At 47.4% G+C, this 62,198-nt stretch overlaps 2 protein-coding genes across 2 annotated transcripts; one reads left to right on the plus strand and one right to left on the minus strand.

Annotated features, from left to right (window-relative positions):
• Positions 1-20,065: 20,065 nt before the first annotated feature.
• On the plus strand, positions 20,066-20,585 carry Gtsf1l (gametocyte specific factor 1 like). Its single transcript, XM_057781087.1, is given in 3 exon segments — positions 20,066-20,341; positions 20,414-20,460; positions 20,462-20,585. Coding segments are annotated over 3 exon segments (447 nt in total).
• Positions 20,586-24,143: 3,558 nt separating this feature from the next.
• On the minus strand, positions 24,144-60,631 carry Mybl2 (MYB proto-oncogene like 2). The gene is made up of 14 exons (XM_057781178.1): positions 60,611-60,631; positions 55,768-55,861; positions 53,716-53,787; positions 52,149-52,241; positions 50,163-50,383; positions 45,686-45,845; positions 36,037-36,330; positions 34,129-34,545; positions 33,195-33,334; positions 30,374-30,473; positions 28,581-28,694; positions 27,744-27,845; positions 25,954-26,103; positions 24,144-25,450 (listed from the first exon to the last, which is right to left on the minus strand). The coding sequence occupies exons 1-14, from the start codon at positions 60,628-60,630 to the stop codon at positions 25,322-25,324; spliced, it is 2,106 nt and encodes a 701-aa protein (XP_057637161.1). The 5' UTR covers position 60,631; the 3' UTR covers positions 24,144-25,321.
• Positions 60,632-62,198: the final 1,567 nt, after the last annotated feature.

The following is a 62,198-nucleotide window of genomic DNA, read 5'->3' on the forward strand; positions in this document are numbered from 1 at the left end:
CTTTAATTTTCATTCCCCCTTACACAGAAAACGAGAGAAGACGGCTACACGTGAGGGGTAGTCGGCTTGTGTGCTTCAAAACAACGTCACCTCTGTGGCTTGCTTGCTGAGCCCAGGTTAAGCGGCCTCCAGGTAGGTGTCTTGCGAATAGAGTTCCTCTGATCTGACTGCCAGGCTGTGGGCCTGAGAATTCCTGTTTGGAGGACTTTTCTAACCCGTGTTGAGTCTGAGCCTGGCGAGCGAGCTGGGGTCTGACCAGTCCTGTGAGCCCAGCAGACAAAGCAGCCAAGGCAACACAAAAGGCCTTTGCAGCTTATCCTTCAGCAGAAAGGGCCGCCGAAGTGTCTCATAAGGGGCCGGACTCTCGGCCCACAGCAGAGCTGGTGGCCTGTAGTTCGGCTTTGGTATCGGTCTCTGCCCTCCTGGGAAATCCCCCTTCACTTCCCAAGCCCCACAGTTCGTGATGTGCTGATCACACCCTGGGCCTTTTGCAGGTCCCGAAGACACTAGACAAGAGTGAGACAGACTCCATAGACTGAACCCCCATGCCCAGTCCCCCAAGAGGCCCAGGTCTGGTGGCCCAGTCTCATGGAGTCCTCGGTTGACAGTCACCTCCGTCAGAACACCCACTGAGTGGACTAGACAGTCCTTGCTCGTCACATTCTTGCTTCGTTTTTTAACGAAAGACAAAAACCTTGGGCACGGGTTACAGCTCAGAGGTAAAATTCCTATCCGTCAAGTGCAAAGTCCTGAGTTCAATCTCTAATACTAAAGAAATCAAAACCAAAGGCTAAATCTTGTCGACTCTCCTGAGTTTTCAATCTATTAACCAACTTGTGTATTTTTAAGGGCTTTTTCCTGTAGGTTGGGATAGCCTGGAACTGACATATAACCAAGACTGGCGCTGAACATTTGACCATCTCCAGGGTTCTGTGATTATAGGGGTGTACCACTGTGCCCTGTTTTCCTCACTCTCAGATGTTTACACTCAAGGTCTGTGGTCCGGCTTTTCTCCAGAACCAGTTTTTAACACCTTCCTGGCTCCTTCACTAAAAATATATTTGGTATCTGTCCAGAAAATAACGAATGACTCTTTCCCACTGAAGTTCCTATCATGGGGGTGGGGTGAGTACCCCATCTTCCCAGGTTTCACACCCCTGACAGCCATCCTTCTGCTGTCTTCCAGTACCTTCCAAAGCAGCTCAATGCCTGTGCTGTAAAAGGCCACTTCATCCTGGGCCCATTGCTTACATTTGGTGACTATGTCCCTCTAATGGACGCACGCGTGTCTATTGTGAGCACTGACATAAAAGTCACCATGGAGACATAGCCACAATGGCTAATTAGACAAAGAGTGCATCTCTCAAGCCTTGACAGGCAGCATGGATGCAATAAATGTGCATATGAGTCAATCATATGCCTTCCCATCCCTCGCTCTCTCTCTCGAAACATCCAGAGATGGTCCCACGCAACATGACCTTTTAATGGAAGCAGACTTTTAACCCACTGGCCAGACCCTTCCTGATCCTCAACCACAGGCTTTGTTTGGATACTGGCACATGTCCACAAGGCAGCTGGGGGTGCGAGGGCCCTCTTGATGTAGTTCAGTCGGTAGAGTGCTTGCTAGCATGCACTAGACTCTGGGCTGGACCTCCAGAGCCAGTACGTAATAAACAGAGCCATGGCACGTGCCTGTGGCCCCAGCATGGAGGCGCGTGCAGGGGCATCAAGGAGCTCAAGGTCATCCTCAGCTACACACAGATTTTGAAGCCACCCTGATGGAGGTTGGGGGTAACCAGTCCCTGAGGTACTTGTCCACCACCACATTCCCATCTGCATGCTAGGCTGCCTACTCTGGCCCCTCCTGCTTCCTCTCATCCAATGCTAAGGACCCAGGCAAGCTCCAGGCTATGTGGTCCTTGTCCTGTTCCTTCCATCACCCAGCCTGGCTCAGCCATCAGTCATCCCATGGGTGACAGACACCCAGTACCTATACTGATTGCTTTGGGGATGTAAAGCAGGGCTTTTCTTCTTGGGCACATGCCTGAGAAGGCTGGGGCAAGGGGTCCTGACTACCCACATTCTAGAGAGAAGCTTTCCTTCAATCAGGGAAACAGAACCCCAATGTAACACATTCACCAGATCCCGGAGGTGAGAAGGAGCTGCCATCCCTCTGAAGACTGTGAAGGGTCTGTGGTGATCAGTGTGGCTATCAATGCCAGGGAAGCTGCAATCACTTAGACAGCAAGCTTCCAGGCACCGCTGTGAGGAATTGCCTTGATTAGGTTAACTGAGGCAGGAAGAAGGTGTGTGTCATCCCTGGGCTCGAAGAGAAAGCTAGCTAAGCACAAACATGCGTGCTGGCCGCTCCCCAAACGGGAATACTTCAAGCTCCTCGACTTTCCACCAAGAGGGACTATACCCTTGAACTGTGATCTCAGATTACCAGAATATTCTATCACAGCAATGGGAGACAGCAGCAGATGAGACCCAGAAGTTTCTCCACCTTCTGGTCTTTCTCCCACCATGACCCTGAGCTGAAGAGAAAACATTCAGAACACAGGTCAAAAGCCTTAAACCACTATCCTCACACCTGTCTCAGACACTAAAAGTTCAAAAGACACACATGGGTGAGGGTCGAGGCTGGACAGATGGCATAGCCAGAAAAGGCTGCTGAGACCCAGACAATGTTACACACTGAGGACAAATGATTGCCAGCAATGTCGTCACTCGGTTCCCAAACAAAACTAGGCACAGTGGTAAATGTCTATAATCCCAACACTCGGGGGTGTAAGCAGCAAGATCAGAAGTTCTAGATTATTCTCAGTTTCATGGTAAGCATGAGCCCAGCCTCAACAAAAGAAAACAGGCAGACAAGAACATGACCTACAAATGTAGGAGTGGAATGGGCCCTACCGGAAATGAATCATGTTTACAGAAATCACAGCTGTTGACACACAAAGGCACGTCAACAATGGAGGAAGCACAGGCATGGATGAGAGCGGAAGATGCTACTGTAGCAGAAACTCGGTGCACCACTGTAATGGCTGCTGTTAGCGCCAGCTTGACAAGAACCACCTAGGAGAAGGCCTAGCGTGCGACCTCTGCAGTGTCATTTTGACTGTGCTCATTTGGGAGGGAAGACCGGCCCACTGTGGGCAGCACCTTTCCCTGGCTCAGACCCTGGGCTATGGAAATGGGGGTAGGGAGCTGAGTGACCTGCATGCTTCCAGGTGTGGGCATGATGGTCATGACGAACTTGAACTGTAGCCTTGAAATGTGAACCAGGGTTAATTGTCCCTTAATTGTGTTTTTATCACAGCAACAAGGAAGGAAGGAAGCTGAGGCAGGGAACTTGTGAGGCAAGCCTGGGCTACATAAGCAAACCTATCTCAAACATGCGAAATTAAAATGTGTTCTCTGGGCTGTTAAGATTGCTCAGCAGAAGCCGGGCGGTGGTGGCGCACGCCTTTAATCCCAGCACTCGGGAGGCAGAGGCAGGCGGATCTCTATGAGTTCGAGACCAGCCTGGTCTACAGAGCTAGTTCCAGGACAGGCTCCAAAGCCACAGAGAAACCCTGTCTCAAAAAACCAAAAAAAAAAAAAAAAAAAAAAAAAAGATTGCTCAGCAGAGGTTGCAGAGACGGTCAGCGGTTAAGAGCACTGGCTGCTCTTCCAAAGGACCTGAGTTCAGTTCCCAGTGCCCACATGGCAGCTCACAACTGTCTGTAACTCCAGTTTCAGAGAATCTGGCACCCTCACATAGACATAAATGCAGGCAATACACAAATGTACGTAAAATAGAAATAAACAAATCTTTAAAAATAGAATAGCTGATCAGCAGATAAAGGTACTTACTGCCAAGCCTAATGCCTTAGTTTGATCCCTGGAACCCACATGATGGAAGGAGAAAACTGAATCTCAAAAGTTGTCTTCTAACCTCTACACAAATACCACGACATGTGTCCACACACATCCACACAAAATGAAATTAATGTTTACAAAAAATATGATTCTCAAGGAAACTCAAATAAAAGCCATGTTGGATACTCACATACCTACTAGAATGGTTTTCCAAGACAAAACCTTGCTGTAGAGGCCAAGCTGCCCTTGGTGTGCACGGTAGAATTCACCCTGCCTCAGCCTCTTGAGCAGCTGAGATCCCAGTTCATGCTGTACCATGCTCCCATACAGGAGTTAGCAAGGGCACAGAGCTGCTGGAGCGCTCACCTGTGCACTGCTGGGGGTGCAGGCTGTTCCGGCTGCTAGGAAAGTGGCGTGGCGGTTTCTTATAAACTTTGACCATCTACCCCACCAGCTTGCAACCCCTACCGTGGATACCCACGCAGGAGGAAATAAAACTCATGCCCATACGAAACCTTGCATGCAAATGTTATAACAGCTTAATTCACACCTCAGACTGGGCAATAACCTTTACCTGGGGACTGTATAAGCTAAACACAGCGCATCTACACTGTGGGCCCTGCCACCAACAGGCATGAAACCAGGGTAGGCCATGCGAATGCATCTCAAATGCAAAAGTTAAACTTGCAAGGCCAAATCTTATCTATGAAAGACATGGTTTTCCAAGAAAAAGCAAAACTCTGGGTACTAAATACAGATGAGTGGCAGTCAAAATCCAGATATGGAAGGAGGGGCCTAAAGGACTCAGCCCAAAGTCTGGAAGAAAGTACACAGAGCATGAGGGCTGGAGGAGAGAGCCTTTCTGAGTCCTTTTTTTTTTTTTTTTTTTTTTTGGTTTTTCGAGACAGGGTTTCTCTGTGGTTTTGGAGCCTGTCCTGGAACTAGCTCTTGTAGACCAGGCTGGTCTCGAACTCACAGAGATCCGCCTGCCTCTGCCTCCCGAGTGCTGGGATTAAAGGCGTGCGCCACCACCGCCCGGCCTCTGAGTTCTAAAAGTAGAAAATGATCGCCTACACTCACGTGCAAAGCTGGATACAGGGCTGAGAGATGCCTCAGCACACTGACTACTCTTCCAGAAGACCTAGGTTCAAGTCCCATGACCCATGTCAGGTGGCTCACCATTATCCAGTTCCAAGAGATGTGACGCCCTCTTCTGGCCTCTGCAGGCACTGCACACACAGTGTGTACAGCCATGCATGCAGACAAAAAACCAATACACATTTTAAGAAAGCGGGGGTGGGGGGAGGAAGAAGGGAGGGAGGGAAGGAAAAACTGGACACAGTTGCATGTGACTGTGACCCTGCACTGGGAATTAGAGATCGGACTATACTTAGTGCTCACTGGCCAGCAAGGCTAGCCAAATCGGAAAGCTCCAGGTTCATCAAGAGACCCTGTCTTAAAGAATAAGGTGAAGTGGATGGAGAGATGGCTCATGGGTAAAAGTGAATCATTTGCAGAGAACCTGAGTTCAGTTCCTAGTGCCCAGGCCTAGCAGTTCACAACCACCAGTAACCTCAGCTGCAGGAGGCTCCAACATCTTCAGCCTCCCTGGCCCCTGCATGTAATCATACACACATACACACACAATTAGAAATAAATTTTTAAGTAAATCTTCTTTAATTAGGTTTAAATAACAATTAAGGAAGAATCCCACATACCCATGCACCCATGGACACACACACACATCCATGAACATTCACACCCATGCACTCATGGACACACACATGCACCCATGAACACACACACATGCACCCTTGAGCACACACACACAAACACATGCCCATAAACACATACACACACACATACACATGAGTTAAAGCCCCTTGGGGGCCTCCATCCTGAGCTGAGCTGAGACTATACTCTCCTGTGGTGAGAAGGTGGTGGAAAATGGTCAGGTTTGGAAAATAATCTGCAGATTTGAATTTGCACGTCTAGGGATCTTCACACTCCTACTTGGGAGCAAGAATCTTGTACTTACATTGATCCTCTCATGCTCAACGAAATGATGCAGGAATGGTCCTAAGCGCATCACCAATGGTGATGAACCGTGGATCATGTTCAGTTTCAGCCTGTTCTCATCTCAGGGCTAAGCAGCAGCTGGGAAATGTAACCTCTGATGTGGTAACTGACCCTCCTGCCATTTGGAGGAAAGGGTTCCATCCAAATGCTACTACCTAGCACCACAGACTCAGATGGCGGACAGGCAGCATCCTCTGGCAGCTCAGAATAGGCACCAGTGTGGGGTCCTCCTTCCTCTGACCAACCAGCAATGTTTTCCAACACATCAGTACCCCTGGCTCTAGCCTGGCTCTAGCCTGGCTCAGGTCTAAGGCCAGCGCTCTAGCAATTAGGTGCTTCCAAGATTACCACAGCGACTCGCTGCATGTGGCCAGAGCCCTGCATCGGGGGTTTGCCACTCCCTGTGAAGACAGGAAGTAGCCCACCATGGAGACCTGCTGCAGGAGGAGGCGCACTGAAAGTTAAAGCAGCCAGGTGGGCAGTGAGACCTCCTGCCTTCCAGACAAGGCCGAGGGGCCAGGGGAGGGTGCCAGTCTCCCTTCTGCTGTGTGAAGAAGCCTCCGACAGGCCAGCAAAATGACTCAGCAAGTAAAGGCAACTGCTGCCCAGCCTAACAACCTAAGTCCAATCTCTGAGATCTGCATGGTAGAGGGAGTGGACAGACTCTCAAAAACTGTCCTCTGGCCTCCCAGCATGTGCCATAACATACATGTGTTCACGGGTACGTGCACATAAATAACTATAATTTTCCAGCAAGCGGTCCCTACCACTTGGTGCTTGTTTCTGCCTTGCTACTGTTGTGAACACTAAATGAGGAGGTGGAGTCTGTCTGCAAGGCTGGGGAAGGGGCAGGCATAGCCAGGCTTGAGCAGCGGGGCCATCTCCACCCTGCTTACTGTGTGGCCTTGGAAAACTGTCTGAGCCTCTCTGTTCCTCAGGCGGGAATGACTGTCAACTTCACACCGTCAAGGGAGGAAGAAATGTGGCCATGGCTGGCTAAGTGTCTGACATCTTGGGCCCTGACACTAACATCATGAAGCAAAGCTGAGGGGGTCAGGAGCCTCCAGGATACCTTGTGCCTATAGGGAATCAGACCAGCTGCGTCCCCCAGTTAGATCTAATGTGCTTGTACATTCCTATATGGAACCCCTGGGGGCTTGCATCCCCACACTGGACCACAATGGCTTCACACATAACCAGAGCAGACCACTGTCCCACCCCTCTAGGGAAGGAAGCAGGTTTGTCTCAGTGGGGTGGTCCGGACTACAGGAATTAAAGTCACTAGATTTCAAAGAAAGGGATGGCATATAGCCTGAGGCGGTCCCTGAGAGAACGCTAATGGGACCAAAAGAAAACAACAGTCCAGAAAGCTGAAGGTGCCATCCAGATGTCCCACGAATGTCATGAATGTCACTGAGCAAAAAACCTGAGAGGCCTTTGAAGGTTAGATGACCTGGGCCAGAGGGATGTGGTTGCTATGGGACAAAGCCACACCTAGCAACAGCTCCCCGGCTCCAGGTCTGGTACCCCACCTTCCCGGCGCTGGCTCCCAGTCACACCCCTGTCCAGCCGGGCAGAGATCTCGCAGCTCTGCCATGTGCTGCCCCAGATGCTCCAGGGAGCTGATGCAGAGCTCTGTTTTTGTGTCACGCCTGTGGCCACAGCTGAGTTAAAGAGAACGTTCACAGTCATTACGCTCAGAAACCACACACGAGTTCTCTCTACCGGGGTTTCGGAATGAATTGGGGTTCCAACTCTCCTCCCCCCCAATCGCATGCCTGTGCAAAGTAACCTTTTGAAGTGAGTCTAATAATTAGTCATCGTGGCCTAGTTAAAGAAAACAATATGTTCTCCAGTTGCACTGTGTTTCCAGCGAGAGACGGACACTAAACCGTAGCTTTCGCCCTGCCTAGAGAATGCTGCCAGCTGGTCCTGCACCTGCCTTCTGCCTTCCCTGGTTTGGTCTTTAGCTACGCTGCCTCCTAGATGCACCCCCAGCTCTGCCACATCCCATTCCCGTTTCCAGTCTGTGGGCTGAGCACCACGATGCTTCAAGTCCACATGGCTCCAAATCCTCTTTACAAGACAGGCATTTTGCTTCCGTTTGATATTCTGAAGGATCCCAGCCCCCAGCTGCTACTCAGCTCCAGCGGCTGCCCGCTTTCTCCTGCCTCAGCCATGCTGCCTGTTTGCACTTTCCTGTATAGAACAAGCTCACTCCTACCTCAGGGCCTTTGCACGTGAGATGTTCATTTCTAAAATGCTCTGAGTGCCTAGCGAATCTCAGTCCGACCATAACTCTCGGTCACATAGTTCCCTGTAGCAAGCAGCATCTTCAAGGCAGTTGCTGCAGATTCCAATTTCACATTAAATGCATCTTTGCTATTTTATGGTTCTAGACACACAGAAAAATGGGCTTGAGATGGGCAGAAAGGTTGCATCTTGCCCACCACAGCAGAGAGGATGTGAAGGGTTTGATGGGGCTGGGGAGATGGCACAGTCAATGAAGTGCTCATCAGGCAAACACGATCACCCAGGGGTATAAGAAGACCACCGACCTCAGCCTCTGGCCTCCTCACTCACAGGTCCACACCCACACAAACGTATATATACACACCCATACAACCTTACTCATCTGCCCCCAAACACACACACACACACACACACACACACACACACACACACACACAAGTTCTACTGACCTGGGCCCTGAGGATTCAGCTCACCTCTCCTGGCCCCTGAAGTACTGTTTTCCAAACTGTCAAGACTTTGCTATCCAAACCCCCAAGCTGCCCACTCTGCCCACTTGCAGCTTCCAAGATACTGATTGAATGAATTTAGCCCCTGCCCTCTTACACACACACACACACACACACTACCACTGTCCGATGTCCAAGGAATTTTGAAGGGAGATGTGTCCCAGATGCCAGTCAGAAGATCCTTAAGCATCTGTCCCACTGAACGAACCCCTCCCTATTGGGCTGATCTCCCGCCCACAACAGAGGCCACCTGGCAACAGAGGCCAGGGAGGTGCTGCCCTCTCATGGTACTCCGCTGTGTAACAGCAGCAGGCTTCCCAGATTGACGCCAGCCACGTGCGCCGCCTACCGGCTAGTGACACCCTCATCGCCATGTCCGCGCGCACGGGGGTGGGTTGGGGTGGGGGGTGTCCCTCAGACCTCCTTGTTTCAGTCTCTAATGCTGCAATGACCTTTCCTTCACGAACAGAGCATAATCAGTGTTTTCTAAACTTCAGATCTTTTAGTACCACCATCTTTTCGCCCCTCCTATTTTGTGCCACCTTGATTAAATGTATTTATGAAAATAATGGACTAAAAGAGAACCTCGAGGGGCTGGGTATGCAGTTAAGCTGGACGGTAGCTCTTGCCCAGCGATCGATGTCCTCAGTTTGAAACCAAGCACCACAGAAACAACAGCAAAAAATAGCAACTTGAGTTCCCACAGTACATGGAAAAAAAAAAAAAAAAAACAATTTCATTTGCCATAATGGAAGAGAGACAAGCAGAGAAGGGGGGAGGGGTAACTGAAAACAAAATGAGGACTATGAACGTTTAAAAACAAGCCCAGCAAGATGGTTCATGGTTCCTGGCACAACGCCTAACAGCCTGACTTCAATCTCTAGGACCCACACGGTGGAAAGAGAGAGCAAAGGCTTCATGTGTGCCCACACATTAAATAAATAATTTAAGACCACTCTAAAAATTAAAACATAGACATCCCCATGTTGCAAACAAAAATAAGCACTGGCTTCCTGGGTTCAAAGTGACCAACACTGCTAAGGTTCTGGGAGTCGGAGAAGCCCTTGTTTGCCAGGCTGCATTATCTGCAACGCAATAAAGGCAGAAATGTCAAACAAAAAGGAAAACAGAAAAACAATCACTTGGAAACTTGTTTCCTAATCACTCAAATCAAAAGGAAGAAAACGGCAATTATAGGCTATTCAGAACATAATGGGGGCTGAAACTCAGGTAGAGAAACTTGGGGGGTGTAACCAAACCATTTGTTCCCATCGCTCTGTGAGGTTTTGTCATTAAACAAGGAAGAAAGTAATGAAGCCTCTAACCCAAGAGAGGAAACAAGCAGCGAGGTAAACCTGGGGAGGAGAGCAAAACAAAGCTTAAATCCACGAGGCAGAACACGTAAGAATCGGGGTGGACCGGTCTCACATGTAGCTTCTTGTAAAGAGTTGGGAGGGCTCCAGGTTGTAAAGAGCAGTTCAGAGAGCAGAGAGAGAGAGGGAGGAGTGAAGGGGAGTTAGAGAGAGAATGCAGCACAGAGACAGCATGAGAAAAGTGAAAGTGGTTTAGTGCCCGGAACAGGGTACGGTTTTGAGAATAGTGGGGGTGGAGAGGTGGCTCAGCAGTCAAGAGCACACGCTGGTCCCGTGTCCAGAGGCTCACAACTCTGGTGGCTCAACAACAAAGGACCCCAAGCTCTCTTCTGCACCTCCAGGGGCATCCGTACTCACACATGCACAGAGACTGCTCAGACACATAATCAAAAATAAAACAGCTGTTAGTGCGGGAAATAAATCATTGTGGTTCACTGTGAGTGTGAGGTGCACTTAGCATTCATCAGAGGTTCAGGTGAGTGGGAGGCACTTGGCTCCTCCCTCCCCTGGCTGATAGCTGCTGCCTGCTTGTCTCAGAACTGTGAGGGTTGGAGTTATAGCATGTCTGCTATGTGACTGAGCTGGTGATTAGGAAAAAAAAGTACAGAATTTCACCCCGGTTGGGGCTAGGCAACATTCACCCAGTTCCTCCTAAGATTGCAATGACAAACCAAAGTTCAGTTCCCCAGATGAGTTTACTAATGTTACTTGCAGAGCCGGGTGGGGTGGGGTGGGGGTGGTCGGGTGTCATGGGTGGGAACATGGGCAACCTTTAAGCAGTCACACAGGACGACTTCATGGCTGTGTAAATGGTGCTCCCTCCCCTCCTCCTTCCTGATGCACAGGTTTCCATTTCTGGAAAGCTGTTTCTGCACAGGCTATACGTAGCCTTCCCCTCTCTGTGCCTATGTTAATCAACTGTCTGTGGCGTCCCTTGGGAAGAGATGCAGGGCAGATGGACGCTCACTTGCATCATGGATCCTAGCTATGTGGACAGGCCTGAGAAGCACCATCCAAACAGGTGTACATACATCCTTCTCTCTGCTCAGGTTACCATGGTGAGCGACCTCTCAGGTCCCAGGCTCAGAGAAGATGCTGTGAGCAGGTTGCAGGCTGGAGGACCACTCAAGACATCTTTCAGAAGCACCAGCACTCTGATCTCCTTTTGTCACTAATGGACTTAACATCTGCCTGCTGTGCTAATGTGTGTTTGGCCATTAAACTCCCTAAGAGCCTACATCCTGTGATGTGGTTTCCAGGGTGAATGAAGTGCTGCCGCTGCTGTCTCCACATGTGGCCTTTCAGGGGTCCGAGAACTGCACCCTGGGTCCCCTATCATGAAAAGGCACCTTCTGGGTTGTGTGGCGCAAGATCCAAAGCAGTTGTTGATGCCCTGCAGTGCCGTGGCTCCTCTTGAACTGGGCTGCAGGCTTCACGAAAAGGGCATCTGTCACAAGTGATAGGATGTAACAGTTTACCAAGACCCATTCTAAGCAGAACAAACCAGAACTTTCTGTGGGTGTTTCCTCACTCCCTGCACACAGGGAACACTAGAACTCCACCTGAAGCATGATCCTGCCCATGCAAGAAGCCCACACTCTGAGACAGGACCTGGGTTTCTCCCTGGCAGAGGTGGGAGTATGCTCCATGTTGGGAGAAAAGGAAATGCAGACTGAAGCAGGGAGACGAGGTGCATGAAGTTCTGTTCTCCTTCCAGGCTTGGCACCTGCAAGTGTGGGATCTCCTAGACCCCTGGAGCTACCATACTTTGAACATGAAAGGTCACTAAGAGTGGAATTTATCATTTCCTGGTGGCAGCTTTAAAAGCCAGGCCAAGGGGCTAGGGAGATGGCTCAGTGGGCAAGAATACTTGTTGCTCAAGCATGAGGTCCTGGGTTTGAATCTCCAACACTCATGTAGAAAGTCAAGTGTGGGGCTGGAGAGATGGCTCAGAGGTTAAGAGCATTGCCTGCTCTTCCAAAGGTCCTGAGTTCAATTCCCACCAACCACATGGTGGCTCACAACCATCTGTAAAGAGGTCTGGCGCCCTCTTCTGGCCTTCAGGCATACACACAGACAGAATATTGTATACATAATAAATAAATAAAAATATATATAAAAAAAAAGAAAGTCAAGTGTGACCATACACAAACCTATAGCTCCAGCACTGTGGGGGACAGAGATGAGAGGGTCTCTGGGGCAAGCTGGGTACCAGCCTAGCTCTGAATTCAGTGGAAGATGTGTCTTGAAGGAATACGGCAGAGGATTATAGGGCAAACCCCTAATGCCTCCTTGAGCCGCTACACCTGCTCACACAGTGCATACATCACACACATATAAAATACACATACATACATACATACACACACACACACACAGCTAGTGCATTGTTCACCACGTGCTCCTTCACTTTTTAGATGGAAGCATGACCTGCTCCAGAGGGCTCCATCAGCCTAAGGCCCTCTGGCGAGCAACAAGCAGATCCCCTTGAAGCCCTCTCCCAGGCACCTGCCTCAACACGGCATGGTGCTTTACCACTACACAGCATCGTGCTTTACAGACTACTTTTCACCGCTGACCTTACTACAGCCTGGCCCTGCCCATCCTGGTGGTGTCCACAAGGATAATGACGGATGTGGCACAGCTGCGAAAGCTACCTTCTCTGGATTCCTGTGTCTCAGCCTGGGTTTCCACTCCCACGTCTTTGTACGAGGCCAGTAGAAGTTATGTTGCTGTACCCTCCACCCATAAGAGTTAAAGACAGGCCACCATGCTCAACGGCATGTCAGCTCTAACAATGGAGCCACAGCCAGTGATGTCAAGACCCTGTAGGAGCTGAACTCCAGGGCCAAGGTTAGGAAAGATATGGGTAAATGTCATTTAAAATGGCCTCTAAAGAAGGATACTACATTTAAATGTATCAGTTAGTTACTTTATGCTGTAACAAAGGTTCCTGGTAAAGCAACTTAAGGAAAGAAGTTCATTTTGGCTCACAGTTTACGGGGATACAGTCTATCAGGGTGAAGGACGTGGCTGGTCACATTACATCTGCAGTCAGGAAGCAGGGAGAGATGAGCACTACTGCACAGATTGAGTCTCCTTTGTATCTACTCTGTGACGCTAGCCTGTGGGATAGTATAGCCCATACTCAGATAGGCTCTTAGATGATTCTAGATCCTGTCAAGTTGACAATATTAATAATCATCACAAAGTCCAACACAAAGAAAACTACTAAATTTACTGAAAAAAATACTGACAAAGGTTAAAAAATTCAAAGTACCATGAATACATCATATACACACAAGCATACTTGCCTCTTACCCAAGTCACAAAAGTTAGCAGTCAGGAGGATTTAAACCTGAGCAATTAGTCTGATTTCTAGTCCATTACTGATAAGGAAAGTGAGTTCTTTCCCAACCAGCAAGAACTGGGGTGGCAAGCTCTAGAATGGGTCAGCTGGCAAACGCCTGGACTCTTAAAACTACTCAAATAAAGTCACAGCGACCAGTAGACAATATATAAACAAGTAGGAATGGTAAGGTTTCAAGGTTTCATACTTTATTTACAAGAGCAGATCTGGACTCAGGCCACAGGTCAGTTTGTTGAGGCCTGACCTGAAAATACAGATCCTAGAAGATAGCCATGTCCCACCCCCTTCTGTGGAAAAAGTAAAAGCAGAGATTTGATCTAAAATAAGATCAAGCCCATAAAGTGAAGCTCCTGTCATTATTTAGAATTGTGATATATGAACACATTAATATAGAGTAATTGCAATTTACTTCTCTACTTATCTATGATTTGGAATATGACCCCTCAAGAATATGGTCTTTCTACCGACACTCGGATCCTGTAAGAAGTTCAAGGCTTATGTGAAGGCATCAGATCTCCTGAAACTGGAATTACAGGCCGTTGTGAACTGCCTGATATGAGTGCTGGGAACCAAACTTGCATTCTCTGCAAGACTACTAAGTGCCCTTAGTCACTGGGTCATGTCTCCAGTCTCAAGGCTCCTTTTTAGGTACAAACCTAAAATCAGAGAGGTGAGCAGAATGTCAGAGGATCCAAACCCCTTACAGAGACTGGGAAGTAGCTTAGTGGTAGAGCACCTGCCTAGCATGCATGAGACCGTGGGCTCCAACCCAGCACTGCATAAGTTGGGCATGGTCTCTCTCTCTCTCTCTCTCTCTCTCTCTCTCTCTCTCTCTCTCTCTCTCTCTCTCACCTCTCTCTCACCTCTCTCTCCCTCACACACACACACACACACTAACAACAACCATATTATCATCATCCTGGAACCTGGGAACAGAAGGCAGGAGAGCTAAAACTTAAAGACCATTCTTAATTACACTGTGAGTTTGAGGCTATCCTGAGATACATGAGGCACCGACGCAAAAAAAAAAAAACCTACTTATAAGTATGTGCATTGTGCATTTAGAGTTTGGTTCAGTCCTGTGTGAGGCAAGAGAAACAGTAGTAGGGACCCCCAGCATGGGGAATGTTTCCCACGTTGAGCCAGGGTAACAAGAGCTCCAGCTCCATGTACATAGAGATGCATCTGAACCCTTCTATTCCACCCAAGGAGACTTTGAAAGGTTTCCCAGGGTAACAGCAGAGCTGCAGGATAAAGGAAGGCAAGACCAAGAGCCATGTTTGCAGGCCAACCCTTAGGCCCTTATCTACGAGGTACAGAGGCATGCTCAGCTAAGGAGGCTATGACTTGGGTGGAGGTGGTCCATGGCTCTGGATCTCTATGTGGCAAGTTTCTTCAAAGGAAGACACATCTATCTTTAGAGTGACAGAATCCTCCCTACAAAGAATTTTCCAAAGACCATGAATGCTAAGCTACTAAATAACTAGTTAGCTGCAAATGGTGCCACACATCTATACTCCCAATGCTCAGGAGGATGAGGCAGAATTGCCAGTTCAAGGTTAGCTTGAGCTACATAATAGGATGCTCCCTCCCTCGAACCAAAATGAACCTGTATAAACAAGTCCACATGGGCTTCAAACGTGGCTTTTAATCAACTCAGATTTACAAGCTTTAAAAAAATGAAATGACAAACCTCAACATATCTGTCTGCATAGAGCAAGGCAGTGTTGCAGACTGAAAAACAGCCAGAACCTTAGTCGCACAAACTCTAAATACCTGAATTATGAACCAGTGGGGAGGGGCTAGGGAGATGGCTCAATGGGTAAAGTGCTTGCTGCACAAGCGTGAGTTGTGAGTTTGGGTCCCAGCACCCAGAGAAAAAGTTGGGGGTTGGCTCCTTTAATACCAGTGCTGGGGTGGAGGGGACAACTGTATATTAACTACTTTGGTGTTGTAGTGATAGAACACCATGACCAAGGCTGGAGAGATGGCTCAGCAGTGAAGAGCACTAGCTGCTCTTCCAGAGGCCCTGAGTTCAATTCCCAGCAACTAACCACATGGTGGCTGACAATCATCTATAACAGGATCTGATGCCCTCTTCTGGAATACAGGCATATGTGCAGATGGAGCACTTATACACATAAAAAATACATAAATAAATTTAAAAAAAACACCATGACCAGAAGCAAAGCCACCCCTTCTAAACCTACCCAAACAGTGCCACCAACTGGGAACTAAGTATTCAAACATCTGATCTTATAGGGGAACGTTCTCATTTAAGTAACCACATACCCTGTCTCAGTTAGGATTTCTATTACTGCAGTGAAGCACCTTGACCAAAAAGCAAGTTGGGGAGGAAAGGGTTTATTCACCTTACACTTCCATGGCACTGTTCATCACTGAAGGAAGTCAGGGCAGGAACTTAGAGGAGGATCTTGGAGGCAGGAGCTGATGCAGAAGCCACAGAGGGGTGCTCCTTACTGGCTTGCTTCCCATGACTTGCTCAATCTGCTTTCTTATAGAACCAAGGATCATCAGCCCAGGGATGACACTACCCATAAGGAGCCGGGCCCTCCCACATTGATCACTAAATGAGAAAATGCCTTCCAGCTGGATCTCATGGAGGCATTCCCTCGGCTGAGGCTCCTTCCTCTCTGATGACTCTAGCTTGTGACAAGTTGACATGACACCAGCCAGCACACACCCCACTGTCACCAATGGGAACCAATTGTTTAGATATCTGAGCCTATGATAGAGTGAGAGGCATTCTCGGTGGTTAAGAACACTGATTGCTCTTCCAGGGGACCCTGGTTCAATTCCTAGCACCAACATGATGGCTCATAACCATCTGTAACTCCAATCCTAGGTATCCAAAGCTCTTGTCTAGCCTCTATGAACATTGTACATGCAGGCAGTACACCCATATATATTAATTTTTTAAAAGGTTAAAAAAAAACTTTTTTAAAAAAACCTTTTTAAAAAAACCCAAAGAGTACCAGACTCAGTGAGAGACCCTGTCTCACTTAAAAAACATGGTGGTGAGTGACTGAAGAAGACACCCAATGTCATCCGGTAGCCTCTGCTCACACATGCACACACACAAACTTGTACATTTGTGTTCAGCACAGTCTCATAAAAGATACCCAATGTCAGCCAGGCGATTTTGGCGCACACCTTTAATCCCGCACTCAGGAGGCAGAGATGGGTGGATCTCTGTGAGTTTGAGGCCAGCCTGGTCTACAAGAGCTAGTTCCAGGACAGGCCCCACAGCTACCTTGTCTCAAAAAAACAAAAAGAAAGAAAGAAAAAAAGAAAGAAAGAAAGAAAAAAGAAAAGAAAAGAAAAAAGAAAAGAAAAGAAATATAAAGGGAAAGGGAAAGGAAGGGAAGGGAAGGGAAGAGAAGAGTAAGAAAGAATAAGAAAAAAGAAAAGATACCCAGTGTCATTTGGTAGCCTCTGATCACACATGCACACACACAAACATGTACACGCATGTACAGCACACGTCCATAAAAGAAACAGCAGGGGTTTGTCACTACAGGGCTCTGTCACTACAGAAGAAACAATGGGCTAAAGCATAGACCTAAAGAAGTTATGGTTTATCACACAGGAAACATGTGGAAGAAGGTATGAGATGCTGTGCATTCCCGTGAGTATAGCACCAGGGTCCTCAGGGAGGAGGAAAGAAAGTGAGGCAGAGGCAGCGCAAGAGAGGAGGGATGGTCCCCAAACCATCACAAGCTAGTCACACACAGTTCAAGGCGCCGGATAAATACAGAGTGCTAGCACTCTAGTTGATGGGGTGAACCTGGGGGAGCACGAGGAGCCTAGTTCAGGCCCCAGAACCCAGGGGGAAATGCTGCTGGACATAGTGGCACCTGTGTACAATCCAGAGCTAGGAGGTGGAGACTAGCTGACCAGCCAATCGAGTCTAACTGGTGAGATCCAGTCCAGCAAAGGATCCTTTCTCAAAGGAGATAGGCAACGTTTCTGTAGATAATCTCTAAGATAGTTATCTGGCCTCCACATTCATGCACACACATGCATGAGTATACACACACACACACCACACACACACACACACACAGGCATGAGTCTGGGCTCTCAACTCCATGAGTAGAATGATAAAAACAACTGGTCTCAGCTCAAGTGAAAAGAGGGGGGAACAAACTATAGTCAGTGAAAACACTATTCAAGAATAAGGGGAGGAGGTCGCTGGAAAGTTGGCTCAGTGGTTAAGAGCATTTGTTGCTCTTATGAGAAGACCCAGGTTCGATTCCCAGAACCCACATGGAGGATCATGACTGTCTGTTACTCCAAAGATCTAGGACCCTCTCTGACCTCTGAGAGCACCAAGTACACACTTGGTGCACTTACATAATGCAAGCAAAGCAAAACACTTATACACATAATCAAATAAATCTTTTTTAAAAAAAAATAAAGGTGGGACTAGAGAATTGGTTTAGCAACTAAGAGCACCCGCAGCTCATTCAAAGAACCTGAATTCATTTCTAGCACCCACATCAGGGGCTCACAACCTCCTGTAACACCTTCTTCCCACACACATGCGGCATATGCTCACATAGACACATAAACAAAACACATCCCTTTTTTTAAAGATTTGTTTATTAAGCATACAATGTACTGCTGGCAAGGAAGGCACCAGGTCTCATTACAGATGGTTGTGAGCCACCATGTAGTTGCTGGGAATTGAACTCGGGACCTCTAGAAGAGCAGCCAGTGCTCTTACCCTCTGAGCCATCTCTCCAGACCCCCAAATAAATCCTTAAGGGAAGAAAAGGTGAAACAAGGGTGTTGTCGAGCCAACAGAGACAAAACAGTATGTTAACAGAAGTCAGGAAGTTGAACTTGAATCAGAAGGACAGTTCCCCAAGCGGTGTAAGATGCAAGGGGAGCCAGAATAGCAAAAAAGGCACAGATTTGAGAAGGAGAGGCACGGGGGGGAGGGGGGGGGACGGGATGGGACCCTCACAGATACCAAATGACAAAAGCAGCAAAGGCCAAGGAGGCGGTTAAATCAGGATTACCCCTTCAGGAGTGCCTTCCCTTCTTTGGGTATGTCTTTGCTTCTGTGGCTCCTTTGAGAAGCACACAAGCATGCAGGAATCCACGGGGGGCCAAAAGAGAGCATCAGATCCCTTAGAACTGGAGTTAGAGGTGATTGTGAGCTATCAAGGGCACCAGGCACACATGCAGTGCACTTACACACATGCAGGGAAAACACACACAAAATAAAAATCTATTGCCGGGTGGTGGTGGTGCACGCCTTTAATCCCAGCACTTGGGAGGCAGAGGCAGGCGGATCTCTGTGAGTTCGAGACCAGCCTGGTCTACAAGAGCTAGTTCCAGGACAGGCTCCAAAACCACAGAGAAACCCTGTCTCAAAAAACAAACAAAAAAAAAAATCTATTTAAAAAAAAATTGGACATTTCAATTTGTAATTATTAAACAATTAGAAAGTGTACAAAGTGAGGAAGGGTGGAACAATTTCTTCAACACTCTGTACTTAAAATAAGAGCTGGTGTCAGGTGTGTTGCACACCCCGGAGATTGTAGCACTTGGGAGGCTGAGGCAAGAGGATTTAAAATTAGAGACTACCTACACGAAGAAATGACCTAGTAGAGATAGATTGTAGGTACATAGATTGTGGGGTGGGAGGAGAAGAAAAAAATGAACCAAAGACAGCAGAAAATGTAGGTACAGTAGTCTGCTTGCCACAAACACATGAGGCCCCGGGTTTGGTCCCCAGCACCATGTAAACTGGCTACAGCAGCACACGTCTATAATCCCAAGGTAGAGGTCATCCTCATCTACAATCAAGATCCAGGTCAGCCTGAGCTACATGAAACCTGGTCTCAAAAGAGGGGAGGAAGAGAGCTGGGTGGGAGGAGACAAGGAAGGAAAGGAGGTAGGCAGGAGGACTGGCAAGAAGGCTCATTAGGTAAAAGTGCTTGTTGCTAAGCCTGATAACCTGAGTTCGAGCCCAGAACTCACGTGGAGGAAGAAAACCAAGTCCTTTCTGAAAGTAGTTCTCCCACCTCCACAATTATGTCACTACGTGCCACTGCATACAATCAATACATGTAAAAAATATTTTTTTGAAAGATAACACAAAGTTAGTTGATGTAAACTAACATGTATACTGGATTTAATTATACTAATGAAGTCAGAAGATGCAATTGTTCCTGCCATAAACAAATTTAAATAGCAACTTTCCTCGAGGCCATTCCCCCAAGCGATGGACAGTCTTTTCCTGATGTCATAAGCTACCTATTGTGACCACCCATTCTGTCCCTTGACAACACAGGGTAACAGCCCTTCGAGTTAAAGGGTTGTATAGCCTCTAACTTCACCTCCTTGGAAGCTACTGTTTTGGGCTCTTGTATCTGCTTGAGTTACCTTCTCTTACAGCCGTTTGCTGGCTTTCTCTGCATAGCTGTTGCTGACAGAACTTGAAGAGTAAGAATTTCACTCGAGAGTCCCAAGAGCCAAAGCTTGGCGGAAGACGGTACAATCTTTCTTACAAAAAGGCCTTTCCTTGAGAGGTGTGCCACTTATACTTTGGACAGCAAGACAACCTGGCTTCAAATCAAGTCCCCATGGAGCCAGAATCCATAGAAATCTGTCCTTATAACCCTCACCACCGAATCCCACTCAGCAGACTCCAGTACCACCTGGCATCATGCAGGAAGAAGAACCCCAAGAAAGCCAAAAAGATGGCCAGCTGTAAATACAATGCTTGCCACGTGGTCCCCATCAGAAAGTTGGCTGAACATGAAGCTACTTGTGTCAACCGAAGCTCCCTGGAGGAAGAGGACACACTGAGCCCTCTTCACATTAGTCTCCCAGAGCCGCAGACTGAGGACACACTACCGGTCCGTTGGCTTTCTAACCCTGATATATGGAATGTTGACGGTGCCAACTCTCACCCAATGTTCGTGCTTAAGAGTTTTGTTCCCCAAAAACTTGTTTGTGAAAGTGACACACAAGAGTCACAGAGAGACCAAACCCCAGAAGATCCTGGAGCCAGGACCAGGAGGGCAAACCTCTAGCAGGAAGAAGAGGGCTCTCAAATGCGTGGATAGACACGAATCTCAAAATAAAAAACCTGCAAAGTAACTGGCCCTGCTGCTGATTGTTCCAAAAGGGCTTAGGAAGTCTGCGGTAGAGGTGGGGCTTATAACAAAGGTGAGATGGATGTAAGTTGACCCAACTTCCATGGGGAACACTTTGACAGGAACTATGAAAATGATCATCACACACAGGCTTTGATCAAGTAATTGCACATCTAAGAGTTCACCCTGCACAGCCAGCCACATGTAGAAAGTGAGGTTGAGTACAGTTACTTAGTAACGTATTATTTATAGTAGCACTGACTTGCCCATAAAGAGGGCCTACCTGAGGGAATTAGGTTGTAGTTTTACTATCAAGAGAAGGGACCGTGATGAGTCATTTGTAGAAACTGTACAGATGTTGGAAATTGGACATTGCTTGTTCAGAAAGGTGTATAGTTAGGCTTGCTTCACCTTGTAGACTCTCTGGCAGCTACTTGTGTCTATAGGATGAAAAGAGCCAGAGATAACAGCTAAGTCCAATAAAACTGTCTACACAAACAAGAGGCAGCCTGGATTTGGCCGGTGGGATGTAGATTGCCAACCACTGAGTTTAACTGATAGAAAACAAGTCTAGAAAAATCTACATTATAATATGCCATTTGTACAGGGCCAGAGAGGAAGCATGATATATGTGCTTGTATGGCATACACAGGATAAAATAGCAGCATGTCCAGAGGTTTAAGTGCTCAGCACCTGATAAGAGCTTCTTCCTAGACTCTAAACACTGGCTGCTTGGAGGGAGGACAACCAAGGAGTAAGGAAGGCATCTCCCCGTTTTTCGTCTCCGCACACCTGTGCATGTGTTACCTGGCTTACATACATATTTAAAAAAAAAAAAACCCAGCAGCCAGAAGCCATAATTAGGTTTTTGTAAGTTCTTCAGAAATCTTTATGTTTTTAAGACATAGTCTTATGTGTAGCTAGCCTAGAACTAACCATATAGTCTAGTTGACCTTGAACTATGAAATGAGCTGAGGCTTGAGTACACAGGTGATCCACCACATCTAGTTTAGGAGGAAATCTTTTTTTTTTTTTAAGCATAATTTGGGCACACGCCACACCACCCTTACCTCAACTGTTTCCATAATGTTGTGTGCCCCTGGCCCCGGAGACAGCTTTTCTCGGTGTGTTGGATGAGATTACTCAAAGGGTGCAGACAATTTGCTGCACATTTAACCTGACCTGAGTTCAATCTCCAGAACCCACATAAAGGCAAAGAGAATCAACTCCACATGAACTCTGTCCATATGCATACTGTGAATAACACCCCCCCCCCAAAAAAAAACCATACCCAATAACAATTTTAGATTTTTCTTGTGTGTATGTGAATGTTTGCCAGGTCTCAGCAGGCACCCCTGGAGCTGGAGTTACAGGGGCATATAAACTATCTGACAGGGATACTGGGACCTGAACTTAGGTCCTCTGGAACAAGTGTTCACCAGCCCCAAATAATAAATAAAATTTAACAAGAATTTAAGTGTACTAAGTAGAGAACAGCCAATGGGAAGTCAGGGAAAGCCTTGGAGGGATAGATGTATAAGGCCAGGAAAAACATCTGGTGTGTGTTAAGAGCAAATTAGTCATAAAAGACCTTACTATCATAAGGTGATTCTAGTGTCTTAATCTTTTGTGTATGTTTGTTACTAGGGACCCAGGGCTTTGTGCCTACTAAGCACACACACTACCACTTGCTACACCTTTAGCCTACTTTTATATAAACTTGAAGCCATCCATAAGGAAGTTTAAATGAATATGCCAAATGCAACGTGACACCCTGGGTTGAATAGAGAGACAGGTGAAATCCTAGGAAGCCTGGTGTTTGCGGATGGTTTTACACCAGCCATTCTTTGGGTTTTGTGAAATGCACCACTATCTGGCCAGATGTGAAATGTTGGCTGGAACTCATCACATGATCTCGGTAGGTCTTCTGTGCACTTAAAATGTCAAAGTAAAAACTTCAAAATGCAGAGTGAACCCAGAAGGGTGTGAGAAAGGCCTCCGTTGGGTCCAGTTTGGGCTGAATCCGTCCTGTCACCAGATGGGAAGTTCCCGTCAGCTGCTGTCAGCAGGGCAGCAGAGGATCTACAGTCCTGACTATAAAGGACTGAGTGGCTCAGCAAACTGAGATCAGGGAAGCTCTGCATCAATGCTAGCCGTCACGGCATTGTTCAGCCATCCATGCCAGTCTTCCAAGTCTCACCGACACTCTCCCTCATTGCAGGCTGGCCCAAATCCAGATTCCAGCCATCTGCTGTTGCCTAGGCCTACTTCAGTCCTCGCCCTATCTCCAAAGAACTGGGAGACTACACCTGCTACATGACAAACTACCTCCAATTAGCATATGAATTGCTTGCTTCCTCAAAGTCTATAACCAGCTGGTTTGGGTAGTTTAGCACACTCCCTTGAGTCTCAGTGATAGCAGGAATCTTGTCTCCCTTAGATTTTCCCAGAGTCCCAAGTGACCCTGGCATCCCAGGATGCCTCAGTCATCTTTACCTTGGGGCCATGTTATATACAGGCCACCGTTTGGATCTTGTTGGCTGACCCCTGCCCAACTTTGAGACTGTTCCTACTTAATGTTCACATTTTGCTCCCAGCACTGAGCTCATCACATTAGGAAACACCAACCGGGGGTGGACCCAACTGATGAAGGCCGAAAGGCCTCACCTCCAGCTGGCTCCCTGCAACAATCAGAACTAGGTACTCCCATCCCCTGTGGGTTCTCCCTTTGTATAATTCCTGAGAATAAGACCAGAGGTAGGATTTGCATGTGTGTGAGAGTTGTGTAGCTTGGTCTGTTTGTGGGGCTCCTAACAGTGGGATCAGGACCTGTCCTTGGTGCTTATTTTTGAGACCCTTCTCCCCATGCTGGGTTGCCTCACCCAACCTTGATGCATGGGGAAGAGCTTGGTTGGTCCTGCCTGAACTTGATGTGCTATGCTTTGTTGACTCCTATGGGAGGTCTGCCCCTTTCTGAATGGAGACAAGAGTGGATGGGGCAGGGGGAGAAAGGAAAGGGGGAGTCAAAGGAAGGAGGGAGGGGGAAAACTGGTTGGAACACAAAATAAAAATAATTTAATTTTTCCTCATTTAATAAATTTTTTTTCTCATTACATTTTAGTCAAAAAAAAAAAAAAGCCAGAGGTAGGAAAGGGCATTGGGTGGGGGCTCTTAGACCAGCTCAACAGCATAACCAAGGACTTCCAGGGGCCTGGGCTCCTTATTAAGGTCTCTGGACCCAAGAACCTGCATCTCCAGCCAGCAGCAGACAGCCACAATACTCTTGATCTTGGTGGGAACCTCTGGAAACAAGGCAGTGCAGGCCTCTTCCCCAAGGAAGCTGACAGCCTTTTATGGCAGAGGAAAAGAGAGAAAAACAAGAAACACTCTGGTGGCTACTCTTCATTGTTGGCTTGGGTGTGTTTGAGGAAATTCCAGGGATTTATTAAAGGGAAAGACCCACCCTACATGCAGGTGGCAGCACCCACTGGAGAGCCCAGACTGACTGAGAAGCCTGGTAAGCACTAGCAGTCTTCATCCTCCGCTTCACGGTAGCCACCACACCTTCGCTAGCACTGACCAGGAGCCAACATAGCTCCCCTCAGCCCCCATAAGTCCCTTCTTGGTCCTGGTAGTGAGAAAAGCACGAACAACCACAGGGGTGAAGCAGGTGCGGCTCAGACACATAGCACAGGGGTGAGGCAGAGATAACCTACCTGAGCATGGGGCTCAGGCACAGGCTGTAGGAGGCAGTATGGGAAGAGCAGAGTCTGTCCCCATCATCCCTTGCCTAAGAGCAGGGAAGTGTCTGAACTCTGGAGCACTGGCTCAGGTGTGTCTTGAGATGGTATCTCTTGCCCTATCAGAAAGGATCTGTCTCTAGTCTTCCCTGCAACCTGGACTCGGTATAGGTCTCCCAGAAGTACACCCAATCTCCAATCCAAAGACACTCATGCAAACCACTGATCTTCCTGATGTAAACATTAGGCTCAGCATCTCTCTCTTCAAGCTCACCAGCTATAGGCCATACTCCATCCACTGACCCTAACCAAGGGAGGCAACAGCCTGAGCAATTGTTCCCACAACCTCAGACATAGAGCTCCAGAGCTAGGCAGCCCTCTTTCTGCACACTGGCCACCAGAGTTGGACGGTTCTCCCAGTCCTTTCCACCTTCCAAGAGGCTCTCACCCATCCCCAACTTCAACCCCACCAAGAGTTCCTAGGAGATTTGCAGAGCTTTCCACAGGCCAAGTTCTGAGGACAGAGGTCCACATACCTGCATGTCAGAAGAAAGCCACTAAGGCACTTTAAGCAAGGCCCAGAAGGCGGAGTCAGGGCTGCACAGGGAGAAGGGTACTTTATTGTGGAGAGAATGGACCAAAAGGGGATGGAAAAGGGAATACTCCTAGCCACGTCCCCTATCCTAAGCAGGGGTCTGAGATGAAGCCGGTCCTGATGAGAGCTTGGGAGAAGCTAACAGGGTTCCTAGTGGTATTGGGGATAGAACAGATAGGCCCAGGAGTGGGATTTTGTTCTTTTAGCACCAGGAACTAACTTCCCAAAAATAGACCTGGAGACAGGATATAGTGTGTGTTACTTCTGCTGCCACCTGAGTAGTCTGAGGAGCTGGCAGCAGGCGACTTCCTGAAGCTGATCATCTGAATGTGATTTCAAAGCAAACCTCACCCCCCACCCTAGCCCCTGTAAACATGAGAACAGATCCGTGCCCTCCAAGCCCCTTCAGGACAGGATGAGGGTCCGAGATGTGTGGCTGGGCTTCAGGCGGCCCAGGAGCTGCCGGGCTTTCTCTTGCATGAAGAGCTGGTCTTTGGTGCCCCCACAGGCCACCATCTTCCAGGCGCTGGTCATCTGGTAGGTGAGAGAGTTAGCTCAATAACAAACCCTGGTCCTCCTGGGTAGTAAGGGTAGGGACATTTCTAGAGCCCTCCCTCTGGATGCTGGAAGCCAGTTTATGCTCCCTCCATTTTCTTTGGTGGTCCTGGGGAAGTCATGCCTCATCTGTGGGCTTAATAGTAAAGCAGGAGGCTGAGACAGGAAAAAGTATGCAGGACCTGCTGGCCTCAGGAGAAGCCACAGCAGAACAGATGAGGACACTGGGATGCAATGACCCAGGTTCAGCACTAAGTAAGCCAAATACAGATAATGACCCAGTGGCAGGTTAAGTTCAAGCCTCAGGAAGGAAATGGAGCTAGATGCATCTTTTCAGGTGAGGCCAGGAATGGCTTCCCATAGGAAGTAGCAGTTGGACTAAGATTATAAAAGTTAATCAGGCAAAGAGTCACAGGAATGCAGTAAAACATTCAGGCCCTGAGGCAAAAGGGTAGCAGGACCTGTTTACAGCAAGCACTCACAGGGGCAGGGGCTGGAATATGGCTCCGGGGCTTCTGGGTGGCCACCACTTTCTCAGGTTTGGCCTGCAGGAACCCCTGGTTGAGCAGGTTGTTATCCTCTTTGATACCTGGCAGGGTGAAGCTAGAGGAGCTGGATGGGACACTTGTTGCCTGAAATCAAAACCAAGTTAGTCACCACTTTGCCACAAGATCTTTGCCAGGGGAAAATAAAACAGAAACACAACCTGGTACCCCAGCATCCCCACCCTGCTGAGATCTGGAGCAGGGTATCCACCCTCTAAGCCTCCGTTCCCTTTCAGATAAGGAGTTCAAACACATTCCCTTAATCTTTTTACTTAAAGGAGTATCTATGAACTGATCATTTCGGAGCCCAGCAATGCCAGCTCTTGTCACATGAGGTCCAACACAGTACTCTAGGCTTCCTGGTTCAGAAACACCCCTAAGCATCAAGTGGAATGTGCCATGGACTCATAAAGCACCCCTGCTCTGCTCACTGGCTTGCTTTCCTTATGTTCCACTTGGGGCGAGGGGCCCAGGAGTCAAGACCACAGGCTAATTATTCCCTACAGCAGAGTGGGTTCAACCCCCAGCACTCTTAAAACCAAACAAAGTGTGTGCCTTTGGAGGCAGCCAAAGGCCTGGCTGAAGGGAGCGAGTCCCCCACTGGGCAGGGCTCCCTGGAGAAAAGCTTTTCTAGAAGGACGACAGCCCTACCTATAAGATCTGTTCAGCAGTTCATCTCCTTCATTCATGCTCCCACCCATCACTGCCTCACTACTGTGCCGGATGTCAGGCCCAAAGGAAAACTCCAATCCCCCAAACTCCAAAAGGCTGTCCAAACATCAGAAATGAGCTCAACCTAGACCTACATAGAAGGATTTCTGGCAGTTAGATAAAAGCCAACATTTCTCAGGAACCTGTGAAGCCGGTTCCCCTCCACTGGGAACATATGGTTACTTGTGGGGCCTATCATATATCAAAGCTTATCTGGTCTCCAGGCTCCCTCCCTATCACAAGTACCTGTTACTCATTTCAAAGACCAGGCCAGCATCCTAGCCCATCTCATCTCCTCCCTTACCCCAAAATCCCAGTTCCCTCCTGGCAGCTACTCCTTTTCCTTATAGCCCTGTCATTCGTGCTGTTTTCTCTGTTCTCTACCCCATGCTATCCTCCCCTCTCTTGCAGATAGCCCTGGTCACGTCTAGTCTGCTGTTTATGTACAGTCTATTCTTTCTCTGCTCTGGATTTTTCCAGACACCTCTGGCTATTCTCTCTCTCTCTCATATCCAAAATAAAAAAATCTTCCCCTTAACCATAAAGCAGAACTGCCATACCATCAATTTATACACCAGGCCACATCCCATCAGCTCCGAGGGACCAGCAGTAGCACAACACCTAGGCTCTTAAAGGCAGTGACTTCTTTGCCCAGATGAGCAAGGCTGGCCTGTAGGCCACATAGCAGTTGCTCAGGGTTGAAGTGCCTCAACCACCCAGCTGGGCTTGGGGCCCATGTGGTTGGCACTCAGTGGGCAGGGTGGTGCTGGGGGTCTAGAATGTTCTAGCAATACAACTCTTGCCAAGTCAAACCTAGGAAAGACACATCAGGACTCTCAGTGAAGTTCAGGCTGGGTGCCCTGACCTGCCATCTCCTGCCAATCTTCCCAACACTGGGCCCAACCGGAGAACCAGAAACCCACCCCATCTAGAGGGTCCTCTCCATGACCAGACAGCTCCAAAGGCAGAAGGTTCCCGAGGACCCATGAAGCAGGTGGTTACTGTCACCCCCTTACCAAGGACAGAGTTTTGGGAAGTGTAGACATCAGCTTCCCATCTTCATCCACAATGTCAAGAGCCAGAGACTTTCGAACTTTCTTTATAGGGCTTCGCCGCAGCTGAGGGTTAGGGAAGAAGAGGATGGGTGGCGTGAGTAGTCAGGTTCCCCATGGTCAGCGCCTCAATGACCACAGTCATTGAGTCAGGACTTGAGAGTGTGTGCAGTCAAGGCATAGATAGCTAGCAGTTCTTGCTCTAGGGATATGGGAAGACCAGGAGACCTTGGCCACACTAGACTCTGACCCAGGTGGTCCTTACCCCGCCAGACACTGTGGGTCCTTCCCAGCCTCACTGCCTAGCTCCATCATCTCCCCCTAGGGAGAGCAGTCTAGGGAAGAACACAAAAGCAAGGAGATCTGTGGCAACAAGAGCAGCCAGCCAGTGTAATGGGAAGGAAGCAGACCACGACTGGTATCTCATCACATGGCCCTGTGAATCCCACCTCGCCTGACAGAACCCCCCACACGCTGCCTTTATGGCTGAGGTACCCATTCTGACCCTCTTCCTAACTCACTCTACCATCTGAAAGGAACACTTGGAATCTGACCCCCTCTATTCCCTCATCCCACATACTGTACGCCTGTCTCCGTAGTCTCACTTGACCACTACTGCACTCGGCACCCCCTGGTCCAATCCACTTCAGAAGGGTGCATCACTCAAAGTGCAGGAGGACCCAGGGAAGAGGCCAGGGCCCTCTGAAAGGTGCACTCCCTCGTTAGGGCACGGGTACCCTGCCCTCGGGGCTGACTTTCTAGGCCAGCTGCCCAGGCAGTAAGTGCTCTCAAGTCACTCACCCCAGGCTTTCTTTTCTGCTTCTCAGGCCTCACATCATCCTCAATAATAAGCTCAATGCCAGCCTCAGAACGTAACACTTCCTTCAAGTCCTCTTCCAGGTGTGGAGTCTGCGGCTGTGGACAGATGCAAGGGTGACCCACATGAGACCCATTCAGGCTGTGCAGGTCTAAGAGAGGTGGATGGTTCTAGGCAAGCAAAGGAAGCCTACACCAGGACACTGACCTCACTTGAATTGTTCATAACCTAGTGGTCCTGCCTTAGACAGCTGGACGAAGACCTTGACCCTGATGACCTACATGTCTAGAAGAGCAGCTTTACAGCTCCACATAGCCCTGTGCAGCAATTTTCATGTCTACAGAGCAGAAGCTCAGGCTCATATGTATCAAAAACCTGACTTGGGCCACAGCAGTTATTATAATCCAGATGCTTGAGCCCGGTCTTCTTTGAAGTCCCAGGTCCTCAAGGGTCGATGCAGAAGCACCACTAGAATCCAGGGATTTCAGACAGCACCCATCTATAACCTCAGCACTGTGATGTTGGCCAAGACAGGAGAAATCAGCCTGGACAAGTTCAAGAACGGTCCTGATAGTGTTAGTTTTCCATTAACTTGATACAAACTGGAGTCATATGAGAGGAGGAGACCTGAGAAAAGGTTTCCAACCAGAATGGGCTGGAGGCAAACCTCTTAATTGACGTGGGAGGGCCCCATTGTAGTCCTGGGGTGTATCAGAGAGTAACTGAGCAAGTCATGAGGAGCAAGCAAGTACAGAGCACTCCCCCCCTTAGCAACTGCACCAGCTCCTGCCCTGACCTCCCACGGTAGGCTGAAATAAGCCCTAGCTCCCTGAGGTTGCTTTTGGTCAGCATTTTACCACAGCAATAGAAACCCAAGACACTGGACTTTGTAGACAAAAGCTATCTTAAAAAGAAAGAACCTACATACACCAAAAGCCCAAGTTCCTTCTGTCCTTGTTCTGCACTAACTGGGACATTATGTGTCTTGTTTCCATTGCTCAGGTGCAGAAGCTCCAAGTAACTTCTCTACCCTCAGGGAGCAAAGACTTGGAGAGACAGTGAACACTCATGGTGACACTTCAAATGCCATACAAAGAGCCAGCACTGTCTACTCATCTACAGCCACCAAGAACAAGCCTGAAGGGCGACCTAGTTCAACAGACACCCAGTAGGGACAGTATTAACTAGTACTCATGACCAGTACCAGTTTCTAGAAGCCCCACTTGACCTAGAATCAATGAGATAACCTTCATCTTTGCTGAGGCTCTCCTTCTCTCCTCCCCATGTAGTGCAGACTGGCTCACAATAGCCTTGCCTCAGCATCCTGAGTGCTAGATTAAAGGCAGGGACCACCATACCTGGCTTCCACCCCCACCTTTTAAATAGGGTCTCATGTTGCTCAGGCTAGCCTCAAATTTTCTAGGTAGCTGAACTTTTGATCTGTCTGTCTCCTCCACCTGCCAAGAACAGGTATTACAGGTGAGTGTCACTACGCATGTCTTGGCCCTTTTCTTTACAGTAAGAAAATCTGTAGGTATTTAGGTGGCATGTGTTTTAATGTCCACATCCCCTGTTCTACACAATTTCACCAAGATACCACCAACTCTACCGTCAGCCAGTTTCTGCCTGTCTGCCACACTGAGGGTACTCAGGAAATGCAAACAAGTAGAAACTGTACCTTGTGAGAAGACTATGGAGCACTCAGAGAGAAAGGGGCTCATCAGCCCATGTCAGATGAATCCACCCCACACAGAGTCACAGCAACCATGGCACATACCAGGGGCTTTAGTGGTCCGTACTTCTCCAGGGCATTCTTGAACGGGGTTGGCGTGTGGGGAGTGTTGTCCATGGAGTACTTCTGATCTGGGGTTACAAACCTGCCAGGGGCCAGAGGAGGCTCAGCCAAACGAAAGAGTGAACTCCCACTTTCCCAGTCATGACCAGGGCCCCCCAACTCCCCCCAGATACTCTTTCCTATTACTTTGGTTCAAGGGTGCCTGCCTGACTTCCTGCACAAGTCTAGGTCAGGGACCTAGAGGAAGGAAAGAGGGGGGAGGAGACCATGACAATGATGGAGAGTGCTGCCCATCAAAGTACAGTCTGGGGACTTCCCAGATACAAGGCAGACCTGCAGTCATATTTCAGGCCTGGGAAGCAAGCCCACAACCCTATGTGTCCTCTCTATAGAAAGTATGTGGTACTAGGTACGAGACAGCCACAATCTCCACTGGTTCTCTCAGACCACCATGGTGGGGGCAGAAATGTGGAAAGAACACATGTACAGTTCTTCCATGTTCTCTCTCCACCTGCTCACAACTCGGGGGCCATGCTGCTCCTTACACAAAGGCATGCATGCCTCCACCCTCGAGCTCCAGCAGTTCCCTTCTCAGTTCAGCTGTGCTTCCAAGGGGCTGTCCCTGATCTCTGGCTATAGTGGAACCAGTGGGCAACTTTCCCTTCAGAGACCAGTGTCTACTACCAATAAGGACCATATCTTGATGTGTGCTGTTTAGACAGTCCCTAATTTACAATTACAGCACAGCACACACCAGCAGCATTGTGCTTCTCACTTTCTGTACAGTATAAATTAGCAAAACAGTCTCTTGTACTAGGTTTTGCACTGGAGTTTCTCAACTGCAGGGTTAGCAATCAAATACATTTAAGGCAGGAGAGGCTAAACTATTTTCTGGAAGTTATCTACTAAATGGATTTTTTCTTTTTTTAAATTTTGTGTGTGTGTGCACGCACATGCATGCGTGTCTGATTTTAATTATGTACACCACTTGAGTGTAGAAGCATGAGGAACTCAGAGAAGGGCATTAGATCTCCTACAACTGGACTTACAATTGGCTGTGAGTCACCATGTATGTACTGGAAATTGAATCAGAACCCTTTGCAAGAGCAGCCAGTGCTCTTAACCAGTGACTCATCTCTAGTCCTGTAACACTCAAAGGCATTTTCCACTTTTCTCCTCCCCCTGCTGCACGGTAAGCACACACTTCATCACTGGCTCTATCACAGCCTCCATGTAGGACATTTTAAAGTAGTGTTGGGTCTATTCCACTGTAAGGTGAGAACACCAATATCCGTTGTTAGTAAACCATTCCTTCTACTAAGCCACAACCTCTGTGACATGACGGAAAAAGTTCTGGGCACAGTGGTGACCGTACCTGTGACACCAGCTATTGGAGAGGCAGAAGCAGGAAGATAGTAAATCAAGGTCAGCCTGAGGCCAGTGTAAGACACACGAGGGCCTTTCTCAAACAACAGCATACCCCCAAACACAGGATGCATGAAATAAAGCTTTTGGCAACAAAACTCCAATTTGGAAATTTAAGTCTAGAATGTCTTGCAAAGAATCTTTGAAAGAGATAAGAATATCACAAGAATTTGTGATAGTATCTGCATTTAAAGTTAAAGTGTGTTTTCCATCTCTGGTCAAAACGGAACAGCAAGAATCAGATACACCCTCTCACCAACAGAAGGCAGATAGATGAACAGTTGAGTGAGGGGGACTTGTGACGCTGGGCAATTGGGGAAAGTAATCCCTGAGTCCATGGCTATTCCAGTTAGCTATCTATCTCTTAAGCACAAAACAGGAAGAGGACATCCAGGCAAAGCCTAGCAGTCACATGAGCTGCATACAGCGACATACAGGCCTAAGAATGTCACTTATTATCATCAGCCTTTTTTATTGAGATGCAGTCTCATTACTAGCTTAGAAAGGTCTGCAACTTGGTCTGTAGACCAGGCTGGCCTTGAACTCGGAGGTGCACTGGCCTCCTAGTGCTGGGATTAAAGGCAGCGCCAGCGCCCCACCACCGACCAGCAAAAAGACCCACTCAGCTGTACCATAAAACAAAATGTAAAATACAGAAATACAAAATTATACAGCAGTAAATTCTACAACACAGGTCTCTAACCACAGAAGGAAAAGGCCAGGCCTGCCATAGTTCAGCATCCCTGTTAAAGGGCTCAGATGGAAAGTCCAGGTTCTCATTTGAATGCAAGAACTACTTCTCACAAGACTATCATTATTAGACTGAGTGATTTCTAACCAATGGATTTTAATAAATTGCTTTTGAAAAGTCATCATTACCTTGTGCAAAATTCCTGAACCAGTTCCTTGAACAGACTGTAATGCCTCTGCAGCCAAACCAATGAATAGAGCAAGAAAGGAACCCTCCTCCACCTGGAATTCCATCATGCCACAAGAGGGAGTGGGCATACCATAAAAGCCCTCCCTCACAGCAGGCTGAGGACAAACACAATCACAGAGCTCTTGGCTCCTGAGGCATACAGAGCCCAGGGGCACTTTTGGTTCAAACAACTCTGATCCATACTTGATGCTTATCAAAGGAGGGAAAATACTAGGTTTTTTTTGGTGTGTGTGTGTGTGTGTGTATGTGTGTGTGTGTATGTGTGTGTGTGTACACTGTTTCTGAGATCCAGGACTATCAAGTTAAAAATAAAATAAAAGGGGAAAAGAAGGAAAAAGAACAGGCTATTCAGACAAGGACCAAGAGGTTGGCAGCTACGCCCCAGGATGAGAGCGCCTCCCTGTTGCCCAGGTGGACAGGTGTCAGTGTGGCACTCACGATGGATACTTCTGATGCAGGGGTGTCTTATCCCTGTGCAAGGGTGTGGTGACCACCACCTTCTGGCTGCACACTGGAGTGGACGTCAGTGAAGGGCTCTCTAGCTCCAGGGTATCCTGTTTGTTCCAGAAGTTCAGAAACTGTCAGGGAAGAGTTAGAACATGTGACAAGATGAAGCCTTTGACGGACAGGAATAGACCCTTAGACAGCACTCCCCATGTCTGTTCTGTGAGGTTGAGGTCTTGTCCTGACCTGTAGGACACCAGCAAAGACTTCTTTCAACAAGTATGACTCAGCCCTTCTGTCTTCCCTGTATTACCCAGTCAGGTCCTATAGCATTCTCAATGCAAGAAATTCCTCTATCCCTGTGAAAGTCCCCCTGGATCCATAGTTATCAACTTGATGGTGTTTGCAATCACCATGGGAACAAACCTCTGGGCATGTCTGCAAGGGATTCTTCTAGACTAGGTTAAATGAAATGGGGACAACACACCCTACTGTGGGCAGTGCCAGTCCACAGGCTGGGAACTTGGACTGAATAGCAAGGAAAAAGGGAGTCAAACGTCATCATTCTGCCTTCGGCTCCTGCTGCCACGGCGTCCTTGCCACTGTCGCCAAGATAAAGCTGTCCTTTCCTCAGTTGCTTTCACCAAGTATTCTGATGAAATGCAGCAACAGGACAAGTGACTAAATCCTTACTAGCTTCATTCCCAGCAGCACTTCACTTTATCCCCTATCTGGATCTTTTATAACGCAGAGTGGAAGCTTCATCAGGGCAGGGCCAGGTCTGGTGCTCACTTAGCACTGAGTCCCTAGCACTGAGCACAGGGAGATACTCAGTGAATACTGATTATCCAATGTGTACTGTGCCAGACCCCACCGGGCACTGGGTGTTTTATCTATGCAATCAAGGCAGTCAGAGGGACCCACACACCTGGGAAGGAGAGAACGGAAGGGTTTTGACAGGTGTGCTCTTCGGGGTAAGACTGTTACAAGAGTCCAGGAAGGACAGGCTGGCACTGTTTTCTGTGACAGGTGACAGGGCCACACGCCGTTTCTTCTGTCGCTTGAGCACTGAGGGTGGTGTGCCAATGCCTGAGCCTCCAACCTCAGTGCTGGGGGAAATGGGGATCAGCTCCCCCCGGCTGCTCCGGCTCAGGTCTGAAATAGTGTGGCCATCAAGCCGATACTCAGTCATGCTGGGCCCCGGTGTGGTAGTCTCGTGGGATGACAGTGCCTGTTCTTGCTGCTGTGATGTCTGGGGTTGCACTGGGCTGCTGTTGACACTGCCCTCAGCAGATGGTTCTTCAGGAAGATCAAATTTACTCAAGTCACACCAAGCATCAGGGTCCTGCCAGAAAGGGAGGGTATAAAGTCCTAATACAGTAGAACTTCATTCATTACATGAAAATATACCAATGTCAAAATTGGTCCCTTATCCCTGGGATCAGTCATTACCACTTACATTCATTTCCTCAATGCTCTATGTATTATACTGCAGCTTGAAAAGGATGCTTGCCAATAAACAGTTTTACAATCCCTTAGCAACCTGCTAGAATACATGACTTTTTTTCTTATTAATTCATTGCATTTATTTATATGTGAGTGTCAAGGACAACTTGAAGGAGTTAGTCCTCTCTTTCTGCCACGTGAGTCCTCTGGATTGAACTCAGATGGTTGGGCTTGGTGGCAAGTGCCTCTATCTGCTGAGCCATCTCACTGGCCCCCTTTCCTGCTATCACATTAAAGAACCCGTGCTAAGCTCCAAAGAGTATATGAGAATCACCAGTCCTCATCTTTACCCAAAGGCGTCTAGAAACAGAAGGTTCCACTTTGATCCTGAAAGTGTGGCCCTGAGATAGAGCCCACTTGCATGCTGTGGTTCTTGGGACTTGCTGGAGCCAGAGGCAGCTTATTCCTGAGAGTAGAAACTAGCTTGCAGCTAGGCTGACCTCAGATCCTGATTTCTCAGAGATCAGAGGTCCAGGAAACTGATGGCATCTTGGAGCTAAGAAGCATATCCTGCAGGAATGCCTGGGGAGGATGCTGGATGGGATGGACAGTGGTTTTACAGATCCTTTCCCTGATCTTCACCACTCCCGGTAGAGAGTCTGAGGTCTGAGTCAGTCAGGACTTAACTCCTAGCTGATATAGCCTGAAGCTGGCTATCACATCAAAAGGGTGGCCCCAGCCACAAGCTCTCAGGCAATGTCACTGTTTAGCTATTTTCTCAGAAATGACACATTCCCTCCTAGAGGAAAGTTACAAGAGCTGCAAGGCCCCTTCCCACAGTTACAGAGCTGTAAATAACTGCTGGTGAAGATGAGACTCCGCCCTGAGGGCTGCATACAATCTGGGTGCTGCAGGGATACTGCCTGTGAGTATGTCGCTCATGCTAGTCAGCTTACTAGTGATGCAGCCGTCTTGTGGAGTTACGGGATACCCACGATCCTCTAGGCATCACCTGCTATAGCTGTGTGGGATCGGTCTGTCCTTGGTGCCATACCTGAGGTAAACAGGCATTTGCTTGTCTCCACACAAGGAGCACAACCTACGATACCTAGGGCAGTAATCATAGCATGGCCTAGGGTGAGCAGCCAAACCCACTGGCTGAGCAGTCGTAACTCCTGGCACTTCCAGGCCCGTCTCCAGCGAGACCAATTTGGCACCCTCTCTAAGAATATTTTTCATCCCATTCCATGCTGTAGGGCAAGGACTGCAATGACCTCACTAGAGTCCCCAGCCTGGTCAGGGCTGTGCAACCTCCATCAATCAATAAATGCAAGGAGAGTGGTGGAGGGAAAAAGGCAAGTTCACAAGAGAAGTGTTGGGCCCAACATACCGACTCAATCAAGTCCAGGGCTTCCGAGAGGCTGGACCCTACAGCAGGGATAAGGAGGTTTGCCGCCTCCACCACCCATTTGTAGGGCAGGCTCGTTTCTGGCGAGGGGGAGTCCTCTTGATATTCACGCTTGAGGTGCTCCAGGGGCTCTGGGGTGTGCACTTCGCCCAGATCAGCAGGTACAGGCTCATGTTCCTGTTTAGCACAAGCAGCAGCTGCGGCGGCCTCCTCCTCACTGCTCTCCTCTTCCTTCACAGCAGAGGGCGCCAGCGGCCAGCCAGCCATAAGACTTCCCTGTCAGATCCAAGGGCACACTGTACATTTTCGTTGAAATAGACAATGCTGTAAGTTTCTATCTAAAAACACATAACCCAAATCAAAGATAAAGGAAGCTCAGATGACCAGAAATTGCAAGACATTCCGATTGTACTGCATATTTGAAAAATATCAAGATGACATAGGCTAATGAGACTTACGGAAAAATAACTAATCCTGGACTATTCACAGGAAAAGCGGAACATGGACTACACAGAAGAGAGAGGTCCTGAAACAATGCTGGGCATGGCAGCACTTGTCATTCCAGAACTTGAAAGGCCAAGGCGAAATGACCACAAGTTACATAGTGAGAATTCCACAACACCATGGGCTACAGAGGTGGCTCAGCAAATAAAGGTGCCTGCAGCTAGGCAGACAACATGAGTTTGACCCATAAGATCCACACGGTAGAGAAAACAGACGCTATCCTGACTTACACACACACACACACACACACATCATGGTACTTGCACACACAAACACACAGACACAGTTTTTAAAGCAACAAAAATGTCTTTAAAGCAAGCAAACAAAGCAATCCATTATGGACACACATTTGTTTTGTGGTTTGGTCTTTTTCCCCAAAAACCAGGTTTCCGGGGTCTGTGTAACAGCCCACATGGAGACTGCCTGACTCTGCTTCCTGAGTGCTGGGATTAAAAGTGTGGACCACCATGCCCGGCCACACATACTCACTTGTTTGTTAAAGTTGTTTTTTAAAGCAAGCAAACAAAAACAAATCGTTACCACCACAAGGCTCAGAATCAATGTGGAAGTCCCTGAATTAGAAACAGACATACCTTAAAATACAAAAAAGGAGTAAGAAAGATAGAAAGAAACAGATATACCGAGCGGCCGGGCGATGGTGGCGCACGCCTTTAATCCCAGCACTCGGGAGGCAGAGGCAGGCGGATCTCTGTGAGTTCGAGACCTAGTTCCAGGACAGGCTCCAAAGCCACAGAGAAACCCTGTCTCGAAAAACCAAAAAAAAAAAAAAAAAAAAACAGATATACCAAGCGTAAGTGAATGCCCTTATTTTGAGAAATACAAGCTGAAGCATAGAGCATTCGGGGGATAAAAATGTAGTAACTCCCGGTTTTTCTTTCTTTTTCGAGGCAGGATTTCTATGCAGTCCCAATTGGCTTGTAAATCTCTAACTAGACCAACCAGTCTCAGTCTCCAGGGTGCTGAGACGCTGAGACTACAGGTGTGGGCTAGCCCTAGATAAAGTATTACTGAGTAATACAGTAAGTTAATGCAAGTCTGGCAAATGGGAAAAATGAGCTAAGCCTTGGAGCTGCAGGTCTGTGGGAGGGTGCTTATCTGGCACAGGCAAGGCTCTTTGAGAATGGGACAGGAATGGAACCAATCCCAAGTACACATGGAAACTCCTAGCGCCAGCCCTGAAACGCTTCTGGATGTTTATCCCAACACTGTGACCAAAAAAAAAAAAAAAAAAAAAAAAAAAAAAAATAGAAATTGAGGAAAATCCTTCACAGGAATAATTCTCAAAGCAGAACCTAGTAAATGAGCCCTGCTCACAATTCCCACAAATTCAAGGCTAGGCTAGTCTACATAAGACCTGCTCAAAAAGCAAATGCTGGGCTAGCACTGGCTGCCACGTCTGATGATCTGTGTTTGATTGTTGGGATCCATGGTAGGAGAGAATTGCAAGTTGTTTTTCACCTCTCCCTGCACAGTGGTATGCGCACTCCGTCCCCAACATACACATGCACAAGATAAACAAATGTAATAAAAAACTGAAAATAAGGGGGCTAGAGGGGTGGTTCAGGGGTTAAGGGCACTGACTCTTCTTCCAGAGGACCCAGGTTCAGTTTCCAGCATCCACATGACAGTTCACAACTGTTTGTAACTTTAGGATCCAACACTCTCACACAGACATACATACAGGCAAAACAACATCAGTGCACATACAATATAAATTATTTTAAAACATGAAAACAAAAGCAAACAAACAAACAAACAAACAAAAAAGCATCTGGAGAGGAATGAATGAGACAAAGGTTGAACTGATCTATGCTCTGGACCCTGTGGGGCTCACCCCAACCCAGCAAGACCAGCACTTCAGACAACACTCCAGTGTCAAAGGAAGAAAGGTGTGCCAATAAACTGACTCCCAGCAGAGCAGAGTCTTTAGCGGCACCATGTCCCCTCATGCTCTGGCCTCCCTTGAATATTCTTTCTTTCCCTCAGAAATCTCAAGTTGAAAGCATACTGCTTAGACATGCAAGAAACTGCCAGAAGCAGACTTCTTTGGTGAGGGAACCTCCAGGGAGCTAGGACTAGAGACGCCCTGACACGTTCTTCCATCTTTCTCTGCAATTTCAATTTCATATCCTATCCCTCTACAAAGCTGCATCTGACATCAGGGGATCAGATTCCCAGAAGTTGGAACCCCAAAAATTTGAGGCAAAAACGTGCTGTAACTCTCGAGCAGGACGGTGTAGAGCTAGAACAAGCAAGTTCCCTCCAGGCAGTAAGAGGGGTACAAGACAGTCATATCTGTCAGTAACCATCTCAGATCAAGACAGCACAAGACAAATGGGGGAGGGGGCTGCTCACACTGTCATTTTTGTCTCCAATCTTTTTGAGACAGAGTTTCTCTGAGTAACATGGCTGTCCTGGAACTTGCTCTGTAGACCAGGCTGGCCTTGAATTTACAGAGATCCGCCTGCCTCTGCCTCTGGGATTAAAGGCGTGAGTTGCGACTGCCTGGCCCTGCAATCTCAATTTTTAAAAAGTAAATCAGTTTTTTTGACTTTTTATAGTTAAGATCAAGTGTAAAAAACAAATTATTAGAGTGATGGCTGTTCTTAGTTATCAACTTGACTACATCTGGAATTAACTAAACCCAAGCAGCTGGATACACCTGTGAAGGATTTTTCTTAATGAAGTCATTTGAAGTGGGTAGAATAACTTTTAACCCTTTATCTGGACCACACCTTCTGCTGACAAGAAGGAGGAAACGTTTGCTCTTTACCTACTTGCTCTCACTCACTGGCAAGTTCATTCTGCTGTAAATGAAGACATCCAGCAGTGGGACCTGAAAACTACTGGATTCTTGGACCTTCTGCTGGTAGACAGCCATTGTTGGACTAGCTGGACTGGACCACAGCCTGTAAGTCACTCTAATAACCCTCTCACTATACTTATAGATAGACAGACTCCTTCTAAGTTCTGTTCCTCTAGAAAATCCTATTACAGCTTTTGGTATCAGAAATGGTTCTAGAACAAGAGAAGTATGAGGATGAATTTTTTGTTCTTTGGTTTTTCAAGACAGGATTTATCGTGTAACAGCCCTAGCTGTCCTGGAATTAGCTCTGTAGACCAGGCTGGCCTTGAACTCACAGAAATCTTCCTGTCTCTGCCTTAGAGTGCTGGGATTAAAGGTGTGTACCACCACAGCCTGGAAAGGAAGAATTTTTAAAAGTATCTGAATAGGCTTTCAAATTTGCCAACATCTACATGAGTTACTGAAATCTCTCCTAGAAGTTCAGAAGGTATTGAAAGCCCATGGTGTGCACTACTTTACAAACTTGAGGAGACAAATGCATTTAATTCTTCTGATTCACCAATAGCAAGAGACAATGGATTTGGAGATTATAAATAAGCAAAATGATGATGGTGGTTGGTTGTTCTTAACATCTCTAGATAAACTGACAAAGGAAAAGAATGTGCTCCGTTCTGTGTCAAAATTAAACTAACATCTCAGGATTTAGTAATGGACAAAGATGAACTAAGTGGTGAAACTGATTAACTCCTGATGTACATAGTCTAAAACAGTGGTTCTCAACCTCCCTAACGCTTTGATCCTTCAATATAGTTTGTCAATATTGTGGTAACCCCCAACCACAAAATTATTTTTGTTGCTATTTCATGACTGTAATTTTGCTACTTTTATGAATAGTAATATAAATAGCTGTGTTTTCTGATCGTCTTAGATGACCCCCGTGAAAGCTCACCCTCCCCAAGGGCTCTCCAACCACAGATTGAGAACCACTGGTCAAAAGGTTTCTCAGTATAATCTTGCTTACTTCTCTCCAGCAGCTACAGAACTCAAGCTGTGGAAAACCAAGCAAAAGCAAGCCATCACTATAATGGCCAAATTACGAAGAAAATTCTGAAATTTTCAAGTCCCAGCCTTGGAGGGTATCCACAGTTAAAGTAAGGTAAAGAATTCAAGTCCCAGCCTTGGAGGTTGTTCATAGTAGAAGTAAGGTAAAGAATTCAAGACCCAGTCTTGGAGGGCATTCACAGTAGAAGTAAGGTCATTAATAGGTAAACAATGGGATCCATAACTTGGAATGGGAATGTGTGGGAGGACCAGAGTAAGGCTGAAAGCTTTGAGCCCTCAGATTCTCAAGAGCTCATCTCACCTCAAGGAGGAGTCTCTCCACCATCAGCAGAAGATGTACTACACCCAATACCCCCTAAAATACTGTCTTTTCACCTTTGACTAAGGAAATTAATCCTTAATTGTCAGCTAAACCAGCAGTGACTTTCCCTAAAGAAGATGCCAGGCAAGACAATACTGGTGATATCCCTTGGGGCGCACCAATAGTTGCCTCTAGACCTATAGTCATACTAAGGCTAAGCAGGCTCCTAGAGAGGAGAGAGAAAGCGTAGTTCACAAGAAGGTATGCTATACTATTTAAGAGTGTAATGAGTTTGTTAAGTAGAGTTTTATTATAGCAGAAGTCTGGGGAGTATGTGGGAATGGATTTTAAGGGTATGGATAACAGAGAAAGAAATATAAAACTTGATCAGGCTGAGTTTATTGCTACAGGTCAATTGGATGAAGATTCTAAGTTTAATATGGGAACTTCACAATTCAAGGGGGGGGTTGGCTGAACATTTGTCAGAAGATGGCCTACTGAAAAGGAATTGGAGGTACCTGACATCCCTAGCTTTGTGTTGACAGGGTTTTAAGGCTCAGGAAAATTGCAATACGTGAGTGGGTACAATGTGTAAAACCTAATCCTCCACCATGGGAAAAGCCAGAAGACATGCCCTTCACTACACTCCTATAAGATGCAAATGGTGAAGGGGCACCAGCATATTTGAAGAACTTTGTTGTCACCCTTTTTCTTGTGCCAGACCTTAAGGTTGGAGTTGCTACTGCTCAGCTGGATGAATTAAATACAATAGGTTTAATTGGGTCCTGAGGAAGCAGGGTCAGGTGGCATCACTGAATCACCAAAGACAAGCTAGTCATAGTTATTGTAATAGGCAGCATAGACAAATAGTCTATGACCAGGCCGGGCGGTGGTGGTGCACGCCTTTAATCCCAGCACTCAGGAGGCAGAGGCAGGCAGATCTCTGTGAGTTCAAGGCCAGTCTGGTCTGCAAGAGCTAGTTCCAGGGCAGGTTCGAAAGCTACAGAGAAATCCTGTCTAGAAAAACAAAAAACAAACAAACAAAAAAGTCATATGACCATAAAGGTCAGTACATAAAATGCTGATTGGTCAGTAGCCAGGCAGGAAGTATAGGCGGGGCAACCAGAACAGATTTCTGGGAAGAAGAGTCAGCCGCAGTCATCACCCAGATGCAGCAGGAGCAAGATGAGACTGTGTCACTGATAAAAGGTACCAAGCCATGTGGCTAACACATAAGAATTATGGGTAAGATATAAGAGTTAATAAGAAGCCTAAGCTAATAGGCCAACCAGTTTATAATTAATGTAGACCTCTGTGTGTTTCTTAGGGACTGAACGGCTGCAGGACTGGGCAGGACAGAAATCTTTGTCAACAAGATGGAAAATAAATCCAAACAAAATTCAAAAGCTTTCTAACTCAATGAAATTCTAAGAAATCTAGTGGTGTGTGTGGTGGTGGCATACAGAAATTAGTGCCACCTTTTAAGGTAAAGGATAAGTTATTGCACCAGGCTCCTCATACCGCCAAAGAAAGAAACAAGATTAGTGGGGGCCTCTCTGGATTCTAGAGACAACACCTTCCCCACCTGGGTCTCTGGCCTATATACCCAGAGACTCTGAAAGCTGCTAGCTTTGACTGGGGCATGGAACAGGAGAAGGTTCTTCAACAGGTCCAAGCTGCTGTGCAGACTGCTCTACCACTTGGACCACATGATCCAGCAGACCTGATGGCTACCTGAGGTGTCAGTGGCAGATAAGAATACTGTCTGGAGTCTTTGGTAAGCTCCTATAAGTGAATCACATTAGAGACCTTAGGGATTTGGGAGCAAGGCTCCATCATTATCTGCAGATAATTATTGTCCCTTTGAGAGACAGCTCTTGGCCTGCTATTGGGCCTTAGTGGAAGCTGAACGTTTAATAATGGGCCAAGTTACCATGCAACCTGTGCTGCCCATCACAAGCTGGATGTTACCAAGCCATAAAGTAGGACATACACAGCAGCAATTTATTGTCAAATGAAAGTTGTGTGTGTGTGTCTGTGTGTGTATGTATTATGTATATTTGGGCCCACATAGGTCTGAAAGGTACAAGCAAATTTACCAGCAGAAGTTGCCCAATGTCTCCAGTTTCTATTCCTATTACAATGCTGTTTACTGCATGCACCTAGGGGCTCATGGGGCTATATGACTGGTTGACTGATAAAGAGATGACTAGAGTATGGTTTGATATGGGATTCCTTCTATATGCTGTAAATGTGTTTTATTGGCATTGGTTAATAGAGAAGCTGCTTTTGGCCAATGATTTAACAGAATATAGCCAAGCTGGAAAAGATATTTAGAGATAGTAAGCAGAGTCAGGATGATGCCATGTAGCAGCCGCAGGACAGTCGCTGGACACTGGACAGAACCTTACCGGTAGGCCACAACCATATCGTGACACATAGATTAATAGATATGGGTTAATTTAAGATATAAGAGCTAGCTAGAAATATGCATAAACTAATACAACCCCTTTCTGGCACAACCCTGAAAGTCACTGGCGAAGGGAAATCATCATAGTAGGCAGAACTCAGGCAGTACACATGGTCATTCATTTTGTTTGGAAGGAGAAATGACAAGATGCACGACTTAAGTTGATTCATTCATCTAGTGGATTGGCTGGATGGTCAGAGACTTGGAAAGAGCTGACTGGAAAATTGATAAGACAGAAATCTAGGGAAGTATGTGGATAGGGACCTCCAAATGGTGAACTGCCAAGATTAATGCATCTCATGTAAATGCTCATCAAAAGGGGACTTCAGCAGAGGAAGAGTTCAATAATCAAGTAGACAGGATGACTCACTCTTTGAACAATCAATCTCTTTCCCCAGCCATCTCTGTCATTGCACACTGGGTCCATGAACAAAGTGGCCATGGTAGCAGAGATGGGGTTTGTGACAACACGGACTGCCACTTGCCAAGGCTGACCTGGCTATAGGTGCTGCTGAGTGCCAGATATGCCAAGAGCAGAGACCAATGCTGAGCTCCATTTCCTGGAATAACCAGTCAGCAGCCTGGTAGCAGACTGACCACTCTGGACCACTTCCATCCACGGAGAACAATGCTCTGTCCTCACTGTTCTAGCTAAGCCTTTGCCTTTCCTGCATGCTATGCTTCTAACAAAACCATCATCTGTGGACTTACAGAACTCCTTATCTACCCTCATGGTATTCCACACAGTATTGCTTCTGAACAAGGAACTCATGTCACAGCCAGAGAAGTGTGACAGTGTGTCCAATATCATGGAATCCACTGATGTTACCTACCATGTTCCCCACCATCCTGAAGCACCTGGCCTGACAGAAGAATGGAATGGCTTTTTGCGGCAGCCTGGAGAGCTAGGGTTCTCCAGAAGGCTTTGAATCAGCAGGTGGAAAAGGGAATAGTTCTACTCACTATCACCCTTAGTGACCCACTAGAAAATATAAGAATTAGCCAGCCGGGAGATGGTGGCGCACGCCTTTAATCCCAGCACTCGGGAGGCAAAGGCAGGCGGATCTCTGAGTTCGAGACCAGCCTGGTCTACAGAGCTAGTTCCAGGACAGGCTCCAAAGCCACAGAGAAACCCTGTATCGAAAAACCAAAAAAAAAAAAAAAAAAAAAAAAAAAAAAAGAATTAGCCAATAAGAAGCTAGAGCTAATGGGCCAAGCAGTGATTTAATTAATACAGTTTCCGTGTGGTTATTTCGGGAATCTGGGTGGCCAGGAAACAAAGAAGCAGCCTCCTACTACACCTGTCTCAAAGACAAAAAAGAAAGAAAAATGAAAAAAAGGCACCATGAACAAGCTGTCCTCTGACCTCTTCCACATGGGCTCTAGACATGGGACACGTGTACGTAAACATGCCTTCTTTTGGATTTTCGAGACAGGTTTTCTCTGTGTAGTCCTAACTGTCCTGGAACACCCTCTGTAGATCAGGCTGGCCTAGAATTCTCATAGATCTGCCTGCCTCTGCATCCCGAGTGCTAGGGTTAAAGGATTGCGTCACCACCACCTGGCTATAAAAAGGACTTTTTTTTGCTTTTTTGTTTTTCAAGACAGGGTTTCTCTGTGTCACTTTGTTGCCTGCCCTGGAACTAGTTCTTGTAGACCAGGCTGGCCTCGAACTCACAGAGATCCTCTTGCTTCAGGCTCCTGAGTACTGGGATTAAAGGCGTGCGCCACCACCGCCCAGCTTTATAACAAGGATTTTTAAAAATAGCAAGAACACTTTCAGTTTGTAGATAGGAAAGACTTTAAGAAAAAAGTTGGCCGGGCGGTGGTGGCGCACGCCTTTAATCCCAGCACTTGGGAGGCAGAGGCAGGTGGATCTCTGTGAGTTCGAGACCAGCCTGGTCTACAGAGCTAGTTCCAGGACAGGCTCCAAAACCACAGAGAAACCCTGTCTCGAAAAAACAAAACAAAAACAAAACAAAACAAAAAAAAGTTGTTGGGGGCTGGGGAGATGGCTCAGTGGTTAAGAGCATTGCCTGCTCTTCCAAAGGTCCTGAGTTCAATTCCCGGCAACCACATGGTGGCTCACAACCATCTGTAGTGAGGTCTGGTGCCCTCTTCTGGCCTACAAGCATACACACAGACAGAGCGTTGTATACATAATAAATAAATAAATAAATAAATAAATAAATAAATAAATAAATAATTTAAAAAAAGAAAAAAGTTGTTGAATGGGGTAGAAGGCTGAGAACTCCTCCCTAACCCACTTCTTAAAATGTTATCTGACCGCTTTCCTGTCCTGCAGCAAACTAGGACTAGACTGTCACGAAGAAAGCTCTAGAAACATGAAGGCCACCCTCAGACCCCTCAGGAAGGTATTGAGGAGACAGGGTAAGAAAACCAGGGAGTAAAGCCAACAAGCAGCCTGGAATAAAACCCAGAGCCTGAGCCACAGGGGGCCACTCACCTGGCCTTCCACGGGCTGGGCACTCTGGTGACGGTCCTTGTCCTCAAGTTCCAAAAGCAGGTAGACAGGTTTGCAGTCTCTGGACTCGTTTGGGAAGCCTCGTGTGTCTACTTTCCTCTTGATGGTGGAATTCCAGTGATTCTTCACAGCATTGTCCGTCCTGTGGAGAAACCCAGGGTTCCCTGACATGTGGCTCTCGGAGGCACTTGAAGGCTTCCCCCACCCTGCTGCAGCGTATCCCCCATCTCTAAGTGAAGGTTAGAGAATGCGCTCTGAGCATTGTTCGGCTCACTGTTTGTAGCCCTCCAATGGCTTAGCAAATATCCACATATCTCCATGGAATAAGCAAATGAAGGACTGAGTGCAAGCTGGACTGACCCAGAAAGCTTCTCTGATAGCACGTGGGTAGGCCTCACAACAAGGCAGGGCAACAATGCAGGCAAGGTTGTCAGAGTGGCTCAGGGCCAAGCAACCAAGGTGATTGAGGATGGAGGTGAGGCTACTGGTATGTTCAAGGCCAATGTTTCTTGCCCAACCAAGCAATAAGGCAGGCCCTCAAAAGTAACACAAGGGGCTGAAGTTATATTAACAGGCAGTTCAGACTCAAAAGACACTTTATCACCTGGCCTCCTCTTTATTCTTCTTTCCAGGATCACACTTCCATGACAAAGGAAGGACTCAAAACAAAACACAGAAAACAAAAGCAAAGTAGGGACAAGAAAACAGGGAGGGAAGTAGCAGCAGATCAGATTTTAGAAGTTACTGGGAAGTGGAAAGAGGTCAGATGAGTAACAGACAGCCCAGGAATCTAGGAGTCCAAACCAAACTGACCTTACAGGAAGACTAAATAGAATCGGTTCACCCTCAAGGCTCCTCCCAGGGCTTCCCAAAACTCCAGGAGCCCCAAGATTGTAGCAACAGGATTGAATGAGGAGCACAGATAGGCACAGGTTAAGCAGAGCAGCTGTCTGACCTCCAGCTCCTGACTCTGACCTCCAGGCAGGAAGAGATGTTTCCTCTTTAAAAAATAACCCAGTTTGTGTGTTGGGTATAGCTCAGTGCAAGAGCATTTGACTGCAGACATAACCCAGCAACCGTGGCCACAATGGACAAAAACAGGACAGAAACTGGGGCCTCATGGAAATCTGCACCCTGGAGGTGAGATGCCCAATGCCAGGCATCCCAGACAACAGCTCCTTAAAAGAATAAGCTACCTCGAGGAATAAATCATTAATTCTTGGAGCATCCCAAAGGGCCAGCGAACAACAAACCCAGCAGGTAAGCAGCAGCAGTGTGCAGTGGGCTTCACAACAGTGGTTGCCAACTGCTTCCTAACAGCGAAGAGCCAACCACAGATCGGCAATCCTTCAAAGCAAACCTCCTGTATTAACCAATATGGATGGGCAAAACAAAGAGAAAAACACTAGGCCATGGTTCTCAACCGCCCTAATGCTCCGAGCCTTCAGCACAGTTCATGCTGTAGTAATCCCCAACCATGAAATTATTTTCATTGCTACTTCATAGGCAAGCACACAGTGCAGGGAAGGAGTTTGGTTGTTGTTGTTTTTAATCTTTTCATCTTTAAACACAGTATCGAGGGTGAAATAAGTGGCTGCAAACATACATTAAGGATCTGGGTCAGAAAAGGGGTTAGAATTTAGGAAACAAAACTTTTTTTGTTCTTTTTTTTTTCCAAATAGGGTTTTTCTGTGTAACAGTCCTGACTGTCCTGGAACTCGCTCTGTAGATCATGCCTGTTGAGGCTGGCCTCAAACTCACAGCGATCCGCCTGTCTCTGCCTCTCGATTGCTGAGATGAAAGGTGTGCACCACCACCTCCTAGCCAGAAAACAAAACTTCTTAGTTAAAATAATTTCCAAAGGATTGGAGGGTAAAAGCCAAGAAACTTCTGAGAAAGTGATCAAAAAGAAAACAGAGAAAGATGAAAAGATCACGGGATGCTCCCAGTACTCTGAACTAAAATCACTTTCAAACTCTACATATATTCAAATCATCTATTACATACGGGATAAAATTGAGGACTGAGCTTTGGATGCTAATGAAGGATGTGTTCCACTAAAATAAGGACATAAACAAAAAAAACAGAAGGGGTCTAACAGTATGAGAGGGACAACAGAGAAACCCTGTCTCAAGGGAGGATTAAAAAAAAAGAGGCATGACTTTCTCTCTTGCTGTGGGACAATGGTCAGTACTATCACTTGTATTTTAAATAAATGCTGATTGGCCAGTAGCCACGCAGGAAATATAGGCAGGGTGAGCAGGCAGGAAGTAGAGGGCAGGGCAACAAGAACAGGAGAATTCTGGGAAGAAAAAAAGACTCAGCCTGCAGTTGTCACCCAGACACAACAAAGCAAGATGCGACTGTCTCACCAATAAAGGTACCAAGCCACATGGCTAAGACAGACAAGAATTATGGACTAAAATAAGTTATAAAAGTTAATAAGAAGCCCAAGCTACTAAGCCGACCAGTTTATATTGTAGATCTCTGTGTGTTTCTTTGGGACTGAATGACTGCAGGACCGGGTGGGACAGAAACCTCTTTTTTTTTTTTTCTTTTTTTTTTTCTTGCTGATTTTTTTTATTAACTAATTAATTTAATTATTAAAGATTTCTGCCTCTTCCCCGCCACCACCTCCCATTCCCTCCCCCTCCCCCAATCAAGTCTTCCTTCCTCCTCAGCCCAAAGAGCAAGCAGGTTTCTCTGCCCTGTGGGAGGTCCAAGGACCACCCACCTCCATCCAGGTCTATTAAGGTGAGCATCCAAACTACCTGGGCTCCCACAAAGCCATTACGTGCAATAGGATCAAGAACCCATTGCCATTGTTCTTCAGTTCTCAGTAGTCCTCATTGTCTATTATGTTCAGCGAGACCGGTTTTGTCCCATGCTTTTTCAGTCCCCGGCCAGCTGGCCTTGGTGAGTTCCCGATAGATCATCCCCATTGCCTCAGTGTGTGGGTGCACCCCTCGCCGTCCTGAGTTCCTTGCTCGTGCTCACTCTCCTTCTGCTCCTCCTTTGGATCGTGAGACTTCAGTCCAGTGCTCCAATGTTGGTCTCGGACAGAAACCTCTTTAAACATTCTCCATCTCCTGGTTGCTGATGGGACTTCCACCTACCTGTACCATGTTTGTCTTAAACTCTAATAATAAAATTGTCTTTGAGATTAAAAAAACAAAAACACCTGTGAAAGGAGGGCCACATAGAAAGAATAGCCAGAGGAGAAGGAAATATATTCATATACAGTACTCGTGCTTGAATTCTATATTCAAGGCAGTGGTCTAAGTTCTGTTGTCCTAACTAAAAATTGGGGTCACGGGATATAACAGGTATCCTAGTTACCTTTTTTTCCCACCTGAGACAGGATCTCTCTTTGTAGACCTGGCTGGCCTCGAACTCAGAGATCCACCTGCCTCTGCCTCCAAACTGCTAGGATTAAAGGCTGCGCCATAACATCAGGCTGTCCACACCTAGTTAGTTTTAACTAACTACTTGTCATCTGGGAGGCAGAGGAAGGAGGATCTCTGTGAGATCAAGGCCAGTCTGGTCTACAGAGAGTTCCAGGATAGCTAGGGCTATATAAGGACCTTGTCTCAAAGAGGGGGCGGAGGGGGACCAAAGTCTGCTAAGTAAAAGCCTGCAAGTGAGCTAAAGGCAAGCGAGTAAGCAATGTTCCTCCCTGGTTCTGGCTTCAAGTCCTTACTCTACTTCCCTCAACTGTGACCTGAAGTGTAAGCCAAATAAACCCTTCCCTCCCCAATTTGCTTTAGGTCAGTGTTTTATCTCAGCGACAGGAGAACCAGAACAGCTGGATAGAATGGGGCATTGGGGAGGTAAAGAGGGTCAGAGTCCCAGGAAGTTAAGCCTGTGGCTGAAAACCAAGATGAACAACATCACAGGGGCTGAGGAAACAGATGGTCCAGCAGCTAACAGCATGAATCACGCACTCTTCCAGAGGATCCAGATTTGATTCCCAGCACCCATCGGGCAGCTCACAACTGCAACTCTAGTCCTAGGACACCAGCGCCCTCTTCTGGCCTCCTCAGGCACCAGCCAGACATGGTGCAGACACACAAGCAGGCAAAACAATCACACACATAAAAAAATAAAATAATAAAAAAGAACCCAGAGGTGTAATAGTCTTAAGAACAGCGTATCATTCATTAATATGGAGACTGGCTAGGCAGGGTGGTGTATACCCACATTCAGCACTCAGGAGGCCAAGGCCACAAGGTGAAGTTGGCATGTCCCTGTCTCCAAACACAAACAAGATGAGTTTGGGTTAGCAGAAAGTAAGAAATGGGGACAGAAACCGGTGTTTCCACCATACTCCTTGTAACAGGATATAACCTGAGGTGCTGCCTTTTTAGCCCTGCTGAAGAACATGGGATGGCTAACAGTACTCTGGGTCACTCTATCCAGGTTGGGCCTCACTTCCTGGAGCAGAAGACAGCTAGCTCACCTCCCTGGCAGCATCTTGGCGATCTCAGCCCAGCGGTTGCCCAGCACTTTATGGGCCTCGCAGATTATGCGATCTTCCTCCTCGGTCCAGCAGGACTTCTTCACCTCAGGGTTGAGGTGATTGTGCCAGCGCTCGCGGCACTGCTTCCCCAGCCGGCCCTTCAGGTGTTTGGCAATTAGCGTCCACTGTTTTGTGCCATACTTCTTGACCAGCTCAATGACCTTGAAGAAAACATCAGTGAAGGAACTGCCTCTTAATCACCTCCACTCAAGCATCACCAGATCCAGGTGGGTCTCACTTCGCCGGGCTTTAGAGAGCTACAAGCCTGAGAGGTCAGCCCCAATCACACTGTAGTTATTTTATGTCCTCTTGACACTTCTATGGACATCAGGAGGGTAGAGCCCCAAGTCATGGCACCTGCAGCTAGACTTTGGTCTTCAGTCACCTCTCTGAAAGGCTCTTTTGCTCAGAATACAAACCCTAACAGCCACAGTCACCCAGCTAGGCCCTCTTCAATTCCCTTTTTCCCCCAAGACAGGGTTTCTCTGTGTGGCCCTGGCTGACCTGGATCTTGCTCTGTAGACAAGGGTGACCTCAAACTCAGCATGCCTCTGCCTCCTGAATGCTGGAATTAGAGGCCTGCACCACTACTGTCTGGTTCCCTCAATTCTTGAGACACACAGCCACAACCAGGGAAGAGTAAATACTTATAGAAAAAGCAATTTTTGCATGGAAATATTCTATTTCATCTGTGTAACTAAAAATTACAGGGCTTCACTATGTAGACCAGGCTGGCTTTAAACGCTGATCCTTCAGTTTCCACCTTCCCAGGGCTGGGGTTACAGGCGTGTGCCACCATACTCAGTCTGCTGTGACCTAGGTGCAAAGGCAGCTTGCAGGCCAACACCAGGGACATGTACCAGAACTGCAGGAGAGCAGCCCAGGGTGAGCATAGTCTGGAGAATGACAAATCCTTTCTGTGCCTTGGTTTACTCCCCTTTAACATGGAAATCACCCACCTCACGGGACTACAGACACTACAGAAATAAAGCATTGAAAAGCCAAATGTGGGGGCTAGAGAGATGGCTCAGCGGTTAAGAGCACTGATAGTTCTACCAGAGGTCCTGAGTTCAATTCCCAACAACCACATGGTGGCTTACAACCATCTCTAATAAGATCTGTTGCCAACTTCTGGCCTGCAGGGACACATGCAGGCAGAACATTATAAACATAACAAATAAATCTTTAAAAAAAAAAAAAGAAAAAAGCCAAATGTGGCAAACACCTGTAATTCCAGCTCATGAGAGACAGAGACAAGAGCATCAGGAGTTCAAGGCCAGCCTTGGTTACACAGCAAGTTAAAGACCAGTCCAGGCTATCCAAGACCCTGTCTCAAAAACAGAAAAAAAAAAAAAAAAAAACCCTAGAAGGGGTTAGGAGTGGAGGTAAGCTCAGTGGTAGAGAGCTTGCGCAACAAGTAATAGGTTTCACCTGAAGCACCATGAAACAAGGTCTCCAAGTTTTGTGACTGTGTGATATAACCATTATCATAGCATCTGACATATTATCATAGCATCAGTGGCAGCTGCCACTGGCTAAGCAAGCCCCTTCTGTGCACCACACTTAATCTTTCCATGTTTTTTGTGACAGCTAAAGTTAAAAGCCAGGTCATTCATGGGGTAAAGTGGCTACTATAAGCCCAACACTCAGGAGGTTGTGAGTTCAAGGCCTGCTTAGTCTACACAGAAAATATGAGACCAGCCAGGGCTACAAAGCTGGCCTGTATCAAAACACACATACATGTGCGTACACACAAATAAATCCCTGAAGACACTTAGGACTAAAGCGGAGTGGTACAGGGATGTTTAACACACACACACACCTGAAGACACTTAGGACTACAATGGAGTGGTACAGGGATATTTAGACATCTCAGTGCCTGGCAATGGTGAAAGCCTACTGTGTATGCAGCCCTTTGCCACTTACCTTCTGATCTTCCTCTTTGGTCCATGGTCCCTTAACAAGGTCTGGATTTAAAACCCTCAGCCAACGGTACTGGCATTGCTGGTCTGTGCGGTTCTGGGACAGGAAGAGAAATATTGTGGGATCATAAGATTGAACTTTGGTTGAGCCCTGAGCTCAGGGGCCAGGATGCTAGCACACGTCAGATAGCTATGTCTTTTTTTTTTTTTTTGGTTTTTCGAGACAGGGTTTCTCTGTGGTTTTGGAGCCTGTCCTGGAACTAGCTCTTGTAGACCAGGCTGGTCTTGAACTCACAGAGATCCGCCTGCCTCTGCCTCCTGAGTGCTGGGATTAAAAGCGTGCGCCACCACTGCCCGGCAAGATAGCTATGTCTTGTGCCATGCACCCACCACACACCAGAGGCTGACCTACCAGAACAGTGGTGCATTAATTTTGATTGAAAGGATAAACTCAGGCCCTGTGGAAAATAAGTTCCCAACCTCTGAACCTAGCATGTGTGTGGGATGTACTACCTCAAAATCTATAAAAGCTTTGTGGGACTTATTGGCTCCTGCTGTCTTCTCACTTACTTACTTAAGTTTTTCGGGAGGGTTTCTCAGTATCTATGGAGCCAGTCCTAGAATTTGCTCTGTAGACCAGGCTGGCTTCAAATTCACAGAGATTCCCCTGCCTCTGCCTCTAGAGTGCTGGGATTAAAGGCATGCACCATCACCATCTGGCTTATTATTTTTAATGATTTATTTTTATTATATGTGTATTGTGTATTGGTGTTTTGCCTATATGCGTATCTGTGTAAAGGTGTTGGATCCCCTGGAACTGAGTTACAGACAGTTGTGAGCTGCCATATGGGTGCTGGGAATCAAACCAGGGTCCTCTGGAAGAGTTGTCTGTGCTCTTAACCAATGAGCCGTTTCTCTAGTCCCAAATTTTAAAGAGTTCAGACTACAAGGAAGAAAGAGACAAGGAGGGCACAGAGAAGTATGATGATCTAGCCTGAGATGTCTATGGAAGGCCAGCAGTCAAGTGGCAGCCTTGTGCACGATCCTATCTAGATGCCTGCAGTCCTGGGGAGGGCATATAGAGGAAGCGCTCTTCCCTAGATGGCTCTGAATGTTCCGCGTAGTGGTACCAGTCACCTGCGTGGGAGTCTCAGCTTGAAGTCTGCTCAAAGGATGTCTCCCCTCAGTTTCAAGTTCATGGCCCAGAGCTAAGTACCCAGTTGCTCCTGACTTGCAGAAAGAAGAAATGCAAACATGCCTTTGGGCCTAGGACCGAGGACGTGGTAAAGAGCTGCATGGAATCTTCTCACTGGATACCTTCTGGGTTTTTTGTTTTGGTTTGGTTTTGGTTTGTTTGTTTCTTTGTGTAGTCTTGGCTGTCCTGGAACTTGCTCAGTAAACCTGGTTGACCTCAAACTCGAGATCTGTCTGACTCTGCCCTGTGCCCCGCCCCCACCCGCATGCTGGGATTAAAGGTGTGCACCACCTCAGCTCAGCCTCCCACTGCTTTCTAAGTACCTCTTGAAGCAGGCCACCCAGAGCTCTTGCCCTGGGGGAGGGCCAGTACTCACAGGGAAGTGGCTGGCCAGGAACTTCCAGTCTTGCTGTCCAAACTGCCTCACCAGGGCCCTCAGTTGCTCATCCTGCCAATGAAGACACAGAATTTAGTTCATGTGTGTGGAAAGTTTTATAGATGCCATGATACAGCCATATTCATGCATTCACTGAGGAACTGAGTGCCTACTAAATGCCAAGTATTAGTCCCAGTAACAGAGAGCAACAAATCTGCCTGACAAGGAGAAAGGGGCAAACAAAGCCTCAGGCTAGCACAAGTATAGCCACTCTGCAAAAGGGTCTGCTGGGAGTTAGAGTGATTGACTCTTCAGGCAGGCAGGCTTTTAAAAACAAAACCAGATAGCCAAAAAAGATAGCTAGACAGGAGGGGGAGGGAAGAGGGATGCGACCAAAGAGGCTAACAGAAACAAGCCAGGAGAACTAATTCACTTAGGCACTTGGGCAGCAGATGATCAAGGTCCAATGTGCTTGTTACAAAGTTATCAGTGGGCTGCCTCAAAGTGGGAAATTTTCAGAAAACAGTCTATTTTAACCTCTGTACTTGAAACAGAGACAATAGGATCAGGAGTTCAAGGCCATCCTAAAGTATAGGCTAGCAACCATTCCAGAGCATCCTGGAATACAAGAGACCTACCTCAAATCAAAAACAACAAAATCCCACAAATAACAATGTACTTTCCCACTTAGGGCTGGCAATGCAGCTGAATTGCTACAGTGCTTGCCTACTGTGCACCTACTTCAGGAAAAGTGAAAATTCAACATCATCCTCAGCTGTATGACAAATCGGGAGGCCTGCCCAGCACACATTAAAAACCCTGTCTCAAACCAAAACAAGTGCAAGGGAGTCCGCTCAGTGGAAAAAGGCACTCGTTAAGTCTGACTACCTTACTTCATGATTTCTAGGACCCAAATAGGAAAGAACCTATTTGGCCCCCAAAAGTTATCCCAATACACACACACACACACACACACACAATAGTACAAAGGAAAACTTGTAGCATATGCCAGTCCTCACACACACAAAAATAACAATACGTAAAATTAATTAAAAGCGGCTAGAAAGATGGTTCAGTGGTTAAGATCACTGGCCGTTCATTTTCATAGGACCTGGGTTCAATTCTCAGCTCCCACATTGCAGTTCACAACCATCTATAACTCCAGTTCCAGTAGACCTGGCACCTTCTTCTGACCTCTGTTGGTACCAGGTACACAGTAGTGGACCTGCACACATACAAGCAAAATACCCATACATATAAAATAATAAAATTATTTTATTTTAAATTTTTTTTTTTTTTTTTTTTTTTTGGTTTTTCGAGACAGGGTTTCTCTGTGGCTTTGGAGCCTGTCCTGGAACTAGCTCTGTAGACCAGGCTGGTCTCGAACTCACAGAGATCCGCCTGCCTCTGCCTCCCGAGTGCTGGGATTAAAGGCGTGCGCCACCACGCCCGGCTTTATTTTAAATTTTTAAAAGAGTAATAAACTTTTTTTTTCTTTTTTTTACAAAGACCGCAGATTTAACTTCCTAGCAGCCAAGGGTACATAGGGTCCAATGTCCCCACCAAAACTCAAAACTCATGTTTACACTTAATCTCCACTCTACAGTATGATGAGATAGTCTAGGATGATTAGGTGTTGAAATCATATAATCTCTGCTGTCAGAATGGTTACCAATACATGGACTGATGGGTTAGTATCTTAAGTAATCTGTTAAAAAAGCCAGTTTGGCACTTGCCTCTTACATAACCCTCTTGCCGTGTGATGCTCTACACAGCCTGGGAATAGAGCCCCCCTCCCCCCAGTAAAAATGGAACTAGGATATAACGGCAGAGAGCAGACTAAGATAAAGGACAAGAAGCACCTAAGAGAGGAGGAGGTGCTCAGGTCTAAGGACTACGCTCCCCCTTCCTTAGATTGGAAAGTCTGAGAATGCTCAGAGGAGCAAAGAGAAGCAGATGGCCCGTCAACTTTTCACTGTCCAAGAACGAGGGGACACCACCAGCTGCCCTTAACCCTCTCCTCCCCAGTTCCCTGGAGTAGCTGCAGCTCACCTCCTCGTGGGTCCATTTGACCTTGCACTTGTTGTCCCTCTGCTCCAGGAGGTCTGAGTCCGTGTCCTGGTAGTGTAACTCATCCAGCTCCTCACTGCGGAAGCAAGCTAAAGGTCATGGACGGCATGTTTACGTACCTTTACCTGGGGATGGTAGTGCAAGGCCAGGGTCAGGTCAACTGTGGGAGGTTTGGGGCGGCAAGCCTTTCTTCTCTACTTTCACAGAAGTAGGTACAGGGGTACAGGCTGGGTGTGGTGGCCCATGCTGGTAATCCCAGCACTTAGGTGGCAGAAAGATCAAGAATTCAACCCTAGTCTGGGTAAAATAAAACCTTTTCTCAAAAAGCCAAAAAATATAGGCAGATGTTTGCCTTCTGTTGTTATTTTTTTTTAACTTGTTTCTTTTTTCAGACACTCTCTATATAGTCCTCTGTCCTGGAACTTGCTGCATAGACCAGGCTAGCCCCAAACTCAGACCCTCCTGCTGGTATTAATACCCCACCATGCCCAGACTCTGCCTTCTGTTTTCTTCTCAAACAGGTTTATGGGCTTTAACAATTACATTTATTTATCTGTATGCCTATGCATATACGTCAGCACCTTTACCTGCTGAGCCTTCTGCCCTACTCACTGCTCAGCTTATAGTTCTTTGTGATTTGCTGAGATAGTCTTGTTTTTATTTTTTATTTATTTATTTATTTATTTATTTATTTATTTATTTATTTATTTATTTATTTTTGGTTTTTCGAGACAGGGTTTCTCTGTGGTTTTGGAGCCTGTCCTGGAACTATGAGACAGTCTTGTTAAATGGCTCATGCTGGCCTCCAACTCAAGATAATCCTACCTTCATCTCTGGGATTGCAAATTTACCATGCCTGGATTTATTTTCCTTTTGTTGCTTTATTTTCGGGATAAAATTGTTCAGGACCCACAAAGTCCTGGGTTCTAACTTCTACCTCACCACAAATACAAAACAAAAACCCTTCACAAAGATTGTAGTATTTAGAAGGTGATGGTGGCGCACACCTTTCATACCAGCACTTAGGAGGCAGAGGCAGGAGGATCTCTGTGAGTTCAAGGCCAGCCTGGTCTACAAACTATAGAACTCCAGGACAGCCAAAGTTACACAGAGAAATGTTATCTCAAAAAAAAAAAAAAAAAAGATTATGGTATTTAGCTGGGCAATGGTTGAATGGTTATATATGTCTATAACCAACACTCTGGAGACTGAGATAATAGATTGCTGCAAAATGATATTCAAAACTATATTCCCTCATTTTTCTTTTCAACAGTAAACTTACACTGGTATTAGTTAGTTCCTTTAGATTTATTTTATGTGTATGAGTATTTTGCCTGCACGTGTCTCTTGCACCACATCTATCTATGCCTGGTACATGCAGAGCTAGAAGATGGTGCCTGATCCTCTAGAACTGAAGGTCCAGATGATTGTGAGTCACCAGGTGGGTGCTGAGAACTAAACCGAGATCCTCTGCAAGTGCAACAAGTGCTCTTGACTACCGAGGCATTTCTCCAGTCCCTAGCATTAGATATTTTCAAGATAACATGCAATCATCAAGCATGCAAAAATTTAAAAGTCCTAATTACTTAGGGGAAACGTCTGAAATAACTTTTTCCATTTTTTTAAAATGTGGGATTAAAGGCTTATTCTGCCACACCCAACCTAACTTTATTCATTCTTGCCTGCAAATGAGCACAATCAATGGACAGAAAAAAACTCAGAATACAATTATTTGAAGTCTAAAGGCTTTTTTAAAAAACTAACATAGGGGCTGGAGAGATGGCTCAGAGGTTAAGAGCATTGCCTGCTCTTTCAAACGTCAGTTCAATTCCCAGCAACCACATGGTGGCTCACAACCATCTGTAATGGGGTCTGGTGCCCTCTTCTGGCCTGTGGGCATACACACAGAATATTGTATACATAATAAATAAATAAATAAATAAATAAGTTTAAAAAAAAACTAACATAGACATTTTTGTTATTGTTTTATTTTTCAAGACAAGATTTCCCTGTATAGCTCTGGCTATCCTGAAAGTCATTCCTATAGATTCAGAGATTAGTCTGCCTCTGCCTCCCTGCTGAGATGAAAGGTTTGCTCCAGGATGGGGCCAGTTAACATGGAATTTTTTATTTAACTGTTACCCAAATCCCACTATCTAGCTTAATGCTTTGAAAAAGGAGACCACAGCCAGGCGGTGGTGGCGCACGCCTTTAATCCCAGCCCTTGGGAGGCAGAGGTAGGTGGATCTCTGTGAGTTCGAGGCCAGCCTGGTCTACAGAATGAGTACCAGGACAGGCTCCAAAGCTACAGAGAAACCCTGTCTCGAAAAACCAAAAAAAGAAAACAAGAGGGGGCTGGAGAGATGGCTCAGAGGGTAAGAGCACTGGCTGCTCTTCCAGAGGTCCCAAGTTCAATTCCCAGCAACCACATGGTGGCTCACAACCATCTGTAATGAGACCTGGTGCCTTCCTTGCCAGCAGTACATTGGATGCTTAATAAATAAATAAATCTTTTTAAAAAAAGAAAACAAGAAAAAGGAAAACACATTATGAACCTCTAAGAATGCTAGTTGGGGACTGCAGAGCTGGCTCCTCGGTTAAGAGAACATATTGCTCTTGATGAAGACCCAAGCTCAGTGTCCAGCACCCTTTAGCACCACCTCCCAGCTCCAGGAGAATCCATGGGCACTGGCATCTGTGGGGACCCACATGAAAGTGAGCATAACCACACATATGTATAATTAAGGAAGGAAGGAAAATAGCCAGTTTTTCACAGAAAGTTATTAATCTTTCCCTAATTCCCCAGGACCTGCATTGGGTCACCTCTAGCAAATATAGTGCTAGGTCAGTCATCTGTAATGGGGAAAAGGGGAGAGATTTGCAAACAAGACAAGCCACACTTTGCATCTGCACACCCTTCCCTTTCTTCTCCTCTCAAAGGCAGCAGAGCTTCCCAGTCACTCCTACACGCCCCCACACACTTTGAAAAACCAGGCCCTGACCTCAGTTCCAACCTCTGGTCTTGATAGCACCCGCAAAGGTCAGCTCCACCTCCACAACCTGGTTTGGCACAGAAAGACCTTAAGAAATATTTGCCCAGGAAGTGAGTGGATTTGTGAATGAATGAGTACTTGCAAAGAGACACTGCCTACCAAACAATTTTAAAATTCAGATAAAATGAAAAGAAGTCTCCAAACTTAACAACACATGTCACTGGATCTGGAACACAAACATTTTCTGTCATTTCTGACCCAATGCATGCACCACCGACCACTGTAAAGCAGGAGGCAAAATCTACTAAGTATTAATAATTGAGCTTGCTTCCCCAGTACCCAGCACAAGGCCCAGAGTGCACGAGAAGCTCAGTCAATGTTCTAGAACGAAAGGTATCTGTGCAGAGAAGCTCTGATACTGTATAAGGGGACACTAATAAACAGATGGGAGGTGATGGCATTCACGAGATACTTTCTCACATTCCCAAGGTCTCCATTTAACACATGTGAACACTGAGGCCAACTAGAGTTATGCTGTGTCGTCAGGCTCGACACCTTTACACCCTTACCTCCCTAGTAATCACAGCTTGAAAAGCAGAGGCCAGTGTGTGGTTTTAAAAAAAAAATCCCATTTTTGTCCACATCCCTTTCTCTTGCCCTCTAGGTTCTGGGCTGTGCTCCAGGGAAAGGTGAGTCAGAGGCCAAGAGGGAAGTGGGGCACTGGGGTACAAGGGAGCTATAACATGTGGCAGAAAAAGGGCTGAGGCTGGTGAAGACGCAGGGACACTGAGCCCACGCTTCACAAGGGTCCCTTCAAATGAGCCCCGCGGACTCCCAGAGTTAATCCGTCCGCGCTCTTCCTGGGCACTACAGTGCCTTAGAAACTGAGGCAGGGTAACCCACCCTAACCAGCGCTCACGGACCGAATACTTTCCAGCCATGAGGAACTCTCTGAAAGTAAGCAAACTCAGGATCTGTTCGGTATCCTCACCCTAAGCCCAGTTCGGCCATCTGAGGGCGTGGGTGTTCTGAACTGGAGAAACCCAGAGGGAACCCTGCAAACTCCCCCCCCCCACCATGATCTCACCCCTTAAGAGAGTGACAGAGGCTGGAAAGTCCCGGAGTCGGGCCCCAGATACACAGGTGTACGGAGGTCCAGGCTTGACCCAGTCACTTACCCCTGGGGAACTAGAAAGAGGGAAACGCGGCTCCTGCCTTGGGCCCGGCGGCCGCTGGCAGAGAAGTCTCGTCACACATCGTCTGTCTCTACTGATCCCCAGCTGCCCCAAACTAGCGTGGGACGGAAGAGGGCTTCTGAAACCAAACCGAACCGGCCGCCGAATCCCCCGGAGACAGACAATGAATCCCCGGCCTCACACCCGGCAGAGGGCCCAGGGGCTTTGTGCTTTCCCGAATGCAAACAAGAAAGGAACGCCAGCAAATTCGAGCCGCTCTGGGACGACAAGTGTCTCCCAGACTTCTGCCTCCCACTCGCGGCGACTAGGAGAGACATTCTCCCTGTCCAGTACTGAGCCTCCAGCTGACGCCTCGCGCACCAGCCTTCCTTCCCCACCCTGCAATTAGGCGGGAGATGATGGACCTCACCCAGGGCCGGGACCGGGTCTCGGTGCGGGGAACCCGCGCTTTCCTGTTCCCGGGCCCAGAAGGCCCGGGAAGCCGGGAGAGGGGTCCCTAGAGTTCCTCAGCGTGGCGCACTCCCCTGCACCGGGTGGCGCCCTTGCACCGGGCGGCCGCGCAGAGTGCATTTCCCGCGGGGACCCCTACTTCAGATTTGCAGACCCAAGGGGAGCGGCGAGAACCCCAACACTCACCAGCGCGTCCGCCGAGACATCCCCCCCCCCACCCCGACCCGGGCCGCGCCGCGCCCTCACGCCCGCCGGCCGAGCCCGGAGCGGGAGCCGGGCCGGGGTCAGGACTCGGGCTGCTCCGGCCGCTCCCGGCCCCAGGCGGCGCTCTGAGGCGTTTGCGTGGCTGCAGGTATTGTGGCGCGCTCTCAGGAACTGCAGCTGCCTCAGGAGTGCACAGAACCACTTTCCTATCTCCCGCCAAGAGCGTCGGCGCCGCCCGGACCTGGCGCGCGAGCGCGGGGGCGGGGCGTACGGAAGGGGCGGGGTGGACCAGCCGAGGGGCGGAGCCCGCGCGCCAGGGCCCTGGGAGGAGTCTATAGGAGGGGCTGAGACTGGGGAGAGAAGCCCTGGGACAGAGCCAGCGGGCCAGGTTGGGCCGAGGCTGCAGCTGGAGTTGTGAGGATCTCAAGACTGACAGACCTGGAGACTAAGTGAGTCGCGAGGCCCGGCCTTGTTCGGATCTTAGGTAGACACCGAGCAGCATACAGAGAGCAAAGAACCGAATGAGGAGAGTCAGATGGGAGAAACTTCCCGCACAAATTGTCACTGCTCCAGTCCAAGCCCCACTGCCCCTTTTTTCTGGGTTTGCCCCCTTTCCTTTGCAAGCCTTCTTGTTTCTTCAGCTGTCTCAGGGAGAACCAGCAAAGATAAGAATGCCAACATTTCTCTCACCAAACTTCTTTGTTCAGGGTTAATTCTTTCACTCCATATTCAAGTTTGTAAAGGTCTTCCAGATCACCGCACCAGCCCCAGAGAGGGGAAATTTAGTCTCCCAGGTTTTGCTTGGGCCATCATCTGGACTAGTAATTCCCACACCTCCCACCAATGGAGTCCCTTGCCCAATGCACTTTGTGATGCATGCAACTGAACTGTGAGCATCCTGGAATTCTACCAGCCTTTCCTACCAGGAGGTGTAGGAACACTCAGGTAAATGTGTGTTGACTTAAAAAAAACCTCTATTGCCGGGCGATGGTGGCGCATGCCCCTAATCCCAGCACTCGGGAAGCAGAGGCAGGCGGATCTTTGTGAGTTCAAGACCAGCCTGGTCTACAGAGCTAGTTCCAGGACAGGCTCCAAAAGCCACAGAGAAACCCTGTCTCGAAAAAAAAACCAAAAAAACAAAAAACAAAACAACAACAACAACAAAAACAAAAAACAAAAAACCTCTATTGGCAAGGACTTTTGATTTTAGGTTGTCATTTACCAACTTAACACTAAGTGCCCCCTTACTGGGACTTCCTGGAAGTAGAGGACCCTGGGAGAGCCCCAGCCAAACACCTTTTATTTAGGATTGCCTCAGCTCCCTCTTCCAAAAACTACTGGCCACCTGAACACCGTCCAATTCTGCAAATTTCATTTACAACAGCAGAATGAGGGTTAAGAGCTACAAATTTCCACCTTAATTCAAGGCTTTCCCCACCAATCTTATCACTAAGAAACTCACTGCGGACATTTGCTCTTCTTTGGTAGTGTGTTCACAGCCGGATTTCCAGGGGTCGAGTACAGCCTTCCACTCCCTCGCTGCATTATCTCAGACAAATTAGCAAACTCC

The sequence above is a fragment of the Chionomys nivalis genome, chromosome 9 (genome assembly GCF_950005125.1).
Source record: "Chionomys nivalis chromosome 9, mChiNiv1.1, whole genome shotgun sequence".
Lineage (NCBI taxonomy): Eukaryota > Metazoa > Chordata > Mammalia > Rodentia > Cricetidae > Chionomys > Chionomys nivalis.

Coding starts and splice junctions, on each gene's coding strand:
- Mybl2 (XM_057781178.1), bottom strand. CDS start 60,630: ATGTCTCGGCGGACGCGCTG. Junction 50,384..52,148: donor CCAAAGAGGAAGATCAGAAG/GTAAGTGGCAAA, acceptor GTTTTCTTCAAG/GTCATTGAGCTGGTCAAGAA. Junction 30,474..33,194: donor CTGCATCAGAAGTATCCATC/GTGAGTGCCACA, acceptor GGCCCCTGGCAG/GTTTGTAACCCCAGATCAGA.